Here is a 72089-nt window from a genome sequence, read left to right on the forward strand (position 1 = left end):
AGGCCAATCCAGACCAGATCTGGAGGACCCCACTCTCCAACCACCTCACCGTTCTCCTTTCCCCCTTCTTTTTTTTCTCTTTCTTCTCCTGTCTTTTTCTCCCCTCGCTGGTGCTCCCCCTCCCGCTACCTACAGTCCTCAATCCACCTTCCCTTGAGGGGTATTTACCTCAGCCCACCCTATATTATCCCAACATACCATCAGCCAACCCGTCATCCTCCGCCCCCACCCCTTATGCATTTTCTCATGGAATGTCAATGGGGTGACTCACTATGTGAAGCGCAAAAATATACTCTCCTATTTACAATCAAAGAGGGCAGATGTAGGCCTATTGCAGGAGATCCATCTTAATGGGTCACAATCTGACATATTGCTCTGGGACTGGGTTGGGAACATGATCCACAGCAGCTGCCCAGACCAACCAGAAGCAGGTAGCGGGACATCCCGAAAGTGTGGTGTGGCAATTCTACTAGGTTAAACACTACCCCCAACAATAGTAAAAACATGGTCTGATCCTGCCGGCAGGTACGCGTTTGCAAAATCAAGAATCGGGTATTGCACAATATGTGTGGGTTTGATATATGCTCCTACAGCCTTCAAACTTACCTTCCTTCTCCGTCCCAGCCGATTAGTGACAGAAATAGGAGCCTCATGTTATTGGATAGGGGATGAGTAGAACCTCACTCTGGATGCCATCCTGGACAGGAACCAACCCCTTGACATAGGCAACAATTCGGATAGGACTTGGTGGACCACTTGATGCGTACCCACCCAACAGATAGCAAGTAAACCTTCCTTTCCCTAGCTCATGGCACCCAGTCACATTTAGACTACAGGCGGTAGTGGAACAGGGTCAGGATTCACATATTCTGTGAACTACACTCTCTGACCATGCGCTTATGTAATTGACCACAGATTTTTTGTTATATTAGATATCTATGAATTCCTGCTCTCATCTTATCACACTTATCTACTCATCACTCTTATGTCATGTCTCTATCAAACTATCCTCCATTCTCACTCTGACTCATCCCAAATCTCTTCTACCACTTTCATCTCCTAAATATCTCTGCCTAAGCTCTTCCCTCCACATCTAACTCGCCAAACCTCACTCTACCTCTGAGACCTCCCACACAACCCTACTTAATTCTCCTGCATTCATCTCACCCTGCTACTATGCTCTCCCTAACCCTTCCACATACTCTTCCCCCAAGTGATTTCTAGACCACAAGGCTCCCAGGAATGTTTGCTGCCCTGTGGAGTTTTACAAAATGGGCAGGAGAAAAGATAATGGACACCCTACACGCTGCATTTCAGGAATCCAAACACTGGGGCTCTTTCAGTTTGATTTCCAACAGAGCTGAGGTTGTGTTTATGCTTAAATCAGGGAAGGACTTCTCCTATATAGAAGGTATAGCCCGATCCTGCTCTTTAACGTAAACATTAAGATCCTTGTCAGTGTCAGCTATGCAAAGTCTTTCCATCCTTAATACATGATACACAGGTGGGATTGGTACCAGGGTGCACCTCCAGGAATCGCCTCCGCACACTCTCTCTCACTTTGTAGGCAGCCAAGGACATGCTGAAAGAGGCCGTAGCTCTATTCCTTGATGCAGAAAAAGTGTTTCACCACTTAGAATGAGGATACCTCTTTTGAGCACTTCAGAAGTTTAGATTGTGAAACTAGTTCATTGCCAAGGTTCGCTTGCTGTATGACAACCCCACGGCTCAGAGCAACTGTGGAGGCTTCTTGTTGGACCCTCTTCTCCGATCCAACGGGGAACCAGACAGGGCTTCCCCCTCTCACCTCCTTGTTCTTGCTGGCCCTCGAGCCTCTGGCAGTGATGATCCACCAGTCCCCAATCTTACTGGACTACCCCTTAAGGGAGGAGAGTTTAAAATGTATTTCTACACAGACGATATCCTCTTAACCATGGCAGGACCGACCCGCTTTCTCCTGGTCCTAATGGAGATAATTGTCAATTTTGCAGTCTTTTCACGCTATAAGGTGAATTGGGAAAAGATTAATGCTCTGCCCCTCTCCTGTGTCACCATGTGTGCAGCTATTCAGGAATACCCTTTCCAATGGGTACTATCACGCCTCAAATATCTAGGGATCCTCGTCAACCAGGGATTAGAGAGCATGATTCTTGACAAACCTTGAACCCTTCATTGCCTGCATGATGCTGGACTTCAAGAAATGGTCACATCTGGATCTCTCTATGTGGGGCAGGATCCAAGCAGTGAGAATAGAGACACTACCATGCTTTACATATGTGCTGAGCATGCTACTCTCAAGGTACCCCTGTCAACATTATGGGGGTTATTACAACTTTGGAGGAGGTGTTAATCCGTCCCAAAAGTGACGGTAAAGTGACGGATATACCACCAGCCGTATTACGAGTCCATTATATCCTATGGAACTCGTAATACGGCTGGTGGTATATCCGTCACATTTGGGACGGATTAACACCTTCTCCAAAGTTGTAATAACCCCCTATGTCTTATTGACACACGGAACAGAGCCTTTGTATGGGGCCCCTGCCGTCCACAGTTGGCTTAGGCCAAGCTCTTGTCGCGCCATTCGTATGGGGACTTGGGGCTCCCTTCGGTGGAAGACTATACCCTGGCCCACTATCTCTCACAACTGGCGTACACACTGCCCAACACTCAGGATCCACCACAATGGGTCATAACTGAAAGTTTGTTCCTATTAAGTGGACCCGGCCTTGGACCTTTATATAGAGAAGAACCATCACAATTGCATACCCACAACCCAATACTCCTTGCCATGCACAATGCCTGGAGCAAAATACACTGACTCTTTGATGTTCCCCCGCACCTGCATGAACGTGCTCCCTTATGGGTTAATGACTGCCTCCACACCAGGAGGGAAGACCCCTCACTGGGAACAAAGGCGTGCAGCAGAGATCACCAGTGTGGATCAAGTCCCGGCAGACAGCAATCTTAAACCATTTGGACAATTGCAAGAGGATTTTGGCCTATTGCCCCACCAGGAGTGGCAGCATCTCCCGCTGCAACACTGCCTACAACCATGCTTGGGGCCCTGACCGTGGATCCTGCAGACCTCACCAGTGGTGTTCTACATTAGGACTTGGGATAGCTTCAAAGGCATGAGTTCAGGTTTTTATGAACCCATAACACACCATCTTTACTCACAGTCTGTCCTTACCAGTCTGCGTGCCAAATGGCAGTTCTGGCTTCAGACTGAAATATAGGAGGAGGACTGGTCCAACATTGTGGAGGCTCTGGACAGTGGCACAAGAGAAGCATGACTGAAATTGTGCCTTTTTAAGATACTTCATGAATGGCGAAGGACTCTAGCTAAATTGCATGGGGCAGTTGCTGGCAATGCCTGGCAGCAGACTGTTCTAGAAACTACAATGCCACTAGATACACGCCATCCATACACCCTGATACTCCTCCGTGATACAGGAGAATCCCTGGACCTCTTCCATTCGCAAAAGTGCCTCCTGCACATGGCCCTAGCCACCGACAAAGTCTGCATTCTCCTCCAATGTGGCTTCCCCCGCCCCACCCTGAGCAGATGACTGGATGGTGGAAATGATTTAGACAGCATCCTATGAATGGATCATCTATAACCTACTAGATTCCTACAGGTATGGGCACCACTCCTTCAGGATGACCCTTCTCATGCTATGCCCAATGCCACCCATGCTACCGATTAAATGGCACTATTAGATTCCATGTACTTTACCCCCCTCTTTCCTCAATACCCATCCTCTGCCTCTAACGGCCACCCCTCCACTTTCCTTGCTATTCCTCTTCCCTGTCCTGTCCCCCTGCTGTCCCTCCCTTAACTCTCTGCCTGCTCAGGACTCAAGGATGTTCCTATCTATAACCTCTTCCTCACCTTTCAACAACTCCCCTGCTAGCTTCTATCTCTCCTTTCTTTCCTACTTCCCACCTCCCTCCCTCTTCTACCTTCCTGTCTTCCTATCCTCTCTTTCCCCTCCCCTCCACCTTAGATCAACCCTGGTTCCGCCTGACCTTCTACACCTATGCTATCATACTCATCCACGTCACCACACTGATCTGTTATTTGACTGTTCAGCTATCCTTTCCCTCTGCCCAGCCCCCAGAAAACCACTGACCAAGGACAGATGTACTGCCCGTGGTGACTGCCCACTGCAGACCCCTGTCTTAGGGTGTGTAGGAAAATCCTCCTTTTTTCCCTGGTCACCCCCAAACTTTTTGGACAGATACTGGTGGTTACTGACTCTTGACTGTGCCGTTGGTACTGCTTACGAGTCCCACGGCCAGTGCTCTGTGTAAAGTGGATATGCAAATTGGGCTAATTATAATTGGTAATATAAACCTATCTATAAGTCCCTAGTATATGGTAGGGCATTTAGGTTTAGGGCCCGCATCATAGGTAGTGCACCCATAGGTGCACTGCTGAGGTGTCTAGTGTCATTTTAATGTCAGGCCTGCCTTGCTGGCTGCTTTTAAACTAAAGTTACATGCACATTCAACTTGGAATAAAAAGTACTTCCAAAGTCTTAAACTACCTTATTTTTACATATACGTCACCTCTAATGTGTGCTGTATGTGCCCCTAGAATTGGATGCTATGTAACTATTAGCAGGGTCCTTATAAAAATAGTTTTATAAGCCCTGGTGAGGTATAACAGCCAAATTTGATTTCCCCTCATTGTAGTGAATGGCCTCCATAGGCTAGAATAGGGAGACTTTATTTTAATTTATAATGTCCCCTTAAGTGTCAGATCCCTCAAGTTTGGTATCAAATTAATTGTTACAATAAATCCCACAGCTTACAGTTGTTGGATTTAATATAACTTGTTCAGGTAAAGAGTTTTAAACTCTACCTAAAAAGTTGCTAACTTCAGCCCTGTAGTGTTTTGCTCTGATTGGCCAGCCTCTGGCAGCCTGGCCAGGCGGCTTGATGAGGTATGAAGTAGCCTGGCCTAAACAAAAAGAGATGTGCCTGGGGAGGAGAACTTCCCGCAGCAGATGGAGAAGCAGGACGGGTGGAGGGCTGCCAAACTGGTCTTCAAAGGCAGGGAAGACATTTGGAGCAACCCAGCACCTCCCTCACATCCTGAACACTCAGACAATCAGGTGCCTCCTTGATTAGATTAGGAGAGGACAGGAGAGGGGTGTGTTTAGGATTTTTAGCCAGCAGTGGCTGGGCTCAGCCAGATGTTAACCTCCAAAAATTATTTTCAGCCATGATGGATTTTTGAAGAATGTTGCTCCCTTGGATTGATTTTTGCCACACTTCCCATGAAGTGGTCATCACAGGGGGAAGGACCCTGCACCTCATTGGAGAACCAGGACCCCCCTGTTTTTCACCCAGGAGCAAGGATCAAACTTGCCGACCTGCACCCATACCTCAGATCAGTACAAGGAAAAAACACAGGAGAAAAAGGACTGCCCTGCTGGACCCCTGACCTGGACACTGCAATCTGGAGGACTGCACCAGCTGCACACTTGGGCTTCACCACAAGAAGGACTTTGCCTGGCTTCAACTGATTCAAGGAGGGACTCCCTGTTTACAACAGGTAAAAAATTGCTAACCAGAGTCCCCTTCACCAACTCCTGAAAACAATGACCAGCTGTAGGAGGCTGGCCTGGTTTGTAGTGGGAACCTAAGGTACTTACATCTTATACCAGGTCCAATTATCCCTTATTAGTAAAATGTACGCAGTTTTCTACAGGTTAGGCTGTCCAGAGGTAGCTGTAGTAGGGGGATATGGGGCTTGGGCGTCAAGAAATGGGGCAAGTCAGGTTGAGACAATTTTTTCGCCTCAACCCGATTTGTGCCATTTTTTTCCACTCCCAACCCCCATAGAAATGACTCCTGTCTTAGCAAAGACAGGAGTCATGCCCCCTTGCCCAATGGCCATGCCCAGGGGACTTATGTCCCCTGGGCATGGTCATTGGGCATAGTGGCATGTAGGGGGGCACAAATCAGGCCCCCCATGCTACAAAAAAAATAAAAAAAAACACTTACCTGAACTTACCTTAATGTCCCTGGGATGGGTCCCTCCAGCCTTGGGTGTCCTCCTGGGGTGGGCAAGGGTGACAGGGGGTGTCCCTGGGGGCATGGGAGGGCTCCTTCAGAGCCCACAGGTCCCTTAAGCTAAAAAACGGCGCAAAAGCGGCCGTACGTCATTTGTTTTGACCCGCGTGAATTATGCCCGGGAGTATAAATCCGCACATGCCTCGGAGTCGATTTTTTAGACGGGAACGCCTACCTTGCATATAATTAACGCAAAGTAGGTGTCCACGGTAAAAAATGACGCTAACTCCATGGACTTTGGCGCTAGACGTGTCTAACGCCAAAGTATAAATATGGAGTTAGATTTGCGTCGAAATTGCGTCAAAAAAACGACGCAATTCCGGAGCAAACGGAGTATAAATATGCCCCTCAGTGTCTAGAAGCCAGGCTGTCTAGGGGTAGCTGTAGTCGAGCAGCCACGGCTGAACTAGAAGACATGCAATGCTCTTGCAATACCACTGTAGTCACACAGTACTCACACACATGAAAGAAAACACTCAGTGTTACAAAAATAAATTATTTTGGGGACACACATGTCAAAAATACCTTAGAGACTATACTCCCTTAGAAGGTAAGTAATATAGTATATATACTAGAATACAAAAATAGGTAAGTAAACAGTTAGAAAACAGTGCAAGTAGTGAAAATCACAAAAGGTTGTAATAGGTCCAGGGGGAACACAATATACTAAAATAGCGGAATGCGAAGGTTGGTTTCCCACCTAGGCAAGTGTAGTGTGTAGAGGGGCACTAGGACTGTAACAAAACACCAAATGTAAGTAAAAAACACCACCCCAGAGCCCAGGACAACAGGAGTAATCATAGTAATTTTCCTGAAACACAAAAGAAGTTGTGATAGAAGATTATTCAAAGAACCAGAAGAGACTGTAAGACACCAATGATGTATTCCTGAACCTGAACACCTGTGGAAGAAGGGTACCAACTTCAAAGAAGAACTGAAAAGTCCAGGGAGAACAGGAGCCTCTGCTAACCTGATGAAGGTGCAAAAGAAGAATCACCGGTGAGAAGACAAAGGGGGTGATTCTGACCGCGGCGGACGGCGGTCGCCGCCCGCCACACGGTTCCCGCCGAAAGACCGCTCCGTGGTCAAAAGACCGCGGCGGTCATTCTGGCTTTCCCACTGGGCTGGCGGGCGACCGCCGAAAGTCCGCCCGCCAGCCCAGCGGGAAACACCCTTCCCACGAGGACGCCGGCTCAGAATTGAGCCGGCGGAGTGGGAAGGTGCGACGGGTACAGTTGCACCCGTCGCGAATCTCAGTGTCTGCTAGGCAGACACTGAAATTCTTTTTTGGGGCCCTGTTACGGGCATAGGCATGGGCACTGCAGGGCCCCGCGGCACCCCCTACCGCCATCCTGTTCCCGGCGGGAGAACCGCCAGGAACTGGATGGTGGTAGGGGGTGTCAGAATCCCCATGGCGGCGGTGCGCGCTCCGCCGCCATGGAGGATTCTCAAGGGCAGCGGAAAGTCGGCGGGACACCGCCGACTTTCCGTTTCTGGCCGCGGCTGAACCGCCGGGGTCATAATGCCCAGCGGTGCACCGCCAGCCTGTTGGCGGTGCTACCGCCGACCTCCGCCATGGCGGTAATTACCGCCAGGGTCAGAATGACCCCCAAAGTCCGTTATGCACCCAAGAAGACAGGTTTCTGGTTGGACCAGAAGATGTCCCACGCCAGATGGATGATTTTAGTCTGGTTTGCGTTGCTGGAGTCCACCAACATGCCTTGGCACACACAAAGGTTGCGGTTAGCAGAAAATGGCGCTGCCGAGGACCAGGAGGGGCCTGGTGGCCTCTACCAAGGAGGGGAAGACAGAGGGGGCGTACAGAAACTCAGAGAGCCCTCAGAAGACCAGTCAGTGTGCACAGAAGTCCCACAGCATGTGGACAAAGAAGGTGCAAATGGAGGCCCATTCAGCATGACACAAAGGGATCCCACGCCGCTGGAGAACCACTCAGGAAGCTGTGCATCACAGGATAGAGGGCTGGGGGCATAAGCTGTGCTATGCATGAAGGACTTTTTGGAAGGTCACACACTTGCCTTGGTTACTGCAAGTCATGGGTTGCAAGGGGGTACTGTCATGTGTAAGGAGGCAAGATATTACTTCCACCAAAGTTGGACAGCTGGACCTTGGGACTGTCAGGATCACTTTAGTCCACCACCAGGCCTGTAACTGCCAGATAGGTCAGGAGTCAGTGGTGTACATGGGACACGTTGTGGAAAGGGGTATGGTGCAGCCCCTCCAAGCAAAGTTAGAAACTATCTTGCCTGGGAGCACCCAAAAACCAGATCGCAGTGATGGCCTTCCTGGGCCTCACTGGCTACTACACGAGTTCACTTAAGGGATATAGCACCATTGTTGCCCTCTTGATTAAGCTGACTTCAAAGAAGCAGCACAAAAAGGTAATCTATGTAGAGGCCTGTCAGAAAGCTATTGATACAGTCAAAGAGGCCATGTGTTCAGCCCCTGTCTCAGAGCATGGCACAGATGCAGTCTTATGACAGCTAAATGAGGAGGGCCTCAACCAACATGTAGCTTTCACCTCTAGGAGGCTACTCCCCAAGGAATAAAGGAGGAGTGCTATTGGACAGTAAAGAAGATGAAACCATACATGCTTGGGACTCACTTCTAGGTTCAGACAGACCACAGGCCTCTCATATTGTTCATGCTGATGATAGGTGAGAATCCCTAACTGTTTAGGTGGCCCATTTCTGTTCCAGGAATAGCCTTTACGACTCTGAGTTAGACCGCTCTTATTAGAAATTGGTTGAAATTCTACTCAATCAGCAACCACAACCTTAGTCAGGGTGAGGCACAAGCAAACACCATATTAACCTATGGTAAACTGTCTAGTAGCTTGGCACAGACCAGTCAGGTTTAACTTAAATGCAATGTATAAAGTATTTATGCAGCACTTTAAAAAGCAATAAAGTTCACAGACCACACAAGAACCCCTCCGCCCTACTAAGTTACAATAATAGAAAAGTTTTTTAATAAATAAAACACGATCAAAACAATAAACATCCAATCAGTAGACCTGAAGATATGCAAATTTAAAGATTTCAGTGAAAAGCAAATCACAAATAGCTTACTGTGGATATCTGTATGCACCACACTGGGCCAAAGTCACAAATCCAAGCCAACTTTGATGGAGCATGGGCCTGCTATAAGGACCTGGTTATGCCCGCTGAGCAGGAATATCTTATATCCTGCTTGTGGAGCATTGCGAGGTCCAGTGTCAAGGATACATTGTGCAGCTAAGACACTGCATCGGTTCCAAGGAGCTACAAAGTTGCACTGAGAGGTCCTGCTTTGTCATTGAGAATCCCATCAACGAGGTCTTGCAATGTGGAGTCTGGTGTCAAGGATGCATTGTATTTGTAAGGCCCGATGCCGCTGCAGCCCCGCTGAAGTCCACAACTCTGTGGAAGCCGCCTCACTACTTCGTGACCGACGCCGCTCGAAGTGCGCGGATTCACGTTCCCCGACTTCGCGCATCAGCTTGTTTTCACTCTTCACCAAAGGTCCTGTACTTGGGGGTCTACGCGACTCTATGTCCGGTGCCGCTGGTGTCGGCTTGTTGGGAACTACTCCTTCACGACGCTGTGTTAACACCTCATTGAAGCATTTTTTGTTTCTAAGTGCAATTTTTTAGTTTAATCTTTAAAAATTAATAACTTGACTTGTGTATTTCAGTTTTGTGTTGCTTTAGTCTTGTTTTCTTTAGATAAATATTCCCTATTTTTCTAAACTGGTGTTGTGTCATTTTGTAGTGTTTTCAGTTAGTTACTGTGTGTGTTGGTACAAATACTTTACACCAAGCACTCTGAAGTTAAGCCTACTGCTATGCCAAGCTACCAAGGGGGCAAGCAGGGGTTAGCTGAGGGTGATTCTCTTTTACCCTGACTAAAGTGAGGGTCCTTGCTTGAACAAGGGGTGACCTGACTGTCAACCAAAGACCCCATTTCTAACAAACTCCCATTTAGAAATAATAATTTATGACATGTAATAAGGGTGACATATGAAATAAAAGGGGAGTTTAATACTTGGTAAGGGGGCCTTAACAGTTTAAAACTGCATGCAGGCTGCAATGGCAGACCTAGGACATAGTTTAAGCTGCTACTTCAATGGGTGGCACAATAAGTGCTGCAGGAATACTAGTGGCATTTAATTTACAGGCTCTGGTTGTTTGGTATAATACTCTACAAGGGACTTGTAAATAAATTACATTTGCCAACCAGCACTTTGCCATTAGTTAGCAGTGATAAAGTGCACAGAATCCTAAGACCAACAAACTCAAATTTCAGCACAAAAAAACGGACTGACACTGACAACTGACAATCAATTCTGGTCAACCTTAACTTTTGACTTTGCCCTGGTCTAGCACAACCAATTGCCTGCAGTTGGCGCTTCGTGCTTTAAATTAAGTAAATACACCTCTGTGATATGTAATGGGCACTTTTTTATTTAAAACTTTAAAAATTCAGATCTTCAATTGTAGTGTAGTGTAGTTCGTTAAAAAAAATCTTTTTTTTTTATATATTTGGGCAGGATTTATATTGTGATTTTTTTTTTTAACTATTTTGTTGCTGCACATTTAATTAATGTAGGCCTGTCTGATATGGTTTACTAAAACCTTCAATAGACTTAGCAGTACTAGTGAGATTATTACTGGTGGAGAACTACCAACCACCACTAATACAAATCTGCTTTCTCAGATTCAAGATAGGTATTGTGGTCTTTCATTGATTTGTCAAGTTTGGTATACACTTTGCAGTACAAGTAGAGAAAGGGATGTCTTTATATATCTCAGAGGCTGTGTGTGTTTGTGCAGCTGATTGCAATGTGGGAACATGTGTAAGATGCTCCAGATGTGATGTATATGTGATGTTGATGTTGATGTGGTGTGCCACGAGTGGGTTGGGTGCATCTGTCACATGTTCTGAAACTATTGAGATGCCTGCATGTCATTTACTGTTTTTGTTTACAGTGACTCTCATAAGTGACCTTGTAGAATAAAACAGTAACACTCAAATGAGCATTGCCTCGATGTTTGTGGTGTGTGCTGTTTTTCTGTAGTATAACAGGAGGCATGATGAGTAAGAGTAGATCATTTACTGTGTCCCTGGTGCTTCTGAATCTCTGTTTGCTTTAACAGTGTTGCAATCCAGGAGTTCTGTCCTTTTTCTGAATCACCTTTTCTTGTATGCACTACTTCTTTCTACGTTATGCGGTGGGCACATGTGTACCAGACAGGCCTGTCAATGCATGATTTTGAGATTTCTCAGAGTTTTTCTGCCTTGATATAGTCCCTTTTGTGCAGTTCCACTCATTCATTTTGTATATCAGATCTGTCAATTTTTGATTTGTTTCCCAATGTGTATTTGTAAATGGATACAATGCAGTTGAACCATAGAAAGGCCAAATATGTTCCATTTTAAGTGGATATGTGCCTCTTTAAGTTTTGATGTTCTTTCATTTTTTTTGCTTTGCTGAGTTGTTATTTGATGGTGGGTTAAATAAGCAAGAAGTATATTCAAGACTATGCTGACTTGGTATTCATCGTGCATACATTTATTAGCATCAGCCATGCATTTCTGAGCAGTGCCGTGGGCACTGCACTCATTCTTTTACAAACTAAGAACTGGATGTTTATTTATTTTTTTAAATCACATTGTAGGTGTTTGTATTTTGTTGAGAGGGTAGGTTAAAAATGTTTTGCAACAATATTGGCATTTTAGCCATCTGTTCAATAGTGGCTCTGAATTCACTTTAATGGTGGAACAAAAATTCATATCTTCATAAATTGGAATGTCTAGCACCTAGAATCACAGTCACACTTTAATATGTAAGACACAGCACCACGTGTTCAAATGCAGTAGTGAGGGAGACAACATCAGATATGCACAGTATAAGACTCCCACATTAACTTTCAGCTGTTAGAGAGTAGGTACAGTGGGGAAACATCCTTTTTTTAAACTTTTTTTTAACGAAAGTCATGGTTAACGAAACCGCAACAACGCTTTTTTTAACCACAACTCCGTTTTTTTGTGCCTTAACTATGTATGTTCTGAACAACGAACATGCGTGGTTAAGGTACAAAGAAGGGAGTTGGCGAAGGAGGACGACGCAGGTGACAAGGGGTTGACTAAGGTAAGTGGTGAGTTTAGGTTTTGGGGAGGGGGTGGGGGGGTTAGGGGGTTTTAGGTTTTGGGGTGGGGTTGGATGGTGGGGCGTTTTTGGTTTTGTGGAGGGGGTGGGGGTTAGGGGGTTTTAGGTTTTGGGGTGGGGTTGGAGGGTGGGGTGTTTTGGGTTTTGGGGAGGGGGTGGGGGGTTTTAGGTTTTGGGGTGGGTTTGGGAGGGTGGGGCGTTTTTAGTTTTGGGGAGGGGGTGGAGGTTAGGTGGTTTTAGGTTTTGGGGTGGGGTTAGGGGGGTGGGCGTTTTTGGTTTTGGGGAGGGGGTGGGGGGTTAGGGGGTTTTAGGTTTTGGGGAGGGGTTGGGGGGTGGGGCGTTTTTGGTTTTGGGGAGGGGGTAGGGGGTCAGGGGGTTTTAGGTTTTGGGGTGGGGTTGGGGGGGTGGGTTGAGGGATGTAGGGTGAATGGTGCCTATTAGTAATGGTTTTATCAGGAATGCCTTTACAATGAAATATCGTTGTTAAGGCATTCGTGGTAAAATCATTAGTAGTAAGAACGAGGTCGGTGTGCCGACCTCGTTGTTAAGGTTAGTGTTGGACCTGGCTTTTTGACAGGGACATCCCCAAACTTTTTGCCTCCTTCCTCCTATTTTTTCTGACCTGTTGTTGTTGGCTTTTGACCTTTGGGCACTTTACCACTGCTAACCAGTGCTAAAGTGCATATGCTCTCTGGGTAAATTGTACTACTGATTGGTTTATCCATGATTGACTATTTAATTTACTTGTAAGTCCCTGATAGAGTGCACTACATGTGCCCAGGGCAGGTAGATTAAATGCTACTAGTGGGCCTGCAGCACTGGTTGTGCCACCCACCTCAGTAGCCCATTAACCCTGTCTCAGGCCTGCCATTGCAAGGCCTGTGTGTGCAGTTTCACTGCCACTTCGACTTGGCATTTAAAAGTACTTGCCAAGCCTAGAACTCCCCTTTTACTACATATAAGTCATCCCTAAGGTGTGCCCTAGGTAACCCCTAGAGCAGGGTGCTGTGTAGGTAAAAGGCAGGACATGTACCTGTGTAGTTATATGTCCTGGTAGTGTAAAACTCCTAAATTCGTTTTTACACTACTGTGAGGCCTGCTCCTTTTATAGGCTAACATTGGGGCTGCCCTCATACACTGTTGAAGTGGCAGCTGCTGATCTGAAAGGAGCAGGAAGGTCATATTTAGTATGGCCAGAATGGTAATACAAAATCATGCTGACTGGTGAAGTCAGATTTAATATTACTATTCTAGAAATGCCACTTTTAGAAAGTGAGCATTTCTTTGCACTAAAATCTTGTTGTGCCCTTCAATCCACGTCTGGCTAGGTTTAGTTGACAGCTCCTTGTGCATTCACTCAGACACACACCAAACACAGGGTACTCAGCCTCACTTGCATACATCTGCATTTTGAATGGGTCTTCCTGGGCTGGGAGGGTGGAGGGCCTGCCCTCACACAAAGGACTGCCACCCCCCCTACTGGGACTCTGGCAGACAGAATTGAACTGAAAGGGGGCTTGGTGCATTTCTTAGAGACTCTTTGAAGTCACCCCCACTTCAAAGGCACAACTTAGTATAAAACAGGGCCTCTGCCCTACCTCATCAGACACTTGCTGGAGAAGAAACCTGAACCAGAAACTACATCCTGCCAAGAGGAACTGCCTGGCTGCTCAAAGGACTCACCTGTCTGCTTTCTACAAAGGACTGCTGCCTTGCTGTTGCCCTGCTGCCTTGCTGAACTCTTGTCTGGCTGTGAAAGTGCTCTCCAAGGGCTTGGATAGAGCTTGCCTCCTGTTCCTTGAAGTCTCAGGACCAAAAAGACTTCTCTCTTTTACTTGGACGCTCCGTGCGCCGAAAATTTCGACGCACAGCTTGTTTCGCGGTGAGAAAAACGCCGCACTCCGACGCTGATCGATGCGACGCTCTTGGGACGATCGAAGATCCGACGCACGGCCTCGCAAGGACAACGCCGCCCGACCTCTAGAGGAGAAATCGACGCGACGCCTGCCGTGAGATCGTAATTTCAACGCGCAGCCCTGCAGATCGAAGTCTAGAGGAGAAATCGACGCGACGCCTTCCGTGAGATCGTAATTTCGACGCACAGCCCCGCAGACCGACGCGCAGCCGGGGAACAAGCAGGAAAATCCACGCACAGACCCGGGACATCTGGTAATCCCCGCGATCCACAGAAAGAGACTGCCCGCGCGCCGGAAAACGACGCCGACTTCCACGCGTGGAAAATAACGACGCAAGTCCGTGTGTGCTGGGGAGAAATCGACGCACACACCTTTTTTCCACGCACCTCTTCCTTTGTGGCACTCTGAGGAGATTTTCCACCAGAAACCAGGTACTTTGTGTTTGAAAGAGACTCTGTTTACTTTCTAAAGACTTAAGACGCTTTATATCACTTTTCAGTGATATCTTTACAAATTCATATTGCAACTTTGATCGTTTTGACCTGAAGATACCCAGATAAATATTATATATTTTTCTAAACACTGTGTGGTGTATTTTTGTGGTGTTATGCTATGGTGTTGTATGATTTATTGCACAAATGCTTTACACATTGCCTTCTAAGTTAAGCCTGACTGCTCGTGCCAAGCTACCGAAGGGTGAGCACAGGCTGATTTTGGATTGTGTGTGACTTACCCTGACTAGAGTGAGGGTTCTTGCTTGGACAGAGGGCAACCTGACTGCCAACCAAAAACCCCATTTCTAACAGTTAGTAGTTGTTTTTAAGTCGGTGTTCCGTCATATAATCGGTACAGTGGAGATATCATACATGAGATATCATCCAATATCTAGTTGGATGACTAATAGTATGTTCCAACTTAATGGGGATAAGACAGAAATCATAATCCTCAGCCACCTTTCTAACCCTGGCAATAACACCGTGGCTACTTCCCCTCTGGAGTACCTGCCTCCTCCTAAGAATCATAATAAAAGCTTGGGAATCTGGTTAGACCCTCATCTTACCCTGGAACATCATGCCAAGGACATTTCTGCTGCCTGTTATGGGACATTAAGGGGGTCATTCTGACTTTGGCGGGCGGCGGATGCCGCCTGCCAAAGTAACCCAGTCGAAAGACCGTGGGGGTCATTTTGACTTTCCCGCTGGGCCGGCGGGCGACCGCCAAAAGATCGCCCGCCGGCCCAGCGGGAAAGGCCCTGCAACACTGAAGCCGGCTCCGAATGGAGCCGGCGGAGTTGCAGGGGTGCGACGGGTGCAGTTGCACCTGTCGCGATTTTCACTGTCTGCAATGCAGACAGTGAAAATCATGCTGGGGCCCTGTTAGGGGGCCCCTGCACTTCCCATGCCAGTGGCATGGGCAGTGCAGGGGCCCCCAGGGGCCCCACGACACCCGTTCCCGCCATCCTGTTCCTGGCGGTAAAAACCGCCAGAAACAGGATGGCGGGAAGGGGGTCGGTATCAGCCCAAGCAAGGGTATTCCGGCGGGAAACCGTCGGATCCCCTTTTCTGACCGCGGCTTTACCGCCGCGGTCAGAATGGGCTCTGAAGCACCGCCAGCCTGTTGGCGGTGCTTCCGCGTCCCTCCACCCTGGCGGTCATAGACCGCCAGGGTTGGAATGAGGCCCTAAGACTTTTGAGAAAGGTACTGGTAATACTCCACCCTCTGGCAAAAAGGCTTATTGTGCAAGCAATCATTCTGTCTCGACTCAACTATGGTAATAGCCTACTTCATGGCTCTCCCAAAGATGTGGACAGTAAATTGCAGGTGGTCCAGAATGCTGCAGTGCGTCTTCTGCTTGATACTCTAAGGCATACTTCAACTAAACAGGCCTTGCCCGCTCTCCACTGGCTCCCAGTAGAACAGCGTATACATTTTAAAACCCTTTGCATCATTCACAGATCATTAAATAATAGAGGGCCTCATTTGTTAAAATCTTTAGCTACCTTTTACATACCTGTCAGAGCTCTTAGATCTGCATCTACAGCCTTAGCTGTACTTCCTAAAGTCTAAAAAGCTAGATGGGGTGGTGCGACAATGGAATATCGGGGAGCCAAACTATGGAACTCCCTCCCCCTTAGTATTCGACTAACTAGCCACAAACTTAATTTCCAAAAAGCGATCAAAACCTAGCTTTTTAAACTTTAGTTCCTCTGGCTCCTGTTGTTGTCCTTTAACGCTGTGAGTCCTCCGGGTAGTCAGGGGCTTTACAAGTACAAATAACGTAACATAACATAACATAACATAAAATAACATAACATAACATAACATAACGTAACGTAACGTAACGTAACATAACATAACATGACTCCAAGACACAGCCCCAATGACACACTGCATCCCCATGCGCATCCAAACAAACAGAGCATTCCTTTATGTGCTTTGACTGTTAGGTGGTGAGTAAGGGTGAACTCTATTGAGTGGTGAGTAAGGGTGGGCGGAATATGAGGATTTCATTAATTCTGCGTTACTCTAGCACCAACAGCAAAATTAAGAAGAAGCACTCACTTCCTAATGGAGTGAATGTCAGCTGTTCTGGAAGAGAAATGTTTCCATCTCAAAAAGGTATTCAAGCAAGGCAATACAATAAAACCATTCTAATTTCTATGTCTGTGACTCTCTTACTGCTTCCTGGAGGCCAGGCTGTTGGACTCTGCAGGGCTCCTGTCCCTCGTAGATGGCTGGCACTGCCACCTTAAGAAATGCAACCTCCAGAGGCTAGCGTTTTCTACTGCTCCTGGTGAGTGATGTCCCATGGCGACTGGTTAGGGAGGGGGCTAAAGAGGGTTTAATTCTAACTCTCAGCAATGGACACATTGAAGCAGGTTCAGACTATGAAAGCATAGTAAGTGAACATTAATGTGAGCCATGGCTAGCCAACTCCTGTGGGAGAGTGTAGGCTGATACGGGTGTCTGTGAGTGACTGTGTTTGCATGACACCTGGATAGGAAGATCTATCTTTGCCTGTGCCTTGAGGTTAGTGCTGTATATTACTGCAGTCCTTGATGGCAAGCGGTTGTTGCTGCACTGTGGTTTTTTTGATTACCCCTACTCTCCCCCATCAATACCTGGGGTTTGTTCTGTGGCAATAATAACGAAGCACAACTTTAAACATTTGCTAGGCTCTCGCTTGCATCAAACATTCAGGAATAAATCCCCTAGATGGCAACAGAAACATTTCACCAGAGAGATATGAATTTGAATAGTCTAATGCATGGTACATAGGCCCTCATTATGACATTGGTGGTAAATGCCGTGATGCAGAGATTACAGCACTTTGCAGCCAGTCCCTGATCCAAGCCTCTGTTCAAAGGCTCTGGGAAGCAGCCCAGCTATTCTGAAACAAATGAATTCAGACCCTAAGAATCCTACTAGCTACTGTCCCATATCTCTCCTTCCACTATTGTGCAAGGTCTTGTAGGCGCTCACCAAAAAACAGCTCTCCACTTACATGGAGAGCAATAGCCTCTTGGGTATTTCTCAATTGGGCTTCAGACTCTCCCATTATATTGAGACGGGACTTCTTGCAGTGGTAGATATTATCAGATTATCTTTGGATGTAGGTAACCTTGTCATGCTGGTCTTGCTCGACCTATCGACGGAGTTTGACACCATTTCCCATTCCATCTTGGTGCAACATCTTCAACAGCTTTGACTGGCTGATAGATTTCCTCAGGGACAAAGTCCAAACAGTTTCCCTAGACAAGTTTCATTCCAACACCATCAACTTGGACAAGAGGGTCCCTCAGGGGTCCTCCTTGAGCCCTACACTTTTTAACATCTACGTACCCCACATATCCCTATTAGTTAAGTCCTGTGGCTTCAAATCTTTTTCCTATGCAGACAACACTCAGTTGGTCCTCTATTGTAGGCTATTTGTATGTCCCTCAACCGTCTTCAACTCAATGGAGGAAAAACAGGGATTCTGGTGTTCAGAAAAGCCCAGTTTAATTGGGTGGAAGATTGATGGTCGTGAAATTTTATCCCACCCCTTTGTCCAGTAGTGAGGCCAGAAATTTGGGCATACTCTTAGATGATAAACTGTCTATGACAGTCCAAATTAACTCCATCTGCGGTACTTGCTTTGGCATTATGCCCATACTCAAGAAAATCTTTTGATGGCTACCGTTGAGCTCCTGGGAAGACCCTTATCCAGGCATTAATAATCAGTCACCTGGATTATGGCAATGCCCTAATCCTCGCTTCTAATTATTCCCTTCTATCAAAATTACGTTAAACAACCGACCTCCAGCTCCTTTTATCAGAGCTCTATATTGGCTTCCTATTCACAGGAGACCATTATTTAGGCTGATCTGCCTTACCTACAAAGCTCTGCCAGGCTCTTGCCCAAGATACCTTCAGGACAGACATACCGGGTACCTTTTGAATAGGAACTTTAAAAACTCTGGGGCATATTTATACTCCGTTTGCTCCGAATGTGCGTCAAAAAGTTTGACGCACAATCAGCGCAAACGTTGCCCCATATTTAAACCCTGACGCCCGAGGCCGTGCACGATAAAAATCCGCAGTGTGCATCATTTTCTGGAAGTGGCAACCCGCCCTGCGTTAATGATATGCAGGGTAGGCGTTCCTGTCCAAAAAACGACGCACACGGCCGCGCGTCGTATTTATGCTTCAGGGCAAAAAAGACTCCCGGCCGGTAGGCGGAGCAAAAAAATGACGCAAAGCCCGATGTGCATCAAAATTTAACGTCTGGGTCAGGGCAGGCGTTAAAATGGGGCAAACACACCTGTATTTAATCAGAACACACAGAACAAACAACAGAGCAGCAGAGCAGCAGAGCAGCAGAGCAGCAACAGGGAGACATGGAGGTGATTTTTATCCAGCGTGCACGTAGATGCAGAGCCCTGCAGCAACAACAGCAGCTACAACAACAACAGCAGGGACCCCAGAGGCAGCGCAGAAGGCAGGAGAGGATATTCCGCCCAAGAACAACCCTGCATGGCCTCAGGGAACACGACATCATCCAGAGGTACCGGTTGAACTGGCAGGCCATTCAGCAGCTGCTGAGAAATATTGAACAGCAGTTGGCCCCAACTTTAGTGACACCCCGCACCATCCCAACAGAAACAAAGCTGCTTGCCGTACTTCACCTGCTGGCAAGTGGCTCATTTCAAACAACTGGTGCCCTGGTTGGTGGAATATCACAACCATCCTTCTCCGCATTTCTGCCAAAAGTACTGGATGCCATCATTCGCCTGACACCCCTCCACATCTGCTTCCCTAACACACTGCAGAAGCAGCAGGAAACTAAACAGGGGTTCTACGCCATCAGTGGCTTCCCACACGTCCTTGGTGCAATCGACTGCACACACGTACGCCTTGTGCCACCTGCTGCAACAGAACACCTCTACCGCAACAGGAAGCACACACATTCAATCAACGTGCAGGCCATAGTCGATCACCAAGGATTGATCAGCAACATTGTGGCTAAATATCCTGGGAGTGTACATGACGCATTCATCTTCCGTCACTCTACCATCAACCAACACTTCCAGGATGGACGGTATGGCAATGGACTACTTGTTGGTAAGTACAAAAATCCAACTTATATACACACTGCACAGCAACCCTCCAGGACACACAACACATACACCACAATAGCAACACCTAGCCAGGAACACACTGAGGTCCTCACATCACTAGCCATGTTTCTTAAGTCACCATTGAACCTGTCACACATTGGAATTTACTGTATAGTTTAATGTGAAGACATTAATGAGTGTGGTTGCCTAAATGTCACCTTGCAAATTGTAAGTGTCACAATAACCTGTACATTAATACATTGCATAAGTCTTAAGGTACGGGATGTCCAGGGTACTTTCATATGAACGTGTTAACTACACTTTCATTTTTAACTCTGCGTGGAACTATCATCTCACCCCCGTGAAGACACACAGACACCTGTATCACAAGTCACAATGCTAGGGAGGGCACACTCTATTGCAATTCACAAAACGTACTGCTGACAAACGGTTAGCTAACAAACACTTGCTCAGCCAAGGAAAAAACTCAATGCAAACGTTTTAGCCTACAAGTATAGGCTTACACATTAGTACACAAAAGAGTCACAGACAACACAAGACAACTACTGCCAGCAAAGGTCTGTACAAGATTGCCTCCTACATCTACATGATCCCATTCTGTGTTTTTCTTTCAGCTGATCAGGGGTATGGCATCAAGCCTTGGCTAATGACACCATTTGGGAACCCGACTACAGCTGCAGAGCGAGCATACAACGACGCCCATAAGAGGACACGCAGCATTGTTGAGCGGACCTTTGGGATCCTCAAGTCAAGGTTCCGCTGCCTTGACATCACTGGCGGTAGCCTACTATATTCCCCAGAGATGGTCTGTAGGATCATACTCACTTGTGCCATATTGCACAATATTTGTGTAAAAAGGAACATTCCCCTCCTCGAACCAGACCCAGACATGCCTGAAGACGACGAACAGGAGGATGCTGGCCTGCAACAGGAGGGGGAACAACCAAACACGGCTGCTGGAGTGCGTAGGCGCCAATACATTGTAAATCATTTCTTTGCATAATTTCTTATATCACCACTTATTGCACAATTGTAAAGAAACACAGATAACAAACACCACATCATGGTTTGGCCTATTCATTTCTGCACACCTTTAGTTTGAAATTGCAGAAGAAGATTGTCGTCTCATTGAGCAGTAATGACATAACACTCATCACACAAAAAATATACACCACAAATGTCTGCACAGAGGCTATGATGTTTCATGATACTTTACCATCCACAGAGGCCAACAGGAGTACAAATGTGGCAATGACACATGCCTGATCCAGACACCTGAGACATTCTCTCACTCAGCACAAAAATGTAGCTCATTTGAAAGTCTCATCACACGTGTTCAGTGACAGGGTGGGACCATCCATGTGTATGTGACCATGTCCTCAATGGCTTCTCTCAATTTTTGCTACAAACAATGCCCAATTGGAACAAGATTAGCTGCCACAAACTCATGAGGAGACCTTGAAGTTACAGTGACAACATACACCCAGACAGTTGATAGTGGATCTACATTGGACCACACATATAAACATATGCCATCCAATCAACCAAATATTTGCAAGCAGCCAATCACAGTAGTGTCCCAGTTCGAACCTAGCAGGAAGAATGAAACATGCCACTAAACCAGGTCATGCATAAAGGGCCACATACATCAACAACCTATTTGTCATCAGCACACGAGGAACGCCGAGATTTAGCAAAACATTTCAGTGCAAAATGGTATGTCAGATTGCTCCAAATAATCAATAGGGCAAACGTCAAATGGGCAAATGGGAATATTGAATGGCTAACAGTGAATCATACCCTATGTGCTTCCATGAGCCAGCTTCTGCAGGTTTAGCATAACAGAATAAGTGAAACCCTAGGATAAATTAGCAAATCTGGAAGGGCAAACCCTAGGGTGCTGGAGGCCTAAGTCCACCTCTACCGCTCCCCAAATATACAAGAATTATGTACATGTGAAGTACACACATGCATAAGGCGCATGTGTGGCCTACATGTCAAATGTAAAACACATATAAGATACACAATATCATTATTAGGACATGGTAAGCCCCATAAAAAGTGTAAGTGACAATTGCACTACCTGTTTGGACTATAGATAATTGGGTTACCGGGATAAATGTGGACACATTGTTGATAAGGAATACATCCTGGTATCCCATTCATTATATGAAATTAGCCATCAGCAATTACCCAAAATATGTGTACAAATATGGGTAATGACCATCTTGCGCAATCATACCTATTGCACTGTGAATGCCTTCTATACATCCAATAAGGGACATGTGTCATAGCTAACCCCAAATGTGTATCACTTAGCACTGTTTGGTCATGACAACATTCCTTTCACAATTTGACAAATATAAGACATATTTTAAAAAATGCGTCATATTTCCACGCATACAGCATGGGCGTAATAAATGTTTGACGCACAGTAGTGCACAGAATGCAGAGTCAAAAAAAATTATATTAAAAATAATAAATTAATAGGCTGCATTACATGGCCACCATATTTTCTATGAAGCGTCATATTTCCACGCATACAGCATGGGCGTCATAATTTTTTGACGTACAGGAGTGCACAGAATGCAGAGTCAAAAAAAATTATATTAAAAATAATCAATTAATAAACTGCATTACATGGCCACCATATTTTCTATGAAGCGTCATATTTCCACGCATACAGCATGGGCGTCATAATTTTTTGACGTACAGGAGTGCACAGAATGCAGAGTCAAAAAAAATTATATTCAAAATAATAAATTAATAAACTGCATTACATGGCCACCATATTTTCTATGAAGCATCATATTTCCACGCATACAGCATGTGCGTCATAATTTTTTGACGTACAGGAGTGCACAGAATGCAGAGTCCAATTTTTTTTTCATATTTGGTTATCAAATTTGCCAGCCAATTACATTTCAACTGTAGAACTGTAAAATCAGCCTCACACAAATGTGAGGGAACAATGTTGAAAATATTTTTGACTCTGCATTATGTGCACTGTTATGCGTCAAACAATATGACGCACAATCTGTGATGTAATAGGATATCCTGTATACTGAATCTGTACTGTGAGTTTACTTTCACCTTCACTTTGCAGTCTCAGATTATTCTAGACTGTGTGGCTGTGTGGAAAGTGTTGTCCTGTGTTTTAGTGCTTTTGTGTCCAGTGTACCTTCTATATTGTGCTTTTGTGATCATTGTCTTGTTGTCTAATATTGTCTGAGTCTGTTTTGTGTACTTTTGTCAAATCCAGTGTTTCTTTTTTTGTCTGTGGGAGTCTGTTCTGGGTAGTTTAAATTTGGGGTTAGTTGGGCTATTTTTCTTAAGTTTTCTTTTTTCTTCACTACTCTACCTTTCCCCATTTCCCCCTTTTCCTTTTTGTCTCAAATTTTTCACCTCTTTTATTGTTAAGATGTCAGGTAGGCCACGGCTTGCCAGGATGGGTGAGGAGGAATTGGGGGGATTTATTTGGCTTGTTTGCCATTTCCTCCCACTCATGCTGGAGGCTGGGGGCCGTGTGATACAGGGGCATCACACGGAGGCACGTAAAGTCCGGTGGGGAAGGTGCGCCATCACTTGGTCCGGGTCTACGGTAGCCTGAGGAATGATCATCAACTCAAGCACCGCTGGGCTGATCTGATATCCAGGGAGCAGGATCTGCTGGACCACCTGGGAATCAGGATTGGTGGCCATGTTGGTGAGTACAAATCAATTACATGTGAATAATTGAAAGCTCTGTGGGGACATGTGATGATTGTTACCCAATCTGCTAGATAAGTAGCTGACTGTGTGTAATGCTAGGGAAACCTACTGGGTAATTGTTGCACAATGTGTAGGAAGACAAATGCTAGCAGTCAGATAGCTCATGTTTTCTACACATACCGGATGCCTGTAGCTGTATGTAATGTAGTGTTGCCTTTGTGTCAGACAAGCGACACGTTAATGCCTCTAATAGAACTCTACAGGTCATAAATGCCAGTGTAAAATGGATGTTGAAACATCATACCTACATATGTAGACGCCATAGCTAGACAGAAATATGTAAAACCATTATGAAGCTATAAATGAGTGGTGCCTTCACGTCAATTGAAGTTAGCTATGTTGTCCACACATATGTCACATGTGTGTCTGGTTGGTGTGTGTTGAAAATGACCACATAGCCTGTTTGAGTTTGAGGGGTAATGCAGTCCTCAAGTAACCAGCTTTTGGATGTCTCTCTGGGATGCACATGATGAGATGAATGCACTCCGATATTGTTGGGCCATACTAATGGAGGTGTATCTTTGACACCACATGACTGTCCTGGCCACTGCATGTGTGTAGTGGGGTGTGTAACTGTAGCAGGAGACTCATCCAATGTAAATGTTGATTATGAAATCTTCCATGCAGTATGAGCATGTGTGAAAGTGTTTCATTACGCATGTCATATTCTCACATTGTCATTGTAACTGCAATTGTTTGTCAGTGCACGGAGTCTGAGCATATTCTTCCTTCCATGCTTTACAGGTGGACCTGCACCATACACCGTGGGAGAGGTGGCTCATTTTGAGGACCCCGACACCTACAGTGAGTGTTGCATGTGTGCTATTTTTATTGTTTGCTAGTGATGCATGATGGACTACTGTGTGTTCAACTGAATTCAAGGTTTGATGCGCTGCCTGTTAATTGGTATTGTTGCATTAGTGGGAATTAAAATATCACTTCAGTTTCAGTAGACCAATGCTTATCCATCTCTCAGATTTAGGGGCTGTAGGTCATTCCTGTCGGCCCCGCTATGGGGAGTGGGATGAGTCATGTGGAATACACTGGTTAATGTAAGAGTTGCTCTGGGACTTGGCTTGGACTGAGTCTGCATTTCAGACTGACATTCTCCCAGATAGCTTCTGCAAAAGGCTTGTCTTAAATATGCAGCTTCCCTAGTTGAGGATGGACTGAGTACACTGTAGGTTGGATCTTCCGGGGGCATGTACTTCCACAAGTTGAACTAGAAGTGTGTGGGACTAGAGTGCAATGGCCTAGGTGTTCATTCTACTCATGATCATGGGTGTACTTGCTCCTCTGTGTGTGTGTCATATTATGCCTCACTGGTAGTATGTGATGTTGGCCTAAGTCAGTGCATTTTTACATGTGTGGACCTTGGATAGGACAATTTTGGCTGACTCCAAATTGCTGCTAGCCCTTCATTGGTGTTGTGTGTGGAGGCAACATTTGTTGACCTTTCTATACACTCCTGGGTGTGCATTGAATCTGGGATTGTTGGTTGTTCTTCCTACCCCACCCTCAAAGACTGCCATGTGATTGGGAATAGGGTACCTCGGATGGTAGCAACCAGTATGTTACACATACTTGTGACCTTTTGCAACTTTGTTTAGAACCTAGTGTACACATTTGGTTATGGCACATGAGTACAATATTTGCAAACAACGATTTACAAATGGCATTGAGTGATGGTTGTGATAGTTATCACATAGAGTGACATATGTAGACGAAGTCAGTATGCGGAAGAGGTTCAGCCATAATGTCAGCTGCATTAGCCATTATTTGGATGAGAAGTTTAGGCAGATGTCAACCATCATGTAGAAACATGGATATGCTAGGTGTGAGATGCCCTTTTGTATGCAGGCTTCACATGTACTTACTCTGATACTTTCAATGAACTATGTTGTGACAATCGCTGTAACAAGTACAGTACAAGTAATGTGCAATTGACCCATTGTGCTATTCCACCCAATACATTTCCAATGGTAAATAGTTGCCATATCTCTTCACAGCTGCAAACATGAGTGCCGCAGAGAGACACCAGTTTGAACGTCGTGCAATGCGATACAGGCACATCCTGCAGGTGCAGTCGGGGTTCAGGAGGATGGCCCGCAAATACCAAGCGGATCGGGCCTCCGGGGCATGGTGGGCCTCACCACAGGGTGGCCCTACATTGCCCACAACAGCCACCACCACCACATCCACCAGGTCTCCCCAAGTGGCCCCAGCAACGGCGGGGACAGTTGACCCTGCCTCGTCAACACGACCTGGACCCAGCTGTGTCCAACACGCAGGACAGTCCAGTGGGCATACACCGACTGCCACACCGTCCACCTCGGCCAGCACCCAGACTGCAGCAGCCCCTCCTGTAGACCCAGTGGCATTCCTGGTATTAAGGCGTAAAATAGACAAAATGATTTCCAAGGTGGACAAGCTAAGCCAGGATGTGGCATATATCAAGAAAAGGGTGCGGTCAATCAGGCGGACCCTACGGAGGGCCAACCTCTAGGACTTTTTGCATATCTGACATTTACCCCTCCCCTCTCCCCTCTTTCCTTTTTGAACTGATAGTTGGGTTTTGGGGATTAGTGTTAGGTTAGTGTAGGTTGTTAGCTTAGTTAGTGTTAGGGAGGAGGGTGGGGGGTCCTTATTCTTTCTATTTTTCTTTTTTGTGTGGATGGGTGGGTGGGGGTCAATGTTGGGATTCCTGTTTGTTTAAAAAAAAATATATATATATATATATATATGATTGTTTAGGATAGTATAGTATGTGTGTAGGTTAGTATGTGTTGTCCTGCATGTGTCCTGTCTCATAATGGTGGGTGGGGGGGTTGATGTTTAGATCGATTCGTTATATGTGTAGAGTAAGTTTAGCTTAGGTTAGTTAGGGACAGTTGTGGGTTAGGAGTAGGCAGGTTAGATTAGTGTAGGTATTACTTTTCCCTTAGTTGCCTCTAGTGTGAATACTTAGTAATAAACATATAGTTAACCCTTTGCATTGTGCGTTAACTGCTACTTGATCATGGCCTTGACATCAGTGTAGGTGAATGTTTTTCTATGACATTTGTGTCCTATGCTACACACCACAGAACATGGAGCTTTAACATGGCAGCTTCCCCTGTGCTAACTTGGTAAGTGTCCACCATTTACATCAATCACCAAGGATTTGTGTTGATGAGTATGTTTTCTACATCACAAAGTGTGTTTCCAGACTTGGTATTGTGGGTAATTTATTAGGTCGGACTGCAGTGCAATGTTCAGGGACATCTTTGTAGATGAAGTGTTGTTAACACTCTTGTCTTGTTGCCTTCATTGCTGACATAGATCAAGTGTGTATAAATTCAGCATGACTTCCCTTCATGGGAGTATACTCAGAAAGGGAGATTGATGCAGTGTTTATTTGTGTTTGCTTAGATAATGCTGCATAATTTAATGTTTTAGTATTGCATGGTGCTTACATTTATCAGCCACCATTAGTTGACTTGAATTCCTATAGATGGAGCATTATTCTGTCCAACACAGCATGATTGTGTGTGGTTTGTCCCTTCATCAGTTATTCTCCTCAGGATGGTAAGGCTATGATGCAAACCTGGCCACTGCACAGATGTATCAGACTACATGATGTCAGGACAGTTGTATTGACAAGCTACATGGCTGTCACACAGGCACTTTAGAGTTATGTACTGCACAGTTGATGTGTCAAATAACACAGAGACATATTAGGTGTGCAAGTGCTATTTATTGATAGGTGCTGTGGTGCAAAATGTCCTTGTCCATGTGTGCTGAGTCCGTTCTGGTGCATTCTTACATGGTGATCCTACAGAAGGGGTGTGGATGATGCTCCTGACATGCTGGGGTGATGTCACAGACAGTGCAGAGGGACAGGATTTGCCGAATAGTAGGAGAGAGAAATTCACTGGCAATGATGACAAGTCATACAGTGGTTAGCAGAACAGTCATTGAGTGTAGTTGTAGTGAGACTGGCATTTGACAAAACGTAGGACCTTGGTCAAAGTAGGCCATGGTGCAGGGACTAGTGCTTCCGGGTACTCTTCCATGAGAATGTGATCTGTTCCATGTATTCTTCTTCTGATGTGTGTGTTGCCTGGTTTGTCCTTGTTGTTGTTGGTTGTGAAGGGGCAACACACACCTCAGTGTTAGAAGACGTGGAGTCAGACATCCCGGGGGCTGCTCCCTGTGAAGTTCTTAAGGGCAGTACTGCTGCAAGGAGGGCCTGCTGGTTTTTGAGAATAGCAGCCACATCACGATGGTAGGCAGCCAGGTCAGCCCTGAGGGGTTCAATGTTGCATTGACAGGATTGCAGTTGTAGGTGTTGGGTCAACTGTATTACAGCTGTGCTGATTTCCTTCTGTGTTTTCTGCAGTTCCTGCAAGATAGATGTTAGGGCTTGCATAGCAGCTGCCTGATCTGCAAATGACGTCATGCACGAGCGCACCCCCTCAAGGCTGGCTGCCATAGTTTGCATCCCCACCCGCACCTCCTTGGCCAGCTCCCGCTGTACACCAACTACAGTTCTTTCAAAGCTGGTGCCAGTGTCGTCAGAGTCCTCAGCTGTATTGGAGCTGGCAGGTCTTACAATTGGGGTGGTGGGTGGTTCTTCTGTGATGGCTGCTTCTTGTGTGCTCCTCCTTGTGACTGAAGGTGGGGTCTGGAGGGTTTCCAGGACCTTTTGGATGGTCTCCTGTGGAATGTTTATGGGCTCGTCATCCATGTCATCAGGGAAATCAGGGACAGGCATATTGGCAGGAGATCCATGTTCCTCTGCAATGAAACAGGGTACAATTAGTGTGTCTGTGTTGTGACAATTTTGCCATAACATGCAAGCCTTTTGATGACTTTACTTTGTGCTCTGGTTTGTTGTTGGTATCTGCTGTCCTTCATATGGGCATTGCAATAGGCCTATGGCCCACCTGTGTGTCACATTTATGAGATAGAGTTATCAGACTTGTCTGCCTAATGGCCTCGAGGTGTTACTTTGTACCAATTAGGGAATAGCCATCTTTTTGTCCTACTCGACCCTCCGTGTATAACTATTCTTATGGTGAGACCTTTCACTGGCTGTGGGTGTTGTGATTGCCCTGGCAGCACACTTGCCTCTCAAGACCTGCCCCTAAATCTTTTTATTCGCATTGACCTAATTGTAATTGTTATGTGGCATATCCTATGCATGGCAATGTTACGATGTGATATGGATGTTGACATTGTTAATGTTTCCAGCTGATGTTGGGTAATGTGTGTTTAATTGGATTGCCCTGTTTATCGTATCAATGTCCTATTTGGTCCTCTGACTGTGCAGGTGTGTTTCAGTGACCAGTTACATGTGTCCCCTCCTCAATGTTGTTGTCAGAGCAGTATGACATTAGTGATGTTGCCTTGTTAGCCAGGCACGTGAGGGACCCTGACGTATGCAGCATGTGTGTGTCCTTAGTGCTGTGTGGCTCCTATTGCTGTTTACTTTGGCTGATGTATGTGTCAACTATGGGCATTGACATTTGAGTGTACTGGTGCCTTTTTCTTATTTCTGGAAATAGTTGCAGATGTCATCCTCACCCCCTAATTTAGGTATGTATGTTCCATGGGGAGGTTACTGCCATTGGCTACTATAGCTGCACAGAGATCAGAGGTGTTAGTGTCAACTGTTGTCGCAGTTACATTGCAGTTGTTGTTTTGGCTACTGGATTACTGATAGGGACCTAGTTGATGTAGGATATATTTTGACTGACGAGTATCATGATGTAAGTTTGACGTAGTGGCGTTCCCACCTGTCGCAGCTTTCCCTTAGCTCCATTGTTGTCATGACAGCATGCCCCCATGGGACTGTTGTTGGTGTAGTGTTATGTCGTGCCCCAGCTTCTGTCTGTGCTGGGCATGCCCCCCTGCCGTGCCCCTTTACCCATGCCACTCCTTATATATGCTGACTTACATGCATTGTGTAGTAGGTATTCCCCCCCCTGCTTACAGTCCCCATTATTGCATTTTAATTCCCCATGCCACTTACCCTGCATGTGCGTTGTCTCGTGGTAGTCTGCGCTGTCCTGTCCTTGAATCCCTGTGACGATCTCCTCAGGGATGACGGCTGCGACCATCTCCTCCATGTGGTCCAGGGCCTCCTGGTGTGCTGGACTCCACCCTCCAGTCTGCAGTGCTGCCTTCCTGTTCCTGCCCATTTTTTCCTTTGTCCTACGTTTGCAGTCATGCCAGCGTTTCTTACACTCAGTGACTGTCCTGCGTACTTCAGCCACACTGTTGATCTTGTCAACAATTTGTTGCCATATGGCCTCTCTCCTGCTGATTGGCAACTTAGAGGTGATGAACAGTTGGTGCTGGTGTTCCGTCACCTCTTTAACCAGGATGTCCTGCTCCTCTGCACTGAAGCGACACTTTCTTTTTTTTCTATAAATGTCCTGGTTCCTGTATGGATCATCCTGGCTGGTTCCTGGTCTGCTGTCATCTTCCTGGGGTCTGTAGTGGCATCTTGGATCCATTGTGGCCCTCCTCTGCTGAAAGGGCAGTGTTCGCGGGTAAATTTGACGCTATTACGTTAAAAAAAACAGTGCTTTCCGGGTTGCGCTGTCGTAGATCGACCCACAGTCATTTACGTCGCGTTAGCGTTGTTTTCCTTTACGACTTGACGCCGATGTGTGCGTAAAAAAAAAATGACTCCCACCTGTTGGTTGCGCCGCCGTGCGTCAAGGTATAAATTTGACACCCGCACGGCGCATCGAAATGGCGTTAGCCGGCGTTAAATTTTTTGGCGCAGCTTTGCGTCAAAAAGTATAAATATGGCCCTCTATGTCTTTGGCATATTCGCACAGCCGAATATTTTGGTTGATTCTTTTCTTACTGTGACGGGCCAGCACAGTGCAGCCCATCCTCAAATCCGACTTGTGCTGGCGCTACCTGGCATGACCCGGCTCTACAAGAAATGGTAGCGAATCCCCACAGACTTCCGGCATCAAAGGAGGAGCCGGGAGGTTGCGGTGGGGGGACGAGAACAGTTAAAAAGACGGTGGCAGATGGAGTAGGCGGCTTGAACAGAAGCAACGCAGGAGGACGAAAAGGCAAAGGAAGACGGAATCCAGAAGGAGAGTGCTTGAACATCGTAGCAGAAAGATCAGCGCCCCCGGAGGCGTAACGTGAGACTACCAGCCACGCTTCTGGAGAAGCGTGGCAAACTCAGGTATGTCCTGGGACCACTAAAGGGAAACCAGGGTGGTTGGGTGGGGAGAAGGGAACTAGAAACTAAGGCGGAGTGGGGAGGACGAACAGGGGGAGGAACGGGAAGACAACCACATGAAAATAAAAGGGGAAGAGGGAAGACACACACAAAACCAGTAGCAAGAGACACAAGGGCAGTAGATAGGACGCAGGAATACTGCCCAGTAAGACAAAAACAGACATAAAGAGCAGAAGGGTATAAAGGAAACAAAGAGAAAAAAACAGAGGGCTCAAAGACAGAGAGACATCAAACTAACACAAGAAGTATAAGAGAGGAGAGGAGTCAAGAAAAAGACACTACAACAGGGAGCATATAGAGGAACTAAGACAGAAACAGAAGTCTATAACCCACAACAGAAAGGTAAGTACTGAGAAAAGGCATTAGAAAAGAAGGAGAGAAAAAAAAACCTTCAGAACAAGAAAGAAGCAAAAAAGTAGGGTAGGGAAAGAAAGAGCCAAAAGATAAAAGAAAAGAAACTTATTGATCTCTTGCCTTGTTCTTTTCCCACATGCGCTTCCTGGCAGCCCTGCAATAAAGAAAACCAAAGAAGAGGTGAAGCCCTAGTAGAAGGAAACCGAAGAAGAAACAGCACAACAAAAACACTCATAAGTCACACCAGATATTCCTAAATCTAATAAAGCACCCCTGAACTCAAACACCCCTTTCTCTTCATGTCGTCATTGACCTACCTCGGTCACACTTACCTTGGACGATATAATTGGAATAAGCTTCCTATGTATATCCGTACATGTACTAGTCTGTCTGGCTTTAAGATGCACTTACAAATCTGGTTGTTTTAATGCACTGAAATAGCCCCACAGGGATGAGTCATGCGCTAAATCAAGTGACATATAACATAACATTGTTATTTGCAACTCTGAATTCTGTTTTAAAACAGTGAATCCAGTAAATTGTTATCATGTTGTCATACAACATTTACTTTTAAGTTAAATGGGCTACCTAATGGAGGTGGAGATATAACATTTTTGGTTGAGGCCCACAACTTGCACAAAACTGAAACATTTTATTTGAAGGTCAATTTTCCTGCAGTCGATGCCAACTCAAATACATACTTTTCACACATACACGGTTGCTAATGAACTAGCACAATATAAAGCATACGGCTATTTAGAAATACCTCTAAATATCAGGAACATCAAAATTAGTATCAAGGCACCCTACCACATGTTGTTGCACATGTTAGTGTGGGTCCCTTCAGCAATGATGGGGCCACATGTCCAGTTCTAGCTGTTCTTGATGATTGTGCTCCTTGGGGCACAGTTTTTGCACATGTTAGTTTGCGTCCTCTGAGTAATAATGTGGTAACATGGGCAGTTCTAGCTGTTTCTGATACACCGTCTCTTGCGGTTTTACTAGAGATGTTAAAACAAATTTAAAATGAGTACCGGTTGCCTCTGCCCTAGATTTGGGGATGAAATTAATTGGCAATTTTGCCACAGTATCCTCAATTATTTTAGGAAATATAAAAAGGGAAGCAGCAGCATTTTCATTAGCCAACGTCTTACATAAGTTCCTTTGATAGATTAGGAATGCAAGCTACCAGAAATAATAGCCAAATCAAATCAAATCAAATCATTAACATTTATAAAGCGCGCTACTCACCCGTGCGGGTCTCAAGGCGCTAGGGGAAAGGGGGGGTTACTGCTGCTCGAATAGCCAGGTTTTTAGGAGTCTCCGGAAAGTGTAGTGGTCCTGGGTGGTCCTGAGGCTGGTGGGGAGGGAGTTCCAGGTCTTGGCCGCCAGGAAGGAAAAAGATCTCCCACCCGCCGTGGAGCGGCGGATGCGAGGGACGGCAGCGAGTGCGAGACCAGAGGAACGGAGGAGGCGGGTGGGGATGTAGAAGCTGAGGCGTCGGTTGAGGAATTCTGGACCCTTGTTGTGGAGGGCTTTGTGTGCGTGGGTGAGAAGTCGAAAGGTGATCCTTTTGCTGACTGGGAGCCAATGCAGGTGTCTCAGGTGTGCGGAGATGTGGCTGTTGCGGGGTACGTTGAGGATGAGGCGTGCCGATGCGTTTTGAATGCGTTGCAGGCGATTTTGGAGTTTGGCTGTGGTCCCGGCGTAGAGAGTGTTGCCATAGTCCAGGCGGCTCGTGACGAGGGCGTGGGTCACGGTTTTTCTAGTGTCGGCGGGGATCCAGCGGAAGATCTTGCAGAGCATGCGGAGGGTGAGGAAGCAGGCGGAGGACACGGCGTTGACTTGCTTGGTCATGGTGAGAAGAGGGTCCAAGATGAAGCCGAGGTTGCGGGCGTGGTCTGTGGGGGTCGGTGTGGTGCAGAGGGCCGTGGGCCACCAGGAGTCGTCCCAGGCGGACGGGGTGTTGCCGAGGATGAGGACTTCCGTTTTTTCAGAGTTCAGCTTTAGGCGGCTGAGCCTCATCCAATCTGCGACGTCCTTCATTCCCTCTTGTAGGTTGGTCTTGGCGCTGGCGGGGTCCTTGGTGAGGGAGAGTATAAGTTGGGTGTCGTCGGCGTAGGAGGTGATGATGATGTCGTGCTTGCGAACGATGTTGGCGAGGGGGCTCATGTAGACATTGAAGAGTGTTGGGCTGAGCGATGAGCCTTGTGGGACGCCGCAGATGATCTCGGTGGGTTCTGAGCGAAACGGAGGGAGGTAAACTCTTTGGGAACGGTTTGAGAGGAAGGAGGCGATCCAGTCCAGGGCCTGGCCTTGGATCCCGGCGGAGCGGAGGCGGGTGGTTAGGGTGCGGTGACAGACGGTGTCGAAGGCAGCCGAGAGGTCGAGGAGAATGAGGGCGACTGTTTCACCGTTGTCCATCAGGGTTCTGATGTCGTCAGTGACTGAGATGAGGGCGGTTTCTGTGCTGTGGTTGGTTCGGAATCCGGTTTATGAAGGGTCGAGCAGGTTGTTGTTTTCCAGGAAGGTGGTCAGCTGTTTGTTGACGGTCTTCTCTATTACCTTGGCTGGGAAAGGCAGAAGAGAGATGGGGCGGAAGTTTTTCAGGTCGCTCGGGTCAGCCGTAGGTTTCTTTAGTAGGGCGTTGACTTCGGCGTGTTTCCAGCATTCGGGGAAGGTAGCAGAAGAAAAAGAAGAGTTGATGACAGTCTGGAGGTGCGGGGCGATGATGTCGTCGGCTTTGTTAAAGATGAAGTGAGGGCAGAGGTCCGAAGGGGCGCCGGAGTGGATAGAGTTCATGATGGATTTGGTTTCTTCAGTGTTGATGTGGGTCCAGTTGTTGAGGGTAATGGCCGGGGGTGCGGGTTCGGTGGTGTTATGTTGGGTCTGTTGTCCAAGTGTCGTGGAGGTCGCTGATCTTGCGATGGAAGAAAGTGGCGAGGGATTCGCACAGATCCTGTGAGGGCGTGACGGCGTTGGCGTTGGGGTTCGAGAACTCCTTGACGATGCTGAAGAGTTCTCTGCTGTTGTGGCTGTTTTTGTCCAGTCTGTCGGTGAAAAAGTTATTTTTAGCAGCGCGGATCAGGCGGTGGTGTTTGCGGGTAGCATTCTTTAGGGCGCTCATGTTGTCCGTGGTGTGGTCCTTGCGCCAGGCCTTCTCGAGGGCGCGACAAGTTTTCTTTGATTCTTTGAGGGTGTCAGAGAACCAGAGAGGTTTTTTGGTGTTGGTCTGTCGATGCGTGCGTTTGATGGGAGCAAGGTTGTCTGCGCAGTTGGAGATCCAGTTTATGAGGTTGAGGGCTGCGTCGTTGGGGTCGGTGGTCAGGGTGGGTTGGTTGGCGGCGAGTGCTGAGAAGAGTTGCTCTTCGGGGATCTTGTTCCACTGTCGACGCGGGATGGGTTGAGTGCGGAGGTGGCGGGTCTCGCGTCGGAATGTGAAGTGGACACAGCTGTGGTCGGTCCAGTGTAGAGCGGAGGTGTGGCTGAAGAAGACGTGTTTGCTGGCGGAGAAGATAGGGTCAAGCGTGTGTCCGGCGATGTGGGTGGCGGTGTTCACCAGTTGTTTGAGGCCGAGGTTGGCGAGGTTGTCAAGCAGGGTGGTGGTGTTGGGGTCGTTGTTTTGTTCCAGATGAAAGTTGAGGTCGCCTAGGAGGATGTAGTCCGGTGAGGCGAGGGCGTGCGGGGAGATGAAGTCGGCGATGGCGTCGCTGAAAGGGGGGCGCGGTCCGGGAGGACGGTAGATGAGGGATCCTCTGAGGGTGGTCCTCGGGTCGGTGCGAATCTGAAAATGCAGGTGTTCAGAGGCGAGAGGGGTGTCTTCGGTGGAGGTGGTGACGCTGATGGAGTCTTTGAAGACGATGGCGATACCTCCTCCTACTTGGTTGGTGCGGTCTTTTCTGGACATCTTGTAGCCTTCGGGGATGGCGGTGGCGATGTCTGGAGCAGAGGAGGCGTTCATCCAGGTCTCCGTGATGAAGGCGACGTCCGGGGCTGTGGAGTCTAGGAGGTCCCAGAGTTCAACAGCATGCTTGTGGACGGAACGAGCGTTGACCAGGATGCACTTGAGGTGGTTGATGGCGCGTGGGCTTGTGGTCGTGGTAGTTGCGTGGTGGAAGATGCGTTTGCAGGAGTTGCAGGCGAAGGGTCCATGGGTGCGTTTGGGGTGAGCTTGGAAGCAGGTGTTGGAGCGTCCTGGGTTGAGGGCGTGGAGGGTGGTGGGGTCGTAGCAGATCAGCGGGGCTTGGGAGAGCTGGGGACCAGGGGTCGTGGCGCTGGGCGCGGGCCAGGCGCAGACGGGCTTGCCTCTGGCCGCCATATGAGGTAGGAGGGGGGGAGGGGTCAGCTGGGGGCGAATGGGACCTGGGGGGCGGGGGCGTGCAGGAGGTCACGGCGGGAAAGCGCGAGGGAGGGGGGGACAGGTAGAGTGAGAAGAGCTGGGGGAGGGGGTTTTAAGGGTGGAGAGGGGTGAGTGTTAGGAGGTTTAGGAGATTAGGGAGAAAGATAGGAGTAGGGTTGTGAAGATAGGGGAGGGGGGGTTGTAGAGGTGGGTGAGGGTGAGGGTGAGAGGTAGAGTGAGAGGATAGGAAGATAGGTAATAGAGGGGGTGGCGGGAAGGGGGGAGAGATAGAGAAATAGTTAGAGAAAATAGATAGATAGAGAAATCGATAGCTAGAGAAATAGATAGATAGAGAGATAGGTAGATAGGAGGAGGTGGAGAGTGAGGGAGTTAGATAGTGGGATAGAGAGATAGAGAGATAGGTAGAAAGGAGGAGTGAGGGAGGTAGATAGCGAACGGGTTAGAAAGGGGTGATAGAGAGGGGGAGACGAGTGAGGGAGGGGGATGAGGCAGGAGCAGGAGGGCAGGCGCGGGGAGAAGAAGACGGAGGAGGCAGAAGAGCCGAAGGCAGAAGATAGAAGACAGAAGACAGAAGAGCAGAAGACCGGAGGAACAGAAGAACAGAAGACCGGAAGAACAGAAGCAAAGAAGACCGGAAGAACAGAAGAGCAGGAGACCAGAAGAACAGAAGAACACAGAAGAACACAGAAGAACACAGAAGAACACAGAGGAAGATACAGAAAACGAAGAACAGAAGGCAGAAGACCACAGAAGAAGATGAGGAAGAAGAGAGGCGACAGGAGAGGCTGAGAAGCACACAGAAGAAGGGAGAAGACGGGGAAAAGAAGAGTACAGAAGAAGATTACAGACAAGGAGCGAGGAGGAAGAACAGAGAAGAAGAAAAGAAGAAAAGAAGCAGGAGAGAGGGTGAGTAGCGCGGGGCAGAGCGAGGGGCTGGGAGGTGGGGGGTACTTACTGTGAGGTGGGTCTCAGGAACTCAGGAACCTGGAGGAGCTGGAGGAGCTGCAGCGGCAGGGGGAGTGACCTACCCTTGGGTCAAGGGTCGCTACCACTGTCGCGCAGCGGCCGCCATATGAGGTAGGGGGGGAGGGGTCAGCTTGGGGCGAATGGGAGCTGGGGGGCGGGGGCGTGCAGGAGGTCGCGGCGGGAAAGCGCGAGGTAGGGGGGACAGGTAGAGTGAGAAGAGCTGGGGGAGGGGGGTTTAAGGGTGGAGGGGGGTGAGTGTTAGGAGGTTTAGGAGATTAGGGAGAAAGATAGGAGTAGGGTTGTGAAGATAGGGGAGGGGGGTTGTAGAGGTGGGTGAGGGTGAGAGGTAGAGTGAGAGGATAGGAAGATAGGTAATAGAGGGGGTGGCGGGAAGGGGGGGAGAGATAGAGAAATAGATAGAGAAAATAGATGGATAGAGAAATCGATAGATAGAGAAATAGATAGAGAGATAGGTAGATAGGAGGAGGTGGAGAGTGAGGGAGTTAGATAGTGGGATAGAGAGATAGAGAGATAGGTAGAAAGGAGGAGTGAGGGAGGTAGATAGCGAACAGGTTAGAAAGGGGTGATAGAGAGGGGGAGGCGAGTGAGGGAGGGGGATGAGGCAGGAGCAGGAGGGCAGGCGCGGGGAGAAGAAGACGGAGGAGGCAGAAGAGCCGAAGGCAGAAGATAGAAGACAGAAGACAGAAGAGCAGAAGACCGGAGGAACAGAAGAACAGAAGACCGGAAGAACAGAAGCAAAGAAGACCGGAAGAACAGAAGAGCAGGAGACCAGAAGAACAGAAGAACACAGAAGAACACAGAAGAACACAGAGGAACACAGAGGAAGATACAGAAAACGAAGAACAGAAGGCAGAAGACCACAGAAGAAGATGAGGAAGAAGAGAGGCGACAGGAGAGGCTGAGAAGCACACAGAAGAAGAGAGAAGACGGGGAAAAGAAGAGTACAGAAGAAGATTACAGACAAGGAGCGAGGAGGAAGAACAGAGAAGAAGAAAAGAAGAAAAGAAGCAGGAGCAGGAGAGAGGGTGAGTAGCGCGGGGCAGAGCTAGGGGCTGGGAGGTGGAGGGTACTTACTGTGAGGTGGGTCTCAGGAACTCAGGAACCTGGAGGAGCTGGAGGAGGTGCAGCGGCAGGGGGAGCGACCTACCCTTGTGTCAAGGGTCGCTACCACTGTCGCGCAGCGGCCGCCATATGAGGTAGGAGGGGGGGGAGGGGTCAGCTGGGGGCGAATGGGAGCTGGGAGTGCGGGGGCGTGCAGGAGGTCGCGGCGGGAAAGCGCGAGGGAAGGGGGGGACAGGTAGAGTGAGAAGAGCTGGGGGAGGGGGTTTTAAGGGTGGAGAGGGGTGAGTGTTAGGAGGTTTAGGAGATTAGGGAGAAAGATAGGAGTAGGGTTGTGAAGATAGGGGAGGGGGGGTTGTAGAGGTGGGTGAGGGTGAGAGGTAGAGTGAGAGGATAGGAAGATAGGTAATAGAGGGGGTGGCGGGAAGGGGGGAGAGATAGAGAAATAGTTAGAGAAAATAGATAGATAGAGAAATCGATAGCTAGAGAAATAGATAGATAGAGAGATAGGTAGATAGGAGGAGGTGGAGAGTGAGGGAGTTAGATAGTGGGATAGAGAGATAGAGAGATAGGTAGAAAGGAGGAGTGAGGGAGGTAGATAGCGAACGGGTTAGAAAGGGGTGATAGAGAGGGGGAGACGAGTGAGGGAGGGGGATGAGGCAGGAGCAGGAGGGCAGGCGCGGGGAGAAGAAGACGGAGGAGGCAGAAGAGCCGAAGGCAGAAGATAGAAGACAGAAGACAGAAGAGCAGAGGACCGGAGGAACAGAAGAACAGAAGACCGGAAGAACAGAAGCAAAGAAGACCGGAAGAACAGAAGAGCAGGAGACCAGAAGAACAGAAGAACACAGAAGAACACAGAAGAACACAGAAGAACACAGAGGAACACAGAGGAAGATACAGAAAACGAAGAACAGAAGGCAGAAGACCACAGAAGAAGATGAGGAAGAAGAGAGGCGACAGGAGAGGCTGAGAAGCACACAGAAGAAGGGAGAAGACGGGGAAAAGAAGAGAACAGAAGAAGATTACAGACAAGGTGCGAGGAGGAAGAACAGAGAAGAAGAAAAGAAGAAAAGAAGCAGGAGAGAGGGTGAGTAGCGCGGGGCAGAGCGAGGGGCTGGGAGGTGGGGGGTACTTACTGTGAGGTGGGTCTCAGGAACTCAGGAACCTGGAGGAGCTGCAGCGGCAGGGGGAGTGACCTACCCTTGGGTCAAGGGTCGCTACCACTGTCGCTCAGCGGCCGCCATATGAGGTAGGGGGGGAGGGGTCAGCTTGGGGCGAATGGGAGCTGGGGGGCGGGGGCGTGAAGGAGGTCGCGGCGGGAAAGCGCGAGGTAGGGGGGACAGGTAGAGTGAGAAGAGCTGGGGGAGGGGGGTTTAAGGGTGGAGGGGGGTGAGTGTTAGGAGGTTTAGGAGATTAGGGAGAAAGATAGGAGTAGGGTTGTGAAGATAGGGGAGGGGGGTTGTAGAGGTGGGTGAGGGTGAGAGGTAGAGTGAGAGGATAGGAAGATAGGTAATAGAGGGGGTGGCGGGAAGGGGGGGAGAGATAGAGAAATAGATAGAGAAAATAGATGGATAGAGAAATCGATAGATAGAGAAATAGATAGAGAGATAGGTAGATAGGAGGAGGTGGAGAGTGAGGGAGTTAGATAGTGGGATAGAGAGATAGAGAGATAGGTAGAAAGGAGGAGTGAGGGAGGTAGATAGCGAACGGGTTAGAAAGGGGTTATAGAGAGGGGGAGGTGAGTGAGGGAGGGGGATGAGGCAGGAGCAGGAGGGCAGGCGCGGGGAGAAGAAGACGGAGGAGGCAGAAGAGCCGAAGGCAGAAGATAGAAGACAGAAGACAGAAGAGCAGAAGACCGGAGGAACAGAAGAACAGAAGACCGGAAGAACAGAAGCAAAGAAGACCGGAAGAACAGAAGAGCAGGAGACCAGAAGAACAGAAGAACACAGAAGAACACAGAAGAACACAGAGGAGCACAGAGGAAGATACAGAAAACGAAGAACAGAAGGCAGAAGACCACAGAAGAAGATGAGGAAGAAGAGAGGCGACAGGAGAGGCTGAGAAGCACACAGAAGAAGAGAGAAGACGGGGAAAAGAAGAGTACAGAAGAAGATTACAGACAAGGAGCGAGGAGGAAGAACAGAGAAGAAGAAAAGAAGAAAAGAAGCAGGAGCAGGAGAGAGGGTGAGTAGCGCGGGGCAGAGCGAGGGGCTGGGAGGTGGGGGGTACTTACTGTGAGGTGGGTCTCAGGAACTCAGGAACCTGGAGGAGCTGGAGGAGGTGCAGCGGCAGGGGGAGCGACCTACCCTTGTGTCAAGGGTCGCTACCACTGTCGCGCAGCGGCCGCCATATGAGGTAGGAGGGGGGAGGGGTCAGCTGGGGGCGAATTGGAGCTGGGGGTGCGGGGCGTGCAGGAGGTCGCGGCGGGAAAGCGCGAGGGAAGGGGGGGACAGGTAGAGTGAGAAGAGCTGGGGGAGGGGGGTTTAAGGGTGGAGGGGGGTGAGTGTTAGGAGGTTTAGGAGATTAGGGAGAAAGATAGGAGTAGGGTTGTGAAGATAGGGGAGGGGGGGTTGTAGAGGTGGGTGAGGGTGAGAGGTAGAGTGAGAGGATAGGAAGATAGGTAATAGAGGGGTGGCGGGAAGGGGGGGAGAGATAGAGAAATAGATAGAGAAAATAGATAGATAGAGAAATCAATAGATAGAGAAATAGATAGATAGAGAGATAGGTAGATAGGAGGAGGTGGAGAGTGAGGGAGTTAGATAGTGGGATAGAGAGATAGAGAGATAGGTAGAAAGGAGGAGTGAGGGAGATAGATAGCGAACGGGTTAGAAAGGGGTGATAGAGAGGGGGAGGCGAGTGAGGGAGGGGGATGAGGCAGGAGCAGGAGGGCAGGCGCGGACAGAAGAAGACGGAGGAGGCAGAAGAGCCGAAGGCAGAAGATAGAAGACAGAAGACAGAAGACAGAAGAGCAGAAGACCGGAGGAACAGAAGAACAGAAGACCGGAAGAACAAAAGCAAAGAAGACCGGAAGAACAGAAGAGCAATAGACCAGAAGAACAGAAGAACACAGAAGAACACAGAAGAACACAGAGGAACACAGAGGAAGATACAGAAAACTAAGAACAGAAGGCAGAAGACCACAGAAGAAGATGAGGAAGAAGAGAGGCGACAGGAGAGGCTGAGAAGCACACAGAAGAAGAGAGAAAACGGGGAAAAGAAGAGTACAGAAGAAGATTACAGAGAAGGAGCGAGGAGGAAGAACAGAGAAGAAGAAAAGAAGAAAAGAAGCAGGAGCAGGAGAGAGGGTGAGTAGCGCGGGGCAGAGCGAGGGGCTGGGAGGTGGGGGTACTTACTGTGAGGTGGGTCTCAGGAACTCAGGAACCTGGAGGAGCTGGAGGAGCTGCAGCGGCAGGGGGAGCGACCTACCCTTGGGCCAAGACTTTTTACATATTAAGGTTGGGATAATTTGGGGGTGATCCTGAAAAGGATAACACCAGTCGAAGACAGGAATCTTCTAAAAAATTCCTGAGGCAAACAAAAATGTAATGACGAAAACATCAAATCACTGGGATGATCTCCGCAGCCAGAGCGCTCTGAAAAAAGCTACAGTTTATGTGACTGTTTATTTGAAAAAGCCTGACAGACATCATAAACTGCTACACGTTCTTCTTGTTCTTTTTGGGACTCATCAGACAAAAGGACTATGAGAGCGGGGCGATCAAAGTGCAGCCAAGAAAAGTATTTGAAAACAAAAAACACTCACAACACTCATCTGATGTCATCATAAGGAAGGAAGAGAAACATCTTAAACAAAAACCCTAGTTCAAAAGAGGAAGGTTGCAGGAATTTCAGCAAAATATGCCATACATACTGAGAACATTACTGCAGAATAGGATGTGGGTTTTGATTCTTCCCGACAGTTCAGCAGAGGTCAGAATAATTCAACAGAATCTTAAAGAGTTTCTGAATGTGAGAGCAACCAACGACTATCTAGAAGTCAAAACCCCAGACAGGTGAGTCACTCCTCCAGACCAAGTTTATAAATTAAACAATGAAATTTGGGGGGACATAATGCACACAATTAAAGTAATTGGCTGGGAAATATTAACACTAAGCTATGACATTCTCTTTGCAGAAAAAGATTGGCCACAGGAGTCTGCACGCACTCACTCACAAGAGAAAAATGTGGTTTTACTGTTTTTCTCAGTCCTTGCTATAGACTGGGCAAGTGCACCAGACCCTGCATTATTCCACAACCGTGTGGGCTGGGGATCTCACTGACATGTAATACCTGTAAGGTCCACCCCACAAGCACAACCACAACACCCCATAAAGCATGAAGGAAAAGCTCCTGTGAAGGAGATTTTTCACAGCTCAAGTACCAAGAAGTCATTGAACCTTGTGTATCTCCATTGAACAACTCTTTGTCCTTGGTAGCTAAGCCAGATCATTCCTATACAATAGTCTTAGATTACAGACATTTAAAAAGTCATACACACACCTTTGCAATATAAAATTCACACAATATAGCACTAGTGAACAATATTGTCCACAAAAAATACAAAACAGCCTTGGATGTCTCCAATGTTTTTTTCTGCTGAAGTATAGTGCCTGAAAGCAAGGATCTAAACCCCAATTTTGTTAACTTCCCCCGGGGTATGAGAACAGTCCAGGGTTGCTCTTTGCCCATGTGACATTAATATTGCATGATATTAATCTAGAAGCACTATCCTATGTAGATGGCATATATCTGATGGATGATGACTTAAACACACATTCAGCCAGAGTATACCGCATTGTTTTGGGTTTGCTGAAGATGACTACAAATTCAATCTCAAGACAACAATAATTGCTTTTCTTAGTGTCCTGTTCTTGGGATACAAGCTTTCAAATGAGGAGAAGAGTCTGACAACACACTCGATTGAGAAGTTTGCACAATTACAACCACTGAATGCCATAAAAAAACACGATCCGTGTTAGGATTTTTTATTTTTGGCATAACATATATACCGATGATGCACAAAACATAAAATCACTATGGGCCAGATGTATGCCCCAGAGTTTTGCGACTCGCAATTTGCGATTAATTTGCAAGTCGCAAATTCCGAGTCGGATGACCATATGTAAAACAGTGTACTTCACACTGTTTTCGATTCCCAATGGGGTTGAAAATGACCTTTTTCATTAATATTCATGAGGTAGATCGCAATTTGCGACCCCATTGGGAATGGCTGCACTCATAGGGATGGTGGACTGATGGTGGCAGCAGACCACTATGTCTGTGACTGCTTTTAAATAAAGCAGTTCTTTGTTCTTTTTAAATGCAGTATGTTTTCATTAAAGGAAAACGGGATGTATTCCAAAATCAAAAATGAAAAGTTTTCTTTTCATTTTTTCAGAGCAGGCAGTGGTCCGTGGAACCACTGCCTACTCTGAAAAAAAAATATTTTTGCTACTATTCACAAAGGGAAAGGGATCCCATGAGGACCTCTTCCTGTTTGCGAATGGGTTAGCACCAATTTGAAATTGGTGCTAACTGTGATTGTTTTGTGACCGCATCCACGGTCAAAAAACAATCCTACATCGCACTGCGACTCACAATTAGGAAGGGAACACCCCTTGCTAATTGCAACTTGCAGACCTACTTTGTGATTCAGTAAATACTGAATCACAAAATAGGGTCTGTACATACCAAAATGTTTTTTTCTTGTAGCAAACGGCCTGATTCTGCAAATTGGGCCGTTTGTGACAAGTAAAAAGCTATGTACATATGGGCCTAAGTGACTTGATTCATCCAGGTTTGTCAAACAAAGATCTGACACCTGAACACACACAAATACTCAGCCACTACAGCCTGATATGCTTGAAGCAACACTCTTACACAAATGTGAGAAAAAAAATGTGGTCATCTGGATAATTCCGTGTGCCATTGGCCTCACCTATGTCACATTCAATGAAGGTAACACAGTGGTGATTGCATTTAAATTGCATTTGTATTCCAATGCTGAAATACATTTTGCATCCACTGAAAAATGCTGACTGCAGTTCAGATGTGTGTCACTAAGGCTAGGCCACTGGTTCAGGAAAAGCACATTATTGTCACAACCCCAGTACTAGCCTTAAAGGCTAGCATTCTAAATTCAAAAGCTTTATATCTGTTTTGGATATGATGGGCCTTTTCCTTGACTGACACTGATATAGTCTATGTATTTGACCTTAAATTGCAGACTCAAGAGTTTATCCACTACGAACTGGAGTACCCTATGCCCACAAACATTATGCTTCTTGATCAGTATAAATATGTTATTTACACTGATGGCTCAGGTCAACCTCCTGTAGGTACCAAACGTCAATAATCCGTAGTTTGTGCAGATATTTATGGCATTATGAGGGATAGAGAATCCTATCCTCAACCTATCTTTACACAGCTAGCTGAACTCAAAGCATTGATTTTAGCACGGGACATATGGATCTCGAGTTACCAACACTAATAATGTGTGATTCGTATTATTGTGTCAAGTCTTTTAATGAAAATCAGCATCACTGGCACCTTAATGAATTCAGAGATCTTAAGGAAACCCCCTCAAGCACAACATGCTTATGGTATGTTTTGTAGGGAATTCACTGGCTGATAAAGCAGCCAAATCTGCAGTTGTTACTGCAACAGTAGCTATGATTACTCATTCCCATAAAAGGATCGATGATGAGATACTGGGTGACGTAAATACATCGGATGAAGGTACTCCTTTACCCAAAGCATATCCAGCAAAATATTCCTACCAGTTAAGTGGCCAAAACATTGCTTATTACAATTCCAGTGGTGGATGATTGTGTTATCCCCAACCAAGTCCTTAGGCTATAATTTCAAGCAGTGCTTGAAATGCTCATGCTGGTGCAGCAGATACTATTTCATTGTTATAAAACCACTATTGGTGGCATGGTCTGTGCAAGCAGAGAAATCAAAATGTCTTTAGTTATGACATTTGCCAGCAAATTAAAGGTTCCACTGTAAAGTGTCCACTGCAGACACCCCTCTTCATCTCAAACAAGCCTATGCAATGTGTGTTCCTGAACCACTGTAGTCCTTTAAATTCACGTGGTGCACACAAATATAATCTACTTGCTGTTCATTCTTGCTTCAGATTCCTTTGTGTGTGGTTACAATGATGGGCTGATGCTTGCACTGTGTTTCAGTCTTCATCAGAACATTTTTAGTTGCTGCATTCCACTCCAATCAGGGTCCTGATTTTGCCTCCAAAGCCTAGAGGCACACCATGGGAACTCTAGGTGTAGCAGTGCATTATTCTTCCCCCTATCATCCAAAAGGAAATTAGATAGTGGAGAGAAAAAAATGTGACCTAAAGCACTCTTCAACAGCTAGAGTATTAGGTTCAGGTGGTAGTTAGATCTATCACCTGTACAGAGTCAGAGAGCATTAAACAATCTGCCTACAAGATCTTTGGGGGGTTGAACCCCATATGACGTCTTGTTTGAAAATCTAATGTCTTTAAAAGAGGTATCTGGTTAGCAGTAAGTTTGCACTTTGTCCTAGCAGAGACCCTCACTCTAGTCAGGGCAAGGGAAATACTCACTTAATATAACTCCTGCTCACCCCCTTGGTAGCTTGGCACACGCAGGCAGGCTTATCTCAAAGGTAATATGTAAAGTATTTATACCAATAAACACAGTAATACATTGAAAACACTACAAAATGGACACCTCACCAGTTCAGAAAAATAAGCAATATTTATCTAAATCAAACAAGACCAAAACGACAGAAATCCAACATTCAGAAGTCGAATTATGAATGTTCAAAAGAATAGATTCTTACTTCATAGAAGACAATGGAAACGTTACTACACAAAATACCTGGTTTGCATCAAAAATAAAGCCGTACAGGCCAGCTTGTGCCAGAAAAGTAGGCAATGCATTGATTCCTTACTCGCAACTGAGGCCGTGCATGCTGTTTCTTCTCTGGTTGAGTAGGCGATGCATAATTTTGCTCTCTCGCAAGAGAGTGATGCGTTGATTTCTGGACTGGGCACCTCAGATCCATGCAGGTTCCCAATGAATTTGACACCCAACGCTGGTGCGTGAGAAATCTGGCTGCACGGTGATAGAAAACCGTGCTGCATGGGGTTTGCTATGATATCAGCAGCGGCAAACAGGTGTTGCATCGTTTCTCCAGCTGTGATGCAGGTGATGCGTTGATTTCACAGCCAAAATGCAGGTGGTGCGTCGGTTTCAGTTGCGAGGCGGGTGGTGTGTCGATTTTACAGCTGCATTGCAGGTCACGTCAAAATGTTCCCTGCATGGCTTCCTGTGCGTGGATTTCAGTCCTTGTTCTACCAGCTTCACCTTTCAAGGGCCCAGGGAATGGATAGGACACCACTTGGCAGGGCAAGAGCCTCAGCAGGGTGTCCGGGTGATGGCAGAGGAAGTATTTCATGGCCCTGACACTTCAAAACAGGAAGTAAGCTCAGTCCAAACCCTTGTAAATTCCTCGGAAGCTGGAATATAACACAAAGTCCATTCTTTGTCCCCTTTTACAGGCCGAAGCAGCAACTGCAAGACAGCCCAACAAAGCACAGTCACAGGCAGGGGCAGCACTTCTCCTCTGCTTTTCTCCTTGGTAGAGGTTCCTTTTGGTTCCAGAAGCAAATCTGAAAATCTGGGGTTTCTGATCCACTACTTATACCCCGTTGTACCTTTGAAGTAGGCAAACTTCAAAGGAAAGTTTCTGTTGTTCAGAAGATCCTGCCTTGCCACACTCACACCAGGGGGTTGGAAACTGCATTGTGTGACAGCAGGCCCAGCCCATTCATGTGGGTCGCACAACCATTGCTGCAGGCCCGCTAGTAGCATTTAATTTACAGGCCCTTGGCAACTCTAGTGCACTTTACTAGGGACTTACTAGTGAATCACACATGCTCATCAGGGATAAACCAATCACCAATGCAAATTGCACAGAGAGCATATGCACTTTAGCATTGTTTAGCAGTGTTAAAATGCCCAGAGTCCTAGAGCCAACATAAACTGGTCAGAAAAAATAGGAGGAAGGAGGCAAAATGTTTGGGGCTGACCCTGCAAAAGGGCCAGGTCCAACACAATTTTTGTCCCAGATCTTGATGGTCCTGGTGCAGAAACTCCTTTCGACATAAATGAACGTCCCACTGTCTTGCAGGAACTGCAACACTTCCAAGATAAGCTTTCTACTATGCATACCACCACTATTTGGATGAGGGATACACTGTTATCTACTGGCTGGATTACTAAAGTTGGGGATCTTGTTCGAGAAAAGATTGCTGTGAAAAAGTACGTTGGCCCATCATACTGCACAGTTGTTGGAATCCAACGGTACCAGAACTGTGATTCCACCATTGCTTGCAAAAGATGTGTCTCCATTTATCAAGTCAAATAGTATCTTATGGCCGATCCTACATAGTAGACCTAGAGAGTTCCTGGGTAGTTCCCTATGCCCTCTCACTACCATACAGCAAATGCCCAGTCAAGCAGTAAACAAAGACACAATTGTTTCCCGAGGCTAGGGAGGTTAGAGAATAAACTCTTGTTGATTCCAATTACAGCTACAAGTACCAGAAATGTACCAGATGGAAGTCTACAGTCCTCTACTATGTCTCAAACCAACTGAGTTGTTGATGATGGACCACCGTTAGAGACGTCTACCAGTTCTCCTTCACCTGCAGCAGTTCCTGGCTTCATAAAGACTGCTTTTAAATACTTTGTTGATAGTGATGACTTTTCTTCAGACTCAACAACCACTTCACTTCCTGGAATATGTAAGCTTTTTCACTATCTCAAAAACACTTATCCGATCTGCCCATGGCCCATTTGTGGATTATACTTACACTGCTTGCTTTCTTCTTGTGGATTTGATTTGTGCTTGTCTTCTTTTCGCTTATAAATTGCCATTATCTTCCTCAACGCTCCACTGTTCAACTGGTAGATGAAGCATTGAGGCCTCACTTGACTTCCCCAAAGTGCGAAGACACTTGTCCCTAGTGAAAATTTTTGCTGTTTCAGTTTCTGATGGGATTGTTGGGATCAGGTTCCACATGATCAATTTGGCCTTACAGAGACTATTCAAATTCTGTATGCTCTTAAAAGTTCCAGGAACATTATTACACCTGGCAATGTGTCTGATGACTGGGAGGTGAAAACAGTTAAATCAATGCTCTGACCTTAAATATTATACTGTATTTGAAAATGATGATATGTACATGAACTCTGCAAGTTATGGTGAAAGTGTTGTTATCTTTATTATGGACACCATTACCTACATGGAGCTAGTACCCCATGTACAATTTTTAGTTCCATGCAATGGGAACATTGTTCAACTCCACTACCAGGGAATACTGTATGCAATATAAAATAAAATATGAATGCTTTCCCAAATGGAAGCTGCTGCTCATTTAAGGCAAATATATCAGGCAAGTTTATAAGAAGCATTAACTGGTGCCCATAGAGGTATGACTACATTGTCCAATCACATATACACACTTAACATTGTGTGTTCTGCAAAAGATATATAAAAATACATGTGTTCTGTTTTGCTTCAGACTCAGACGGAACAAAGCTAAAGAATGTGAAGAATGCAGCACTCTTAGTCTGAGTAATGCATTTATTATTGCACTTCCCAGGTCTCAAACACAACTATACGCAAATTATAACGTAAGCACTGAATTTGAATGCAGCAACACACGTGCAGCTACTAAAATAATTACAACAGTTGGAAAATGTATTAGATCAACAATGAATATATATATATATGTATATATATATATATATATATATATATATATTCATTGCTGATCTAATGCATTTTCTCTGATTATTATGTGTATATATATATATATATATATATATATATATATATATATATATATATATATATATATATATTCAGTGAATATGTATATTTATGCATGAACACAGTAAAGCTAGATATTAAAAGTTAAAAATGCATCACCATGGGGATCAAATTCAACATCATCCTTGTTTGTCAACGTCAAGCTGTGGCACCCTTAACAGCTGAGCTAACAGGAATTTCCCCAATGGGATTGTTCTGTTCAATGTGTCCACCCTCAGCAATAAGTTCCTTCTGCCCCAGTGTCAAGCCTCCCCACCTTTTATACTTTAAACAAACGTTAGAGGAACTTCAAGTAACCCCCCTCCCTTCAGATCAGTTGTGAAATTCAAGCGCTGGCTGTGCTGGGTCAGTGTTGGAAAACACACACAGAGATTGGCCAGATCTCAAGGTGTATTTCCAAGACCGAGCTGTACCCTTCTCTGTTATAAACATTCTCATCCTTGTGCACTCTTATCAACATTGCATTCCCCATGTTTTATTCTCTTCCCTGGTGAGAAAAACGAAAACACATCAACAAGCTGTGCGTGGAATGAAACCTGCACCACCAATGTGACGGTATTTGAAGCTAAGCTAAGCACAAAATGGAGGCAGTGATCAAAATGGAATAAGTGGTTAAATACAGATAGCATTACACTCTAACCTATGGCGGGTGACTCCCATAACATAATAGTCTAAATATAACCCTTTTTGGTCTGAACATTGTAAATAGATTAGATATGCATTGTACACAGCAACAGAGCATGATTATAATACAAATCACAACAAGTATTCTGCCTAAAATATTTGTAATTGACCAAAGTCAGGTAACCAGTTAAATTACCAGCCCCACCACCCTTTGTCAACACCTTGTTTTACTCCTTTCACCAATTCATTTAAAGTGTCAATATGATGCTAGATATATTTAGAGTGGTCTGATAGGTTAAAGCAGTACATGCCCTCAAATCCTGAGCAGCCATGATCATGCCTTAACAGTAAATAGTCAATGGTGGCCCTGTTTTGCAATGCAGCTTTTCTAGTACCTCATATGTCCTCTTGGCAGCTCCAAACTCTACTAGCCGTTATAGCACAGAGTTAAAGAATGGCCAAGTGGCCGAAGGGGTTTTAGGTTGGAAACAGCGTGGAAGGAAACCTGTGGAAGGAAAAGTCAAGAATACAATAATCAGATTATACACTTTGACTTTCAGAAACTTTGTTCAGGATAGCTATGGACTGATAACGTGAATGAACAAGAACCTTTATATATCATATCCTTATCAGCATTGAGTATCTGGAAAATAAAAAAGGATTATGCAAGCTTTCATAAGAGCATTTCTTTAGAATACAATCTGAGGCTCTGAACCTTGAACTAACTCAAGTTATTCTTTGAATAGAAACTACTTAATAACAGTGATCAATAAACACATTAGTTTTCAGAAATAATATGCTTTAGGTTAATGAATGATACTGCAAAGGCACACTATATCAGTAATCAATGAACACATTGGTTTTTAGGAATAAACTGGGATAATCTCATGAATGATACTGCAAGGAGACACTTTGTCTGGATCTTCAAGATTCAATTGCTTAAGAATTGTGCACACTGTTGCCGATTCAACCATCAAGGTTTAAATGCCAGGATACGATGACGCACTCTGCCGATCCGACAAGACAGGGCCTGGAAATCCTAGGTAGGCCTTCGGAACAGGAGCTCAGGAAAATGCTGCTGCTCTGCACCAGGACCTCAGAATAGTGAGCACGTGGAGCTGGGGTGGGTCCCTTAAATAGGGCCAGGCTCCGCCCACATGCCACACCCAGCCAGGCTGCAGGAAGGGATTCTAAAAAGGCTTAGAATAGGGACCACACCCTAACCACACCCTGTAGTACTGCAGCAAAGCCTTGAAAATGCTCAATACATTGCAAACAGCATTAATGATGTAATACATAATGCATGAATTATTACACTTCAAAAGAGTTAGTTTATTGCATTACGTCGCCCTTGGAGCGCGCACTGTCCTGATGTTGACATCATGCAAAACCTGCTGATCATGACTCATGCCAGATGAGTCCAAACATTTTCACTCAAGTGCAGTTAAGGTGTTGATCGGCGTAGTCAGTCAATCATTTCATAGCTGGGGTCTTTCAGTCCCTCCCGACCCCACATGCACACGCCCAAAGGGAGACCACGTAGAACAGCTAGCAATAAGACATCTCGTAGTATGATCTGTAGAAGAGACAAGTATGATCATTCTTGCAAATAAAATGTATCCGCTGGTATATATTCCTATCACTCCCTTCCTGGTTTCATGACTAGCAGGACGTGGTCATTGCCCTTTGCTATGATTTCTGCTGGTTCAGGAGGATGATTTGGGGATTCTACCAACACTTTAGCACCAGGGTTTTTGTCAGTTGAGCCAAAACTTCCCTCCCCATGCACTAGAAGAAAGGCTGGGGCAGTCCCCTTTTTTATTGTTCCTCCATGTACTGGGATAATCACGATTTGTGCAATTCTATCTACAGGTTGTTTTACAGAGTCAGTGTCTCCGTTATTCAGAAGGATTGTTTTTATTTCTCCTTGGTGTTCCAGATTGATCTCTCTCCCCAAGATCTGGTTACCTTTGAGTCCCAACCCAGATCTGGGAGAAATCAATCCAAAATGCTCTGGGGGAATCAGTATTCCAGCACCTTTTTCAAGAAGTGCCATGTCTCTAGGTTTCAATATGTGTGTTTTTAAAGCATGTAGATCAGACCTGCAGAATCTGGTGTGGCTCGGTAAGGAGCTAAGGCTCTTGGTTTTATTTCCCAATACATGATTGTGTTGGTCGCTACATGGGGTTGTATCTGTAATGCTGTAGTCAACATTTGCATTCAAGGGTTCTCTGCATTTGCCAATGGTCTGTTATTAAAAATTTGGAGGGCTTCATTTGAATGGTCTCTCCAGTTTCTCAAAGTTCCATCTGATAGTTTTCAAAATGGGGCTTTCAGCAAGCCCTTCATTCTCTCAACCATTCCTTGCGCTTGGGGTTAATATAGAATGTGTGAAATCCACTCAATGTTGTGTTGTGAGCAATAAGCTTATACCAATTTTCCATTGAAATGTGACCCGTTATCACTCTGGACTTGGAGTGGGACTCTGTAATGCAAAATTAACAAGTCCTGAGTTTTTAGTATTATACTGGTTGGCACGTTTGCAATGGACAGCAATCAGATAACCAGAATAAGGCCCTCAGTATGTCAGTGGCGGTAGGTACCGCCACCGCTACGGCTACCAAAACACCGTCGCTGTGGCTACCAACCGACCACCATATTATGACCGTAGCTGAAATTCCGCCAGAATGTTGGAGGAATTCCGGCGACGTTCATGGCAGCAGACGGCAGTAAGGTGGCAGTGCTGCCAGCAGCAGCGCCAAGCCAGTAGACCTCTGCAGACCGTATCATGACCCATGATACAGCCTGGCGGTGTTCTGTTGGCGGACGCCGCTGCTAGCAGCAGCGCCCCGTCCCTTCTCCTGCCGGAGGACCCCCAGAAATCAGGTAAGTTGGGTGCTTCAACAGGGGAGAGGGGTGGGGGGTGTTGTGTGTGAGTGGGAGTGTGTGTGTGGGAGTGTGTGGGTATGTTTATGTGTGCGTGAATGTGGGTGTGCATTGCATGTGGTATGTGTGTGCATGTGGAGATGTGAGTGTGCATGTATGTTGTGTTGTGTGAATGCGTGGCAGCTTGTATGAATGTAAGTGTGTGTTGATGTGTGTGTGAATGGATGTATGCATGCATGCTTGAATGTGGGTATGAGTGTGTGTATGCATGTGTATTATGGTACGTGAATGTGCGTGTATGTTGGGAGTGGGAGAGAGGGGTAGGGCTCTTGGGAGGGGGAGGGGTTGGGAAGACCTCTATCAGTGACCGGGAAGGAATTCCCAGTCACTGATAGTGCCTACCGCCATGGTTTTCGTGGCAGTGCGGAAGCCACGAAAACCGTGGCGGTAGGTGAGGTCATAATCACATGGAGGGAACAGTGACAGCAGCCTGGCTGGAGACTGAAGTATCCAGCCCGGTTGCTGTTACTGCCCTGGCGGACGGAGTGGAACATTGGATGTTTGGCTTGAGCCAAACCACCAATGTCCTATTTTGGGGAAAGGTACCGCCAGCCTGTTGTCAGTACTTTTTTCCAAAATACCTCCGTCCAACAGGGTCATAATGAGGGCTTAAGTGTCCACTACTGTATAAGTGAATTGACACCCACGACTAGTCAGTAGTGGCTCAATACAATTAGTTTGCCATATCTGCCCCAGCTACTTCCCTCTCCCCTACTGAACTTTGACTGTTTGCGAGACAGATCTCTGTTGTGTGAGTTGACAAACAGCAGACTACATTTCACTGTTTTTATCAAATCTAGGGGAATGTGCGTCCCTCTAATCTCTGCCTACTGATTAGTGGCCTTCTCCCCCAGTTGTCCACATTTTTGGATCCTGAATCCTGTGTCACAACGTTTGGCTTTGTCATCTGGATGGGAGTAAAACCATTGTTCTAGTGATTTGGGGTGACAGTGGGCATCTACATGATACACAGTAATGGTACTTTGCTTTATTATAACCCAAATGTCTTGCCACAACCTCTTTGCTCCACACCTCTTTAGAATGTATTTGCAAGTTATGTGCCTGCCATGTGGGAAGCCAGGTGGCTAACCCGTTGGAGGTGGTTGTAAGATGGAACCATGCATGCTGGAACCACGCATGCCTTAACAATGTGGTTGAAACAATGCCCACTTTCCTTCCCTCATGCCTTTATCACGCATGCCTTTACAATGATTTTTCATTGTAAAAGCATTCCTAGAAAAAGCATGTGTGGAAACTGCATGCAAAACTGCATGTTTGGTTCTATCATACAACTCCCTCACCTGCCCTGAGGCCCAACACTATCCCCTCCCCAATACCAAAACTACACTGACCCCCCACCTGCCCTAAAAAAACTATCCCAACACCTCCACCCTCACCCCTATAAAATAAAGTACCTCAAACCACCACCTGCCCTAAACCTAAAAAAAACTATCCCCACCCCACCCATAAAAGTAACCTAACCCGACACCCCACCTGCCCGAGCCCTAAAAAAACACTATCCCAACACCCTGACCCTTAAAAATAAACTACCCCACCCTAAGCCCTAAATCCTCCCCACTGTTAAAAACTACCTAACAAACCTGCCCCAACCACACTTACCTCATTGCTTCCTCTCCCGATCCTTCCTCCTCTTTTCTCCTCCCTCCCTTCCTCAAACCTTCCCCACCCTTTAAAAATAAACTACCCTACCCTAAATAAAACAAAATATCCAAACCCCCACCCCTCAAAAGAAAATAGCTCACACATGCTCCCTACCCACCCCCTTCTCTTAAACTACGACCCACCACTGCACCAGCCCCACTCACCTCACTGCATCACTCCCATCCCTAGCACAAGCCCCCACCCTAAGTCCTTGAAAAAATAGCCTGCCCCAGCCCCCCTATCCACTCCAATCCCTTAATCTACCCCCACCCCTGCCCCAACCCCACTTACCTCACTGCGTCCTCTCCAAAGCATGGCTGTTCTGTGCCTTAACCATGCATATGGATAGTTCAGCATGTGTGGTTAAGGCACAGAAACAGCCATGCGTTGTTTAGGCAAGCATGGTTATGCTTGCATGGGAAATTTCTGCGTTGTTTACAACATGTGGCTGAGGACGTTTCCCGTTGGCGGTAATCCAAGAATCAGTATAAATGTGAGAAGTCACAGCAATTCTTGTTTCAGTGCCTGATATACAGTGTACAATTCTACATATTGACTACTCTTCCCTTCTCCTGTAGTGGATAACAACTTCTTGGTGACTGGGTTATATGAGACTGGCTTCCAATGTCTTTTGGCCCCCACATACATGGCTGAACAATCGGTAAACCATACATGCTTACTGTCCTCAGGGGACAATAACTCAAATGGCTCACCCCACCTCACTGGTGACTCTTTTATCTGTGGTACCTCCTGTACCCTCTCATCATCCTGCACAGGTGCTTGTTCCACCTGTTCATGCAGGGATGTACCTGTATGTACCATTTCCAATGTATGATACTAGCTTCTTGTGCATGTCCTATGCGGTGAGTTTCAGGTGAACTCATTAACCACTGCATTATTGGAATCTCAGGTTTCAGAATCACATTATGACATAGGTTCATTTTCTCGGTATCCGCTAGAGCCCAGTAACAAGCAAGTAACTATTTTTCAAAGGGAGTATATCTCTCTCCAGCATCAGGTAGCTTTTTAGTCCAGAAACCCAGGGCACCCTTGTTCTTCCCTGTTTTTGCCACATGCTCTGAATGGTTACATGAGACTCAACGTCACCTTTCTGTATTGTCCATTTTGCTGGTTTTCTTGTGTGAGATGCACATATTTTCCATGCATTTTTCTATAAGCAAATAACAGGATCCAACCTGTTGAATCACCTCCATTGCCAAGTCAAACACACATTGCTGCTGCTCTACCTATTCAAACTCATGTTTCTTTCTTGTCACTTTGTACAAAGGGGCCAAAATTAGACTCACATGAGGGACATGCTGTCTCCAAAAGCCAAACAATCCAACAAATCACTGAGTATCCTCCTCAATGCTGGGGGTGGCAACTTCTCAGATCCTTTGTTTTGCTGCAGCAACATCTATGTCCCTGATTCCACTGAATTCCTAAAAACTTCACATTTTGAGAAGGCCCTTGTGTCTTACCTGTATTAATCATTGACCCTTTGCTTTGCAAGAGTTCCACAAACTTATTTGGGTAACACAGTACCAAAAATATCTTAGAGACAATAGTCCTTCTGGTGGTAAGTATTATACACAATATTAGACAACTAAATAGTCATAGAACAATGCAAACAGCAGGAAATCCTATAGAATGCAATGGGAGAAAATAGGTCTAGGGGAAACACAACCCATATACTAAAAAAGTGGAATCTGGATCACAAATTCCCCCTTAGACATGTGTAGTGTGTGCATAATCACTGGGAGAGTAAGAATACAGTAAAGGTAAGTGAATTACCCCACCCCAGAGCCCAGGAAAAGCAGGAGTAAAGTACTGCAAGTTTCCTTAGGACACACTACACCTCATTTTTGGGATTTTGACGCAGCCAACCAAGTCTTCAAAGAACAACTGCTGGATTATTGGACCTGAAGACCTGCAAAGGAAGGGGACCAAGTCCAGAACTCGAAAGAAGTTCCAGGTAGGACAGGAGCCCCTGCCCACCCAGAAGAGGGTGCAAAAGAAGAGTCCCTGGTTAGTCAAATACTGCAGAAATGCACCCTAGGAAGATGCCGGCGGGCTCCTGCATGAAGCAAAAGATGTCCCATGATGTGAAGATTGTTGCAGATGAGATTTCGTGTTGGAAGGCACCAACAAGCCTTGGCTATGACAAAAGTGTGTTTTTCATCAAAACGGAGGTGGATGGACCGAGGATGGACCTGGAGGCCTCAACTCTGTGTGAGAAGGAAGAGGGGGCTCTCAGCACTTTAGAGAGCCCTCAGGATGCCAGCCAGCACCCCAAGAAGCTGCAGGATCTGGGTTCAAAGAAGGTGCAAAATGCAGTTGATGCAGCACAACAAAAGAAGGTCCCACGCCGCCGGAGAACAACTCACCGAGTTGAGCATTGCAGGGTGGAGTGCTGGGGATCTGGGCCAGGCTGTGCATGAAGGAATTTTGCAAAGAGTGCACAGAGGCCTCAGGAGGTGAAGAAGACACAATACTCAGGGGTACCGTCATTCTCAGGGAAGACAAGGTCTTACCTCCTCCAAATTGCATCAGCAGGACCTCAGGACAATCTATGTTGATGATGTCCACCCTCTGTGTCCTTAGGAGCACTCACGTCACCTTGAGTGGAGTCCCAGGGTACCGGTCATCGCCTTGGAAGGTGCTTGAAGGAGATTTCTTCAGTCCTTCTGGTGCAGGATGAAGACAGGGAGTCCCCAGAGCATGCACACCATGGAAGCTGTTGCAGTTGCTGACTTGGAGCTCAGGTTGCTGAAGAAAAGTGTCTTTTGTAGACACTTTGTTGCAGTTACAGTGTTTCTCGGAGCAGGCTGCGGTTGATCTGAGGTCAGAAAAGTCTGAAGTTGTTGCATAGGATTCCTAAAGGAAACTTGCAAGCAGAATCTGAAGAGAACCCACAGGAGAGACCATAAATAGCCCTGAGAGGGGGATTGGCTACCTTATCAGGTATGGACCTATCAGGAGGGGTCTCTGTCGTCATCTCCTGGCACTGGCCATTCAGAGCCCTCTAGAGTGCCCCTACACCATGCAAAGCAAGATGGCTGAAGTCTGGGACACACTGGAGGAGCTCTGGGCACTCCCCTTTCCTTTGTCCAGTTTCCCGCCAGAGCAGGGGACAAGGGGTCCCTGAACTGGTGTAGACTGGTTTATGCAAGGAGGCATCTGTGCCCTTCAAAGCATTCCCAGAGGCTGGGAGAGGCTACCCCTCCCCAGCCTGCAACACCTATTTCCAAAGGGAGAGGGTGTAACAGAGGAAATGTTTGTTCTGCCTTCCTGGGACTGGGCTGCCCAGACCCCAAGAGGGCAGAACCCTGTCCGTGAGGTGGAGGCAGCTGTTGCTGCAGTTCAAGCCTCAGAGCGCTGGTTTGGCAGTACTGGGGGTCCATGGTGGAGCCCCAAGGATGCACAGAATTGTCTCCCCATACCAGATGTGGAATGGGGGACAATTCCATGATCTTAGACATGTTACATGGCCATATTCAGAGTTACCATTGTGAAGCTAAATATAGGTATTGACCTATGTGTAGTGAACGCTTGTAATGGTGTCCCCGCACTCACAAAGTCCGGGGAAATGGCCCTGAACTATTTGCTAGTGCAAGGGTGCCCTCACACTTAGTATCTTTGCACCTAACCTTCAGCGATTGAAGGCTAGACATATAGGTGACTTATAAGTTACTTAAGTGCAGTGAAAATGGCTGTGAAATAGTGTGTGCACTATTTCACGCAGGCTGCAGTGGCAGTTCTGTGTAAGGGTTCGTCTGAGCTCCCTATGGGTGGCAAAAGAAATGCTGCAGCCCATATGGATCTCCTGGAACCCCAATGCCCTGGGTACCTAGATACCATATGCTAGGAACTTATAAGGGGGGTCCAGTAGGTCAATTGAAATTGGTAAATGAAGTCACTGGCCTACAGTGACACATTTAAAAGCAGAGAGAGCATAAGCACTGAGGTTGTGGTTAGCAGAGCCTCAGTGACACAGGTAGGCACTACACAGGCATACACATTAGGCCTCAAACTATGAGCACTGGGGTCCTGGCTAGCAGGGTCCCAGTGAGACAGGCAAAACACACTGACATATAGGTTTTTATCTATGAGCACTGGGGTCCTGGCTAGCAGGATCCCAGTGACACAGTAAAAACACACTGACATACACTCACAAACAGGCCAAACGTGGGGGTAACCATGCTAGAAAGAGGCTACTTTCCTACAGGCACACAGGCCAAAGAGGATTATTTTATTCAGTAGTGACTGGAGCCAGCCACCACACCTGTCTCAATCAGCTTCTGTATAGTCTCACTTACTTCCTCATGCCATCTTGGAATTCAGTTTTGTTTCAAGCGACCCACCTTAGTAGCTGGGGTTACCTTCACTGGAGATACTTTTAGATGACCCACCCTCACTGCTGCCACTGAATTGTATCTCTTTGATCAAAATTGATAACAACCATCATCCAAGTATAAGGTCATTCCCTTCAGAATGTCAATTCCCAGTGTATACTCTAGGAGGGGCACAATCAAAACAGTATATTCACATGGTTGGGGTTTGTTTTCCATCCAACCATGTGATGGTGTAGTGCTGACCGGTAAACATTTTTGGATTTCCATAAATTAAAGAGACTTCCGAACCAGTGTCAACTTATGCCTGGACCCTTTGAACATTTTTGTGCTTCCAGTGAATAGCTTTACGAGCCCATTCATGTACCAGAGCTTGGCCTGTTTCCTAAATTGATTTAAACCTGTCAACCTTTGCCCAAGTCAGGTCTGGATATATGTTCTCGTATCTGCAAGGAGATTCCTCTCTTTGTCTTTTCTCAGCAGTTAACCAATCGATGTCCAAATCTTCCTCCTCTTTTCGTTATTAAGAAACATTTTTCTCCCTTTTTTCCTCCTTTCTGCATCTGTGACTGGCCCTGATTCACTCAATTATTATCTTACTTTCCTGCTACTTTCCTTTCTGTCTAACCCTCGCTTACAGTACAACTCCCACAAGCTTTTGGTATCTATCCAATCTATCTGCTCCTTGTTGACACCATTCTTCAGTAATGCCATAAACACATCTCTCCTAGATACTCTGTAATTATCTGTGCGACCCTCAGACCTTGAGGCTGTCTCAGGTTTCATGCAGTCTCCGAGCTCTCCTAACTCCTAAACTGCCTGCGGCACGTCTTTCAATGCCTGCCCTGTCTGATTAATTAGGGGAGTCATTATTACCTGCTTAGAAACTGGAAGAGCAAGGCAATAATTGTTATTTCATACTGACACAGAGAATGGTTCATCTAACAGACGGTGAGCATCACCCATGAAAATAGCAGTTTTCATTCTTTCCTCCTTACTTCTCTGCATTGCATCTCTTAAAATATAGCAGGGCTTGTCATTTTGTAGCCAACCTGATTCTGTAGGATACTTATGATTACACCCTACGACTGCTGGCTGCAGTAGAGTAGTCTGTTTGTTACCCTGATAGCCCCTAAACTGAACCTGTATTATGAGGTCAGTGCTAAGAGTACAAAACGTAGGATCATCTCCTATATCTAACATTACTCCAGAGGCTCCTGTGTCAAATAATTGTACCTTCCTTGTAAGTAATATTTCTGCAGATTTCTGCTTGAATATGTCTGTATCATTAACTTCTTGTTGGGTGTAATCTTCTAAGGAGTACTTCTCAATTAATCAATCAATCAGGGGATTTGTAAAGCATCCTACTCACCCGTGACGGTCTCAAGGTGCTGAGTGTGAGGAGGGGGACTGCTACTGCTCGAACATCCATGTTTTGAGATGTCTCCTGGAGGTAAGGAGGTCTTGGTCTGACCAAGTAGGTGGGAAGAGTGTTCCACGTCTTGGCCGCGAGGTACGAGAATGATCTGCCTCTGGTGGTTGTTCTGCAGATGGATGGGACGGTGGCGAGGGCAAGGTTTGCGGAGTGAAGCTGCCAGGTCAGGGAGTAGAAGGAGAGTTGTCTGTTGAGGTATTCTGGTCCGGTGTTGTGCAGTGCCTTGTGATCATGGGTGAGGAGTTTGAAGACGATTCTCTTGTTGAAGGGGAGCCAATGTAGGTCTCTCAGGGGCTATGATGTGGCAATGGCTGGGGATGTCCAGGATGAGCCATGTGGAGTGTTCTGGGTGTGTTGCAGTCTTTTCTGGAGTTTGGTTGTGGTTCCTGCGTACAGGGCATTGCTGTAGTACAGTTTGCTGCTTACGAGGGCTTGGGTGACTGTTCTTCTGGTTTCAGTGGGGATCCATTTGTAGATCTTCCGGAGCATGCAGACGGTTTTGAAGCAATACCTCCCAGGCTCTGTGGAGAGCCCTTTATCTTCCATCGGAATACTGGCTGTGAATTAACCAGTTTCTGTTCGTCTATCTCAAGTTGGCCCCCACCTTTTTCAACTGCCTCATCACTGGAATCTGAAAAATTGGCCCAGATGTTTGTGTCCCAAATTTCTGGATTCCAATTGAACCCTGTTTTAGCAGTAGTTAAATTAACTTCCTTTTGATTGAATTTACCCCTCTCTTTCCAATACCTGTATTGAGCTACTCTGAAAGCTACCTATTTGGCAGCAGATTGATAAGTATCTGCTTTATCTTTCAATAGTTTATTCTGACAAGCAAGCATGGTTACATTAATTTTAGCTTCAACTGGCTGCCTCTCTAATTGCTGGTTTTCTTGATCCAGCTGCATAAATTTTCCATGCATTTTTCAATAAGCAGATAACAGGATCCAGCCCCATCTGCCTAAAATAGATAAATCACATCCCTGTTCCAGAGGTACTTTCTGTAAAACATTCTTTGGCTCACCATCGCTAAGACATCCGTTCCAGCTCTCACATAAACCTGCTCCACAAGACCATTCATTTGCAAGAACATTATAGGGTGCTTTCTCCCACCCTGGAATCTCATTTGGAACCTGGGAAACTGCCTTTGACTTTTTGTTAAACTTTGTTCACTTTTAAATCTTTCACCTCGTATCCTGCAAAATGAGTATGCAAAATTGTTCTGCTTTGCTTCAGACTCAGAGGGAACAAAGCTAAAGAATGCAGAGAATGTAGCACTCTTAGTCTGAGTAATGAACTTATTAAGGCACTTCCTGGGTCTCAAACACAAATATACTAAAATAATAACGTGCACACTTAATTTTAATGCAGTAACATACGTACAGATACTGAAATAATTACAACTGTTGGATAATAATCAGACAAAATGCAATATATCAACAATGAATATACTTATATACATGTGATATGTATATTTATGCATGCACACAGTAAAGCTAAATTTTAAGAGTTAAAAATGCATCACTATGGGAATTGAATCCAATATCATCCTTGTCTGCCAACGTCTAGCTGTGGAACTTGGAACAGATGAGACAGGAGGAATTTCTAGAATGAGACTTTGATTTTCCTAAGCAATGCATCCACCCTCAGAAATGAGTTCGTTCTGCCCCAGCACCAAGCTTCCCCACCTTATATACTTTAACCAAACTTGAGAGGAAGGTTTAGTAACCCCCCTCCCTTTGGGTAAGTTGTGAAATTCAAGAGATGGCCGTACTGTGTCAGTGTTGAGAAACATGCAAAGAGATTGGTCAGATCCCAGGGTGCATTTCCAAGACCGAGGTGTACCATTCTCTGCCATAAACTTTCCCATTCTTGAACACTCTTATCAACATTGCGTCCCCGATGTTGTGTTCACTTACCTGGTGAGAAAAGCGAAAACATGATAACAAGCTGTGCGTGGAAAAATACCTGTGCCACCAATGTGATGGCATTTGAAGCTACATTAAGCACAAAATGGAATCAGTGGTCAAGATTGGAATTGGTGGTTAAATACAGATAGCATTGCAACATGTCATTTTTGCAACATGGAAAGAGCCAGCCTAGGTCCATCATGCAGCTGAGGTGGATATTACAGGTTCTGAAATCAAAGTGCATGTCTTAGAAACATGTGAACTGGAAAGAGGTGTTTTTACCGTTTTATCTAACATGCAAACGACAGATAATGGCATAGAAGGATGCAACACATACAATGCTCAATATAGAAAATTTATAAACATTTAGAAAAGTCATAAAAGTTGCCTTTTAAAGGGGCTGAAGCCCCAACAGCAATGTACATAGAGTAATCTCCCTGCCATATCCATTTTTCAATTTACTATGTGTTTAAAAATGTTAAAAAAGGTAAGATTTGAAGCTTGTGGAGAGCAATTATAATGTATGATTGGGAAAAGGAAGCATTTCTCAGCTTCAGTGATTGTAAAATTTCAATAAGCTGCTCAATGAATTGTAAACAGGTGACATAACACAGCATCTGTAATTCATCAGTGGCTAACTTAGCTTGTTACCTGAAGGAAGATCTGTCCCCTTGATTCACCCAGTATTTCAGTTACTTTCGAATGGAAGTTACTTAATGTTGAGTGATCAAGGGTGCTCCAGGATAACAGCAGGTGTCCCATAAGTGATTTTGGTTTCTCAAATAGTGACCTGCTGTGAGAATGTTTCAAAGCCAAACGGTGGTGGAACTACCAAATGTCCAGCTGTATTGTGAATGCATGTTGCAGCTCTTTCGAGTATCATTTTTGGAGGAACTTGACGACAAATGGTCTTTGTCAGTTTGACCAGTATTGTTCTACTGAATGCAGCGTGTGTTCCGCTCTCTTTAGTGTCCTTTTGCATGAGCACTGGATGTGTATCTTGTACAGCAATTGGTACTATCTACAGATATAGATCTTATGATGTTCCAGTTCAGGGTTCATTTCTGGAGGTATTCAATGAGACTCCAGTTGCTTCAAGATGCCTTTTATGAGCCATCCTACTTGGATATGGATGATATGGCCTCAATGATGTTTCCGTCTAGCTTAACTGCACGCATTGTGCAGGATACTATTGCCTCAGTGTATCCCAAAGCTATGGATCATGTTTGTTTCTTTTAATTGCTCACAAAGGCTTAGATCTTTCCATCACCTGTAGATCCTGCTTGAATCACTTGCCATTGATGTTTAGGATGACATCATGGCTGCCTCCAATGACTTTTAAACTACACTTTCATTTTAGACTAATTGACTAATTTTACAAGGCTCATTTAATTGTTTGCTCTGTTTGTTGACATAAACATGTTATTACCCCTAGGATTCTATACATCTTGTTGATTTTAATACTGTAGGATGGTTTTGTTGATAATCTGTCATCTATAAATAGCAAGTGGAGGGTATTGTATGGACTTCTAGGATCCAGGTAGGTCACCCATGTTTTAGCTTAGTTTTACAGTTCATGTTTTATTCATTTTAGCAATGCTGCTTTTTAGTGATGGCTTTTACATAGTTTTATAAGATTACTTTTATTCTAGGAAAGCGAGGCACATGTTCCTGATTTAGTTAGCCTTTGTGCAACATATAATCAGTACTTTCCATCCAAGGCTATGGAACACGATACACAATATGCAAGCTTGTATTGCACATTCAGGAGAAAAGCTTATATGACCTAAAAATGGCATTGCATCAGAACTGTACTTCCAAAGAGTTATAGTTTATTATATAAACTGTGCACTGACACAGGGCGGGCAGAGGGCATTCCAGCTATGACTATCCTGGAAGCTCGCTGTGTGATGATTGCCATCTACACCAGAGGCTGATTCCTGACACTATCTACAGATATGGTGTTGGGACTAATCCCTTAGATCGGGCTAGACAGAGGGTTATAAACACTATGGTCTCAGAGTAGACATAGGCCTAAGTAGGAGCATCTAGTAATCTAGAACCACGTACATCATGGTTGGACTATTCATCTTCTTTACCAGGTTTGTAATGCTGATCACCTTGATTTGGTTGATCTGCCTAATTATCATAGCTCACTCTTTATATGCCAGATTGTGATTGTTTCAATTAATACATTGAAAACGTATTGCATCTTTTCATCTCACCTTGGCATGCATGAGTAACAGCACAAAAGGGTAAGATCTGTTTCCATGGCTTCCCTGGGGAGTTTGAGTGTCATGTTCAAATTGCCATAATCACCTTTTTCCCCAGTGGGTTTGGATGTTTGGGTGAGCTAGCCCGGAGTTAGGCTGGCAGTTACTAACTGCATGGATAGAGTCAGTCTCCCAGACAGTACAGTCCTAAACAGGCAGTCCAGTTTCCAAATTAGGAACTGCACAACATATGCTGCTAAAGGACGAAATCCAGAAACAAATACATGTCACAAACTACTCATCGTTTATGACTTGGGCCAACTGAAACTACAGAGTGGTATCGATCCCTGGAGGTTCTGCCTTGACCAAGGTAAGGGCCGCCCTTTCTGCTGGCCATGGTGCTGCTGACAATGGGATATCAAAAGGCAGTCCGTGCCGTCCAGAAGGAGTCCCAGAGGAAAAAACCCAAAGGGAAAAACCTCTATGGCTGGAACTCCCTGGAACAAATAAATAAGCACAAAAAAGGTAAGTCTTCCAATAAAGAAAACAAATACTGGAAGAAACTGGAACAGGCGAAGCAAAAAAGCTGGTGGAAAACAACCGGAGCAATGATCACCATCAAAGGAAGTGTTGCAGTGCAAAGAGAGCAAGAATCTCACTCCTTATATACCCTAAAACAGCAAGTGACAGACAGGAAGAAAAAAGACGCCCTGTTGGATTGGGAAAAGACCATAGAAGAATATAGAGGAAGGTGCTATCTTGGAAAAGGATCCTAATGCATGCAGGGAAAAAGGTAGAAGAAAGGCATGCTGGGATAAAGAAGAACATGGCTCCTATGTGTAAAAAGAAAAGAAAGAAGAAAAGGAGGAAGAAGAAAAAGAAGAAAAGAACAGGCGTCACCAGGTAAGTGAGGGTTTGGGGGGCCTACTCCTAATGTCGAGGGCACGCCGACATTAGGAGTGCCATATGCAGGGCCCGCATGAGAAAATCACTGTAAGAATGGGCGCGACACGCCATTCGGCTGAGCAAATAAACCACAGCTTCAGCCATGCCCCGACAAAACGTTCAGCTTTGGTCATGGCGGGACGCTGTGTGACAGTAGCCCCCCGGAGCCCTGGGTTTGTTTGGATACAGACCGAAAAACCGACGAATCAAAAGAGGTGCGTGAACAGAAGAGGCATCTTACCAAGAACACTCACTAAGAGGATAACCCTTCCAATGAATAAGATATTGGAGACGGTTGCGGAATATACGAGAATCACATAATTCTTGAACTTCATATTCGGGTTCGTCATTCACTAACAGAGGAGGAGGAGAGTTGAACTGTCTATGAAAAGGGTCAGGTTTTAAGTCTTCAGTTGAGAGACATGAAATACTGGATGTATTTTTCATGTTCGTGGCAAATGAAGACAAAAGGACACTGTATTGATCTTTTGAAGAATTGAAAAGGGTCCATAATAGCAGGGTTTGTAGTTGTTTTGTGACAGACGGAGGGGTAAAAATCTGGAAGGAAGGCAGACTTTGGCCCTCATAATGAACATGGCGGCAATCACCGCCAACCGCTGTGTGGCCGGTGAACAGAAATCCGCCAGGGGCGGTTAATGGCACATCGCCGTATAATGATGTCAAAAACTAAAACCTCTAAAAATCCCGCAACCTCCAGCCACTGCCAGGGCCCATGATGGCGGAAAGGCTGAACACTCCACCCTGCCACCGCCACGCAGACAAATCCTCTGGCCACCAAACAATGATGCACAAATCACTGCAGCAGATAGTGGATGTCAAATGACCTTTGGCGGTAGGAACCACCACAGCCAACAATGGGGCCCAACAACAAGAGGTGCACACATTGGCAAGTTTGAAACCCACACATTCAAAACACTATAAAACACACACATGCACACCCCAACAATCCTTTGCAATGCCAATTGCACAAATGAGACTGACAACATAACACAAATTCACTGAACACAGCATAATAAAATTCACACGCACAAATACACAACAGCACCCTCACCAATACACCCATAACACCACACCCATAACACACCATGGCACCCCTAAGCACCCATGCTTCACAGATAGGGATCTAAGGTCGAGCCACAACTTTTCAGGGCACAGGTGCAGCAGACAACCATCGCCAGGAAGATGGAGTTATGGCAGGCAATTGTTAACAAGGTCAACGCAGTGGGAAACCTTCCACGCACAAGGGAAGACATCTGCAAGAGATGGAATGACCAGAATGGGGAGGTGAGGTCAATGGCATCCAGGCAAAACAGTGCAGTACAGAAGACTGGAGGAGGACCCCCACCTACACCCCGACTATACCGACTGGGTGGAGAAGGTACTGGCTATCCTGCACCCGGAGGGCCTCACTGAACTCACTGGAGGACTGGACTCAGGTAGGTCAACTACACTTACTACATATCCACAACACCTGTAAAGCATGTACCACCTCAACCCTCCCAACACCACCAGGACCACATCCCCGCCCAGGCCACAACATTCACATCCAGTCACCCTGCATGCCCACAAACCCACTAACAGGGCCACATCCCTCCCCCTGTGTACTGTCACTTACCACTGCAATGATTCACAATGGCACTACTGCACTCACAATGCAGCTCCACCCCCCACCCAAAATGAAAGGATAATCCCACAAATGGATCCTGCATAGCCCGACAGGGGAATAAAAGCACAAAATAGGGCAGAGCTGTGCATTAATTTCTGAATTAGAATATGTTACATAAAAGGCCATGCCACCCGGACAGAAAGGCCAATACGTTCCAGCGCCCCACATGGAGACAGAGGCCCCACTCAGGAGACTGGAGAGGGATCTATAGACAGGGAGGAATACCCTGGCCTGTTCCACAGTCCTGGACTGTCTCCCTCCAGCAGGCCCACCAGGATACCACTGATAGCCCTACCACCCAGCCAACACCATAAGCTCAGGCCAAATGACCCCACACCAGTGTCTCCAGGCCACAGACTAGTAGACCACATGTACAGAGGCCACAGTCTCCACCCAACAACAGGAAGGACAATGATGGCCTACTACTGAACTGGTAGCACTGCCAGAGGACATGCAGGGGGCCAGCACCCCTAGCCCTGCAGCCCAGCACCAGTCACTCAAAAGTGCCCTCAGACCTAGATGTGGCACTGGAACACCTGCCAAGACCAAGGCCCCCGCTAAGAAGTGAGTCTGCCCTGAACTGTCTCCCAAGCGTGCCACTGTGCTACCATGTTGACCCACCAATACCAATACACCATCTACCAAGATACCAATGGACCAATACCCACTGCCACCAACAGCTGAGCCCATGCACAGAGTATGGCTATGCACCATGAGCCCACTCTATATCACTGTACAGTGACATTTATGACACTTAATAAAACACATCTACACCAAATTGTATGTCCTTTGTCATTATGAGTTTACAATTGTGAGTGTGTATGCATTAGGCAGTCAATTTCATGATAATTTCTTTATTGCAGGAAGGAAATCCCACGCACTGTATTGTATGAAGTAAGTTAGAATGTACACCATTTCAATTTCCCTGGCACATGCCACTTCAGTCTTCAGTTAACAGTGTCAATGACTACAGACACCACATCACCAATCACATGAGCCAGACCTACACTATGCAGTGAAGACACTAGCATCAGTGAACAGTACCTCATAGTCACTGGACTCTAAGGCCAACTGCTGCTGTCTCAGCTTCAGTCTGACCTCTTCCACCCTCAGCTGTCTAGGGTGTTATCCTCAGGGTGGGAGGCTTGAGATCTCTCTGATACAGAGGTAATGTGGGAATGGGCAGAATTGGACCTATCTCTAACTACATGAACTCTAGTTACATGGCCTTTGGAGTGAAAGGTGCCCCACTAGTGTGTGACCCGCTCCCACTACCAGCTTCACTAGATGGCCTGTTAAATGAAAGGTCCTGATTCTACCTGGCTACTCCCCTCCTCTACCTCCTGATCCCGGGTTTGACCAGTCTGGTTCTGGTCACTTTCAAGGAGAAGGCTAAGAAGGAGATCTTTGGTAGGGTTCTTACCAATCCCTAAACTCCTTTCTATACAGAGACTCCTCACACTTTTAAAGTTTAAATTGTCATAAGTTGTCTGCACAATGTTGGGAGTGGCCCCTTCTACAGACACAGTTGAAAGAAAGAGTTTAGAGGAGAGAGAAAAAGTTTAGGAAACATTTAAAGAAAAGAGAAAAACGTTTTCAAACTTTTCTGAAACTTTTTAGAAAGTTTTTAGAAAGAGAGTTAGACTGTTTAGGTTAACTGTGTATATTTCTAAGTATTTTTAATATGTTTTTCCTATGAACAGCACCAATGACAAAGTGGTAAAGCAGTTACAAGTACTTATCCCACTGCTGCACCACCAATGTAGGAGGCTGGCCTGGCTTATAGTGGGTACATGATGGTACTTACAACTTGTGGCAGGTCCAGTTATCCCTTATTAGTAGATTAGTAGTGTTCAAGTAGCTTAGGCTGATAGAGGTAGCTATAGCAGAGCAGCTTAGGCTGAACTAGGAGACATGCAAAGCTCCTACTATACCACTTATATCATATAGCACTATATAATAAGAATCACAATACTCAGAGTTACTAAAAATAAAGGTACTTTATTTTAGTGACAATGTGCCAAAAATATCTCAGAGGATATACTCCTTTAAGAGGTAAGTAAAATACACAAAATATACATACAAACCAAAATGAGGTAAATAAACAATTAGAAAAGTAGTGCAAACACTGTAGAATATAATAGGATGCAATAGGCCTAGGGGCAACACAAACCATATACTAAGAAAGTGGAATGCAAACCACTTAGGGACCCCAGGCCTAGTGTAGTGTGTAGAGGGTCGCTGGTAGTGTTAGAAAACACTAAGGGTGTCCAAGATACCCCACCCCAAGACTCTGAAAAGTAGGAGTAAAGTTACCCTACTTCCCCAGAAACACACTAAAGTTGTGATAGGAGAATCTGCAAAGACAACAACTGATTGCAAACCACTAAAGATGGTTTCTTGGGTCTGAGGTCCTGTAAAGAAAGGGGACCAAGTCCAAGAGTCACGAAAGTGTCCAGGGGGGCAGGAGCCCACTAAACCCTGCATAAAGGTGAAAAATGGCTGCCTCTGGATGGAAGAAGCTGAAGATTCTGCAACAAAGGGAGATGCCAGGAACTTCTCCGTTGCACAGAAGATGTTTCATGGTATGCTGGAGGATGCAGAGTTGTTTCCACGCAGAAATACCGCAAACATGCCTTACTAGCTGCAAGGATCGCTGTTGAAGAAAATGGGTGCTGCCCGGGCCCAGGAAGGACCAGAAGGTTTCCTCTTAGGGGAGAAGACAGAGGGGGCACTCAGCAACACAGAGAGCCCGTGCAGAAGCAGGCAGCACCCGCTGAAGCACTTGAACAGGGGTTCCAGAAATCTGAGCACAGCGGTCATCCCAACATTGCAAAGGTGAGTCCCACGAAGCCGGTGGTCAACTCAGTGAGTTGAGAAATGTAGGACACAGGATTACTGTCTGGCGTGGGGAGGCAAGGATTTACTTCCACCAAATTTGGACAGATGGACCACTGAACTGTTCCAGCTCCTGTGTTCCAGAGGACCGGTGAAGCAGAAGTTTGGTGCCTGCGTTAGAAGGGGGAAGATTCCGTCGACCCACAGGAGATTTATTCTTGGCTTCCAGTGCAGGGTGAAGGCATACAGCCCCCAGAGCATGCACCACTGCGAAAGCCGGCAGGATTAGGTGCTACAATGTTGCTGGCAGTCTTCTTGCTACTTTGTTGCAGTTTTGCAGGCGTCCTGGAGCAGTCAGCGGTCGATCCTTGGCAGAAGTCAAAGAGGAAGATGCAGAGGAACTCTGGTGAGCTCTTGCATTCGTTATCTGATGAGAAACCCACAGAAGAGACCCTAAATAGCCCTCAGAGGAGGATTGGCCCCCTAACCAGGTAAGCACCTATCAGGAGAAGTCTCTGACGTCACCTGCTGGCACTGGCCACTCAGAGGCCTCCATTGTGCCGTCACACCTCTGTATTCAAGATGGCAGAGGTCTGGGACAAACTGGAGGAGCTCTGGGCACCACCCCTGGGGTGGTGGTGGACAGAGGAGTGGTCACTCCGTTTGCCTTTGTCCAGTTTCATGCCAGAGCAGGGGCTGGGGGATCGCTGAACTGGTGTAGACTGGCTTATGGAAGGAGGGCACCATCTTTGCCCTTCAAAGCTTTCCCAGAGGCTAGGAAAGCCTACTCCTCTCAGGCCCTTAACACCTTTTTCCAAAGGGAGAGGGTGTAACACCCTCTCTCAGAGGAAATTATTTGTTCTGCCTGTCTGGGACTAGGCTGTCCAGACCCCAGGAGGGCAGAAGCCCATCTGTGTATTGGCAGCAGCGGGAGCTGCAGTGAAAACCCCAGAGAGCTGGCTTGGCAGTTCCCGGGGTCCATGCTGGAGCCCCAGGGATGCATGGGATTGGCACCCAAATATCAGATTTGGAATGGGGGACAATTCCATGATCTTAGACATGTTACATGGCCATATTCAGAGCTACCATTGTGAAGCTACACATACGTATTGACCTATATGTAGTGCACGCATATAATGGTGTCCCCGCACTCACAAAGTCTGGGGAATTCACCCTGAACTATGTGGGGGAACCTTGGCTAGTGCCAGGGTGCCCTCACATTTAGTAACTTTGCACCTAACCTTCACTAAGTGAGGTTAGACATATAGGTGACTAATAAGTTACTTAAATGCAGTGTAAAATGGCTCTGAAATAACGTGGCCGTTATTTCACTCAGGCTGCAGTGGCAGTCCTGTGTAAGATTTGTCTGAACTCCCTATGGGTGGCAAAATAAATACTGCAGCCCATTTGGATCTCCTGGAACCCCATACCTAGGTACCATATCCTAGGGAATTATAAGGGTGTTTCAATGTGCCAATTAAAATTGGTGAAAATGGTCACTAGCCTATAGTGACAATTTTAAAGGCAGAGAGAGCATAAGCACTGAGGTTCTGATTAGAAGAGCCTCAGTGACACAGTTAGTCACTACACAGGGACACACATTTAGGCCACAAACTATGAGCACTGGGGTCCTGGCTAGCAGTTCCCAGTGAGACAGGCAAAAACAAACTGACAGACAAGTAAAAATGGGGGTAACATGCCAAGCAAGATGGTACTTTCCTACAAGGAGTACCAAGGGGGGGGGGCAACTACCACTGGCTGTAGTGACTCTGATACCTCCTCCAATAGCAGCTCCCTCATAATGGCAGACCCTCGTGGGCCCACCCACTCATCTTCCAACAGCCCCATGCCATCTCCTCCCTCCCAGTTGCTCCCCACCCAGTTGCTGGTGCCCGCTCACCCAGGAGGGTGGGTGTCTCCTTCGCCCCAGGCACCTCATCGCCTGCCCCAGTCAGCCCAGCTGCTCTCACGGAGGAGGCCGTTGACCTCCTGAGGACCATCTCTGTAGGGCAGACAACCATCATGAATGCCATCCAGGGGCTAGCATCCCAGATGCAACAATGCAATGCATACCTGGAAGGCATTCACAGTGCCAAGTCTGGCCTACAGGGATCTTTTCAGGGTCTGGCATCCTCTTTGAAGGCAGCCAGTGTCCCTGGTCTTTCTTTCACGACCCCACTCCCTTCACCCATCCCAAGCACACGTCCAGACAGCCATGCACACACATCAACACACAAGAGGCGCACAGACAAATACAAGCACCACACTTCCCACCACAGGCATACACATACATACAAGGGTACACACAACAACATCCACTTCCCCCAGTGTGTCCCCCTCTGCTGCCTGTCACCTAACCATGCACACCATGCACACCCACAAGCACTGCACCCTCAGTCACTGCTGCTGCCCCGATTCTTGCAGTCACCACAACATCTTATTGTCGCGCCGCACCGCGCGGCGCGAACCGAGCGTTCGGCACAAGCCGCGCGTTCGGCTCGGGCCGCGCTTCGCGTCTCTAAGACGCGGCGCACCCCGAGCCTTTCTTGCACCCTGCGAGGCCCCAGGACTTACTAGGGGCCTCGCGCTGCGCTCTCCCTCCGTCTTGTTGGGGTCTCCTGACCCCTCTTACCTGTTTGGGGCTCCTTTTTCTTCTCTTCTGTCTTTCTTCCTTTTTGGGTCTGTTTTCTCCTCTGTCCTTTATGTCTTTTCCCCTTCCCAGGTTACCTCTGTCTTCCCAGCATTCCTCCTTCCCTATTCTCTATGGTTTCTGCTCCAGTCTATTCTATCTACCTTTCCCTATTCAAGATGGTGTCCTTTTTCTTCCTGTGGGTCACTTCCTGTTTTATGGTATTTAAGGGTGGTTTTTCTTTTCCTCTTTGCGCAGCAACACTCTCTGTTTCAGTTAGTGTCCTCGCTCCTGATTTCCTAGCCCTTGGCTCTGGATTTCGCCATTTCTGTGTTACGTCAGTTCCTTTGATTCCTGTTCCTCTGTTCTTGTTCCAGGAATC

Source organism: Pleurodeles waltl, chromosome 8 (assembly GCF_031143425.1).
Source record: "Pleurodeles waltl isolate 20211129_DDA chromosome 8, aPleWal1.hap1.20221129, whole genome shotgun sequence".
Taxonomy (NCBI): domain Eukaryota; kingdom Metazoa; phylum Chordata; class Amphibia; order Caudata; family Salamandridae; genus Pleurodeles; species Pleurodeles waltl.